Source organism: Saccopteryx leptura, chromosome 5 (assembly GCF_036850995.1).
Source record: "Saccopteryx leptura isolate mSacLep1 chromosome 5, mSacLep1_pri_phased_curated, whole genome shotgun sequence".
NCBI classification, from domain to species: domain Eukaryota; kingdom Metazoa; phylum Chordata; class Mammalia; order Chiroptera; family Emballonuridae; genus Saccopteryx; species Saccopteryx leptura.
In genome coordinates this window covers 130176968-130247856 of record NC_089507.1, presented here as the reverse complement: position 1 = coordinate 130247856, position 70889 = coordinate 130176968, and the positions used below count along the sequence as shown (strand labels likewise).

The 70889-nt window shown below is 43.3% G+C and overlaps 3 protein-coding genes and 1 pseudogene across 8 annotated transcripts; 3 read left to right on the top strand and 1 right to left on the bottom strand.

Annotated features, from left to right (window-relative positions):
* Positions 1–12238: 12238 nt before the first annotated feature.
* On the bottom strand, positions 12239–13524 carry LOC136406566 (GTPase IMAP family member 6 pseudogene; annotated as a pseudogene).
* An 8337-nt stretch (positions 13525–21861) lies between these two features.
* LOC136405487 (GTPase IMAP family member 5-like) lies at positions 21862–41735 on the top strand. Of its 5 annotated transcripts, none has more exons than XM_066384941.1 (3): positions 21862–21970; positions 39071–39119; positions 40690–41735. In XM_066384941.1, exons 1-3 carry the CDS (start codon positions 21935–21937, stop codon positions 41565–41567), a joined length of 963 nt encoding a protein of 320 aa, XP_066241038.1. In that variant the 5' UTR covers positions 21862–21934; the 3' UTR covers positions 41568–41735. The 5 variants fall into 5 exon arrangements, with proteins under 5 accessions (XP_066241038.1, XP_066241040.1, XP_066241042.1 ...); XM_066384943.1 differs by having other exon boundaries at positions 21901–21970; positions 39074–39119; XM_066384945.1 differs by lacking the exon at positions 21862–21970 and adding an exon at positions 26768–26897 and having other exon boundaries at positions 39074–39119.
* On the top strand, positions 23270–27032 carry LOC136405620 (GTPase IMAP family member 2-like). Its single transcript, XM_066385116.1, is given in 3 exon segments — positions 23270–23336; positions 23535–24233; positions 26836–27032. Coding segments are annotated over 3 exon segments (963 nt in total).
* Positions 41736–45852: 4117 nt separating the features above from the next.
* Positions 45853–58470, top strand: LOC136405607 (GTPase IMAP family member 7-like). Of its 2 annotated transcripts, none has more exons than XM_066385107.1 (2): positions 45853–45933; positions 57039–58470. In XM_066385107.1, the coding sequence occupies exon 2, from the start codon at positions 57080–57082 to the stop codon at positions 57929–57931; it is 852 nt and encodes a 283-aa protein (XP_066241204.1). In that variant the 5' UTR covers positions 45853–45933; positions 57039–57079; the 3' UTR covers positions 57932–58470. The 2 variants fall into 2 exon arrangements, with proteins under 2 accessions (XP_066241204.1, XP_066241205.1); XM_066385108.1 differs by having other exon boundaries at positions 45860–45948.
* Positions 58471–70889: the final 12419 nt, after the last annotated feature.

Genomic DNA, 70889 nt, shown 5'->3' with positions numbered 1-70889 from the left:
TTCTTTTTCAAGATTGCTGAGGTTATCTGTGTTCTCTTTTGGTTCCATATAAATTTTTAGAATCTGTGTTTTATATCTTTGAAGTATGTCATTGGTATTTTAATTGGTATTGCATTGAATTTATAAATTGCTTTGGGTAATATAGACATTTTAATGATGTTTATTCTTCCTAACCATGAGCACGGTATATGCCTCCACTTGTTTGTGTCTTCCTTGATTTGTTTTATCAATGTTTTATAATTTTCTGAGTACAAGTCTTTAACCTCCTTGGTTAAATTTACTCCTAGGTACTTTATTTTTTTCTTGTTGCAATAGTGAAGGGGATTGTTTCCTTAATTTCTCTTTCTGACAGTTTATTGTTTGTGTATAAAAATACCTCTAATTTCTGTGTATTAATTTTATATCCTGCCAGCTTGCTGAATTTGTTTATTAGGTCCAGTATTTTTTTGTCTGAGATTTTAGGGTTTTCTATATACAGTATCATATTATCTGCAAATAATGATAGTTTTACTTCTTCTTTTCCAATTTGAATGCCTTTTATTTCTTCTTCTTGTCTGATTGCTGTAGCTAGGACTTCCAGTACTATATTGAGTAAGAGTGGTGAAAGGGGGCACTTCTGCCTTGTTCTTGATTTTAGGGGAATTTCTTTTAATTTTTGTCCATTAATTATAATGTTGGCTGTGGGTTTGTCATAGATGGCCTTTATCATGTTGAGGTATGTTTCCTGTATTCCCACTTTGCTTAGAGTTTTGATCATAAATGGGTGCTGGATTTTTTCAAATGCTTTTTCTGCATCTGTTGAAATTATCATGTGGTTTTTCTCCTTCCTTTCATTTCTGTGGTGAATCACATTAATTGATTTATGAATGTTGTACCATCCTTGCCTCCCCAGAATAAATCCCACTTGATGATGATGTATGATTTTTTTCATGTATTGCTGGATCCGGTTTGCTAATATTTTGTTGAGGATTTTAGCATTTAAATTCATCAGGGATATTGGCCTATAATTTTCTTTCTTGTGTTGTCTTTGCCTGGTTTTGGAATCAGAATTATGCTCACCTCATAAAAGGAACTTGGAAGTGTTCCTTCCTCTTAAATTTTTTGAAATAGTTTGAGAATGATAGGAGTTAGTTCTTCTTTGAATGTTTGGTAGAATTCACTAGTGAAGCCATCAGGCCCAGGAGTTTTGTTATTTGGGAGCTTTTTACTGTTTCGATCTCTTTTGTTGTAATCGGTCTGTTTAGGTTTTCTTTTTTTTTTTTTTTTTTCATTTTTCCAAAGCTGGAAATGGGGAGGCAGTCAGACAGACTCCCGCATGTGCCCGACTGGGATCCACCCGTCATGCCCACCAGGGGGCGATGTTCTGCCCCTCTGGGGCATTGCTTTGTTGCATCCAGAGCCATTCTAGCACCCAAGGCAGAGGCCACAGAGCCATCCCCAGCGCCTGGGCCATCTTTGCTCCAATGAAGCCTCGGCTGCGGGAGGGGAAGAGAGAGACAGAGAGGAAGGAGAGGGGGAGGGGTGGAGAAGCAGATGGGTGCCTCTCCTCTGTGCTCTGTCCAGGAATCAAACCCGGGACTCCTGCACACCAGGCCGACGCTCTACTGCTGAGCCAACTGGCCAGGGCCTGTTTAGGTTTTCTGATCCTTCCAGATTGATTTTTGGAAGATTATCTGTTTCAAGGAATTTGCCATTTCACCTAGGTTGTTTAATTTTTTGGCATACAGTTTTTCATAGTATTTTCTTACAATATTTTGTATTTCTTTTGTGTCAGTTGTCATTTCTCCACTGTCATTTCTAATTTTATTTATTTGAATCATCTCTCTTCTTTTCTTGGTGAGTCTTGTTAAAGGTTCTTCGATCTTCTTTACCCTTTCAAAGAAACAGCTCTTGGTTTCATTGATCCTCCGTATTGTTTCTTTAGCTTCTATATCATTTATTTCTGCTCTGATCTTTATTATTTCCTTTCTTCTACAACCTCTGGGCCTTACTTGCTGTTCTTTTTCTAGTTCTTTTAGATGCAGGGTTAGGTTGTTTATTTGAGCTTTTTCAAGCTTCTTATGGAATGCCTGTAGTGCTATGAACTTCCCTCTCAGGACTGCTTTTGCTGTGTTTCATAAATTTTGAGTTGTTGTTTGCTCATTATCATTTGTTTCTAGAAGTTTTTTATTTCTTTTTTGATTTCATTGTTATCCTGTTTGTTATTTAAGAACATGCTATTTAGTTTCCATGTGTTTGAGTATTTTTCAGTTTTTCTGTTGTGGTTGATTTCTATTTTCATGCCATTGTGATCAGAGAAAATGTTTGATATGATTTCAATCTTCTTAAATTACTTGAGACTGCTTTTGTGTCCTAACATGTGGTCTAACTTAGAGAATGTACCATGAGCACTTGAAAATAATGTTTATTCTGCTGCCTTAGGGTGAAAGGTTCTAAAGATATCTATTAAATCAAGTTGATCTTGTGAGTCCTTTAAGTCTGCTGTTTCTTTGTTAATTTTCTTTCTTGAGGATCTATCTAGTGATGTTAGTGGGGTATTGAAATCCCCTACTATTATAGTATTGCTGTTGATCTCGCTCTTTATATCCATCAAAGTCTGCTTTATATATTTAGGTTCTCGTATATTAGGTGCGTAGATATTTATGATGGTTATATCTTCCTGTTGGATTGCTCCCTTTATCATTATGTAGTGACCTTCTTTATCTCTTAGTATATTCTTTGTTTTAAAGTCCATTTTGTCTGATATAAGTATTGTTTCTTTTCTTTTTTTTTTTCTTTCTTTTTTTTTTTCATTTTTCTGAAGCTGGAAACAGGGAGAGACAGTCAGACAGCCTCCCGCATGCGCCCGACCGGGATCCACCCGGCACACCCACCAGGGGCGGTGCTCTGCCCCCCAGGGGGCGATGCTCTGCCCATCCTGGGCGTCGCCATATTGCGACCAGAGCCACTCTAGCGCCTGAGGCAGAGGCCACAGAGCCATGCCCAGCACCCGGGCCATCTTTGCTCCAATGGAGCCTTGGCTGCGGGAGGGGAAGAGAGAGAGAGGAAAGCGCGGCGGAAGGGTGGAGAAGCAAATGGGCGCTTCTCCTATGTGCCCTGGCCGGGAATCGAACCCGGGTCCTCCGCACGCTAGGCCGACGCTCTACTGCTGAGCCAACCGGCCAGGGCGATATAAGTATTGTTACCCCAACTTTTTTTTCATTTCCATTTGCATGAAATGTTTTTCCATCCTTTTACCTTCAGTCTATGTGCATCTTTTGTTTTAAGGTGTGTCTCTTGTAGACAGCATACTTACGGGTCCTGTTTTCTTATCCAAACAGCTACCTTATGTTTTTTGATTGGATCATTTAATCCATTTATATTTAAGGTTATTATTGATATGTAGTTGTTTATTGCCATTTTAGTCTTTAAAGCTGTATTCCCTTTTCGTGTAATCTTTTCCTACTTTGATCTGTTTACAACAGGCCCCTTAACATTTTGTGTAGCAGTGGTTTGGTTGTAATAAATTCCTTGAGTTTTTTTTTTGTCTGGGGAGCTTTTTATTTCTCCTTCAATTTTAAATGATAGCCTTGCTGGATAAAGTAGTCTTGGTTGTATGGTCTTGTTCTGCATTACTTTGAATATTTATTGCCATTCCCTTCTGGTCTCAAGTGTTTCTGTTGAGAAGTGGGATGTCATCCTTATGGGGGCTCCTTTGTATGTGATAGCCTTCTTTTCTCTAGCAGCTTTTAATATTTTCTCTTTATCGCTTAGCTTTGGTATTTTAATTATGATGTGTCTTGGTGTAGGTCTTTTTGGGTTTCTCTTTAATGAAGTTCTCTGTGCTTCTTGAACTTGTGAGACCCTTCCCTTGCATCAATTTAGGGAAGTTTTCAGCTATGATTTGATTGAATAAAGTTTCTATCCCTTGTTCTTTCTCTTCTTCTTCAGGAACTCCTAATATGCAGATGTTATTTCTCTTCATGTTGTCACAGAGCTCTCTTAGAGTTTCCTCAGACTTTTTGAGTCTCTTTTCTTTTTTCTACTCTGCTTTTGTGCCTTTGTTAATCTTGTCCTTCAACTCACTGTTTCCTTCCTCAGCTTCATCCATCCTGCTTTTAATTTCTTCCATTGTGGTCTTCATTTCTGATACTGTATTTGTCACCTCCAACTGATTCTTTTTTAAATTTCAATGTCCTTTTTTATACTTGCTATCACTGTATTTAGGTGTTTGTAATGACCATCCATTTTTCTAAGATCCCTAAGCATCCTAACAATAATTTTTCTAAACTCTGCATCCAGCAGTTTGGTTAATTCCATATCACTCAGTTCTTTTTCTGAAGATTTCTCTTGTGGTTTCATTTGGATCGCACTTCTCTGTCTTCTTATTATGTCTCTGTGTTTGGGTGTGTTGTTTGTAAGGCTGGTTGAGTCTAGGTTTGGTGTTGTCTACCTCCAATTTTCAGTTGTGTTATTTCTAAGTCTTCTTGGGTTGGTATTAGCTGTTATTTGTAATCCACTTTCAGATTTGGGCTGCTTTGAAATGTTGATTTGTTTGTTTTCTTCTCACTTGTAGTCTTGTTTACTGATCTCAGCAGGGGGCTTATTTGAAACTGTATCCAGGAATGCTGTGGGTGTAACCTGAGACTCTGAATTCCTGATCTTCCAGTTATTCTCTCTGGGGACGGGGTGCTTTCTCCACTTCAGTAGGGGAAGGTGTATCTCAGATTTCCATGGAGAACTGAGTTACTGCCCCTCCTCCCCACTTTTTGTTTTCAGCTGTGTTTTGTTGCGCTGATTGGAGCTGGAGAGATGTTGCTCCTTAGCGCTCTCTTTCAGGCTCAGTGTGGCTTCTTCTTTGCTCCTTAGTTTTTGAGAGCTGGTCTTGTAGTCCAGAGTTGGTTTTTTATGCTGATTGTTCCTAATTTAATTTGTAATCCAGTTTGGTGGTGTGGGATTTTTCTTGATTTTGAGAGGTTCTCTTGTTCCTTTTTCTTTCCTCTCCCTCTTCTTGGTCAGTGGCTCTGTACCCCAGGCTCTGCCCCTGTGGCATGCTTAGGTAGAGATTTACAGTTGATGAGTCTCTATGGCAATGTCATATACTAGGCTTTGGTCTCATTGGTAGTTGGGGCTTGTTAGCATTTGCAGGCTCCAACAATGGGGGAGTCTGTTTTCCCAGAGCCTCTTTCCTAGTCTCTCCTTCCTGAATTAGCAGCCTGATGATCCAGCTATGAGATTGCTGCTGCCTGTGTCTGGAGAGTAAGAGGCTCATAGAGCTGGCAGATCCCCACTTTATCTCCACTCAGTGCAGGGTTCTGGGTAAGGCTCTGTCAGTCAGAGCCACCAGCATAATCAATCAGGCAGGGCTGGGAGCCAATTGCTCTCAAGGTGTCTTTCTATGAGCCTTCAGGAGTGTCCAGTATGCCTCAGCACTCTCCCCAGGCTTTTTACACTTTGTAACCTGTATTGGCTGGGAAGAAGATGCCCTAGTTGCTTCCTGCAGAACAGGAGGTCTAAAAGCTGCCAAGTCCCTCTTTTTAGTGCACAGACCTGAGTATGAAAGCTCTGCCAATCCAAGGCATCAGCTTCAGTAGGTAGAGGGAAGTGTTGACTTCTGTTCAGTTCCCCAAGTATATCTAGTTAAATTTTCCTTAGAGTTCTGTGGAATTGCTTTATGTAGGCTTCTTCCTTGTTAAAATGCCTACAGCCTAGCCTGTCTAACTTCTGCAGTGTTCTCTGAGGTTTGTTCCATAGGAAGGTGTTTTTCACCCTGTATCAGCTGACAGAAAGTTGCCCCCGGCCCTATCTGCAGAGCAAGAGGCACTAAAAAATATCACATCTCATCTTAGTTTGCTGATCTGAGAGAGACCTTGTCAATTAGAGCTGCGTAAGTCAGTTGTGCAGTGAGCAGACTGTGGTTTAAGCTAATTACAGCAATTAGATCTGCAGATCTTCTCCAAGAGACAGACTATAAGCTGCCTACATGCCCCTCCCCTTAGTGCTTCCATAATTTTTCTTCCCTGGGATGTTAGCCGGAATGGCTGAGTAAGGCACCCCGCCTGCCCAAAGAAGTCCGGGCATAGGGAAGTTTGCTTTCACGTGCTCCCCATGCACTTTTGCTGGGGGAGCAGGGACCACACCGAGACTCTGGTCGCACCCCATGCAGAAGCCTCTGACCCTGCCCCTCTGTCCGGGAACACTGTAGCCCATGTCTGGGGTGCTAGGAGGAATCTCTTGCACATTGTCTGTGCTCGCTGACCAAGATATTGGGGGTAATGGCAGCCGCTGCTCGCCCGCCTTTGCTGGGGTCCGGCATTGGCGTTGGCTCGCATGGGCTGATTCGCCGCAGGCACATTCTTTCCTCAGCTTGAACGTCTGTGCCCCAGCCCAGCTCCCTCCACATCTCCAGCCCCCACTCTCTCTCAGTTCCAAGTGAAAGCAGCCCTTGTTCAGGTCAGTGAGGAAGGCGGAGTGTTCCGTTCTCCATCTTATTTCCTACAGGGTTGATTACATATTTAGTCAATTTTTCGCTCAATCATAGCTTCTTGTTCAGTGTGTGGGACTTCCAGACTCTCCAGGAATAGGTTTTTCTGTCTCTGGTTGTAGAACTTGTTGAAATTTTGGGGAGAGGTATCGGGAGTGCTCCTCATGGTGCCATTTCTCTGACGTCACTCGGTCATTCAATGACCAACTTTTTTACAATGAAAAAGAGTACAAAAATAAATTGAAGAAAACAATATCCTAAATAAAAGAAACATTTTATTCATTACAACAGTAATACACTATAATATGATAAATGTATAATAAAACATTTATAATATTTTATATTGTAATTATGCTTACATGCCTATTAATTTTTAATAATAATTGTAAGAAAAAAGTACTCATTTAGTAAAACTAAATATCAAACAAAACCACTAATTTGGCATGATATTTGGGTGTATTTATAATTTTCTAATTAAAAAACATCTGTTTCATGCAACAATTTATTCAAAATGCGTTATTAATAGATATGGTTTGAGGTTAGATTTCCACTTGAAAACTCGAATTTCAGGAAAATACTTGTAAATAAGATTATACATATTTGGAAATTATTAAATAGATAATGAATTAATAAAACATGAATTGTCTTACTTGTCTATGACTGAATATTCACTGAGAAAAAAATAATCGTGAGTCTAAAATGTCATATGTGCCATGTTGTGTTTCAGTAAGAAGTACACAAAGCCACTTGCACACTCAGTATATTGCACACTCTCTCAAGGTCTCCTGTGCAGAGCGCGTGCATCTCATAATCGTGTCTCACCACACTGTACTGATCATTGATGAATCATGTCAAATACAAATATGTCACATCACACGCAATGGACAGACTCTGCATCAATTGAATATGGACATTTACAGATTAGTGTTCCAATATCAAAAAGGAGGACATGTAGGAGATCACTTTTTGAGGGAGGACAGAACTTACAAAAGAAGGACTGTCCATGCAGAGGTCCCGGGTTCGATTCCTGGCCAGGGCACACAGGAGAAGTGCCCATCTGCTTCTCCACCCCTCCCCCTCTCCTTCCTCTCTGTCTCTCTCTTCCCCTCCCGCAGCCGAGGCTCCATTGGAGCAAAGATGGCCCGGGCACTGAGGATGGCTCCTTGGCCTCTGCCCCAGGCGCTAGAGTGGCTCTGGTCACAACAGAGCGACGCCCCGGAGGGGCAGAGCATCGCCCCCTGGTGGGCAGAGCGTCACCCCTGGTGGGCGTGCCAGATGGATCCTGGTCGGGTGCATGCGGGAGTCTGTCTGACTGTCTCTCCCCATTTCCAGCTTCAGAAAAATACAAAAAAAAAAAAAGGTCTGTCCTCCATAAAGGAGGATGATTAGTCACCTTATTATCTCTTGTGGTCTTGTGGCTAAACCAGCTGCAAGAAACACTGTGCAATTTAGTATTTCACCTGGGAAAATTGCCTTTATAAATAAGCTAGATTGTCAGGCAGAAGGGGGGAAGGGCTAGAAAGCAGAGGTGTGCCATGTGCAGCGGGGGGAGGGGTGTTTGCTCCACCTCTCCATCGAGGGGTGAGCTACCTCACGTGCACCCCCGTGGTGAAGTCCTTTGACAATCTCCCAATGAAACTTTCCTATAATTCTCAACTCTTGTTCATGCTACACTCGAGCCAAAGAAAGGACGAGAGAATTAAACCTTAGATATTGAGTCTAGTTGCAAAACTAACATCGGCTTTCAACAGACTAAACATTTTGCAGATAAAATTTGGATTAACAGAATCTGACTGGAGGCAGTGCAGTGGAGGAAGTGTAGACCCTGAACACCAACAGTGCCCGCTTGAGCCTGAACTCGCCAGTTTGATCCCCGGTCAAAGCACGTATGAAAAACAATCAATGCACAACTAGGTGGAGCGATCAGTTAATGTCTCTCTCTCTCCCTTCTCTCCCCCAACTGCCATAAATAAGTAAATTTAAAATTTTTTAGATAAATGGTTAAGGGTCAAATACTGGAAAGCAATGAAGAACAACCAAAACCAGATGGAAAATGAAGGTGTTCCCATCCTGAAACAAAACTGCATAAGGTGACATCTTCCCCTGGAAGGTGCTCCCCGGACCACAGCCCAAGAAGTGACTAGAACTCCATTATCTAATATAGTTTCTTCCTTAACCTGGAGAGATGAAATTTTGGACACACATCTGATTGCTCTACTGTTTCCTTTTCACTCTAAGAGGAGGGTAGTTCCCAGCTCTCGTGATCTTGACTTTTACTGTACAAATGTTATTGCCTAGTAGATGAAACCCAGACTGTGTTCTTCAAATGAAGAAGTGATAGACTATAGAGAATCCATTCTAAAAAAAATACCCAAGTCTACCAAGATGTCATTTTGGACAAAATCCTATGAATAGTTTTTTCATATTAGAAGCTGAATCTTCAGATCTTTCTCCGTATTTTGTCATCCCTAGCATGCACTACCCCCCCCCCCCCAGGCTTGTTGAAACCCTGTGCTTCTGATTCAGCAGTTGAGGGGTGGAGCCCAAGACTTGGGTTTCTAACAAGTTCAGGTGTTGCTGTTGCCGCTCTGCTCCGGGCCCCCACTCTGAGGGTAAAGGCACTGGAGCAAGTTTCCCGTGTTTGAAGAGGGAAAAGGAACATTATTTTACTAGCGTTCAAGGCATTTTCAAACATTAGTAGCTATACCCAGGCACCAAAGACCGTTTTCCCCTCCAGGGTTCTGAAGGGAAAGTAGACACAGCAGAGAATAGGATTGCCTCCTAAAGATTGATAACAAACCCAAGTTCTGCTGCCAGCTGCCAGGGCCTGCTAAAGTTTTTAAAATGCCAGATTCCCCCTTCACATGGAGTTGGGGCAGTTCCCCCTGCTACTCCTGCTGCTCCTGCTGCCTGCATAGGGTGGGGGTGCATTAATCCCCCATTGCTCCCGGGGCCTCAGCACCTCCGTGGCCTCCTTTTTTCTGAAATGAGAAGCAGGAGGCAGAGAGACAGATGCCCACATGTGCCTGACCAGGATCCACCCAGCATGCCCACCAGGGGGCGATGTTCTGCCCATCTGGGGCATTGCTCCATTGCAACTGGAGCCATTCTAGCACTAGAGGCAGAAGCCATCCTCAGTGCCCAAGCCAACTTTGCTCCAATGGAGCCTTGGCTATGGGAGAGGAAGAGAGAGAGACAGAGAGAGAGAAAGAGAGAGAGAGAGAGAGAAGAGGGGGAAGGGTGGAGAAGCAGATGGGTGCTTCTCCTGTGTGCCCTGACTGGGAATCCAACACGGGACTTACATACACCGGTCCAATGCTGTCATTGGTTGATTATTACATGTGCCCTGACCAGGGATTAAACACACCCGCTTGGCATATCAGGATGATGCTCTGACCAATGGAGCGACAGAGCTGGGGCCAGCCACTTGAGTTTTTAGAATGCCAGATTCCCCCTTCACGTGGAGTTGGGGCAGTTCATCTGCTACTCCTGCTGCTCCTGCTGCCTGCATAGGGTGGGGTGCAATAATCCCCCATTGCTCCCGGGGCCTCAGCACCTCCATGGCCTCCAGAAGGAGGACTTAGAGTGTTTAAAAGACTCATTCCCTCATTTCCCTTTCTGAGTTGTACTGTCTGGGCAGGGAGTGACATCTGTCCCCCTGTTTGAACCATCAATTTAGATCCTGTCTGAGTAGAATCTTTGACTGTAACAATGTGAAAGCTTGTCCATAAGAGATCTTGTCCCATTCACCAGGCCTTTGGAAAGCAATTCTGATTAGTCGTTGGCTTATAGCTGTAAGTTAATACTCAGCTAAAATACAAACTAATAGACTTTCTGATGAAACCGAGACTGAGCCACCCTTGTCAAACAGAAACAAAATCCAAAGCAAATATCAAGTTCAAACAATCAGTTATTCTCAAACCAAATCCTCGGATCTTAGAATCTTATCTCACACCTACTGATACCATGAAAGATCTTTTCAAGCTTTAAATGGCAGAAAGTCCAAGTGGCAGAGACTGAGGACTCTTGGTGCTGTACATACCTGTCCAACTTACCCAGTTGTGGAGCCTGTCAACTCCCTCAATAACCGTTTCTTTCCTCCAGTAGATCATCTGTAAGTGGCTGATGCCATTGAGAGGGAGAGCAGGGAGAGTCTCTGAGATAAGAAACTGTTGGCGGCTGCTGGGAAGTCGTTGGAGTACCTGCCCTGGGGTGAGCCTGACCAAGCAGCTGAGACTCCGGACCAGTTGTTACTCCTCCCTGATAATGTGAGAACAGGAGGGTTAGCCCTGGTGGGTATGCGCCTGTGGCTGGTCACTCATTCTGGGACCACACAAAGGTTTCCACTTGACAGACAATAATGAAGAGACAGGGACTGGTGGAAGGAAAGTAGGTTTATTCAAGAACCAGCAGCTTGAGAAGAGTGGGGACTCTCAACACAAAGGCCCTCTTAACAACGGGACATGTGCAGGGGGGGTTGTCAGCAGAGAGGAGGCAGAAAATAACACAAAAGAAAGAAATCTAAAGGAAGGGGTTGAGAGTTCTCTGTGGAGGGGATTACGTGCAAGTCAGTTAAGTGGTTGAAGGTCAGAAACATCCTCGATCCAGAATGTCTGAAGGTCAGAGTCTCCTTTTGAAGTTAGTTCCTAGAATTCTAGAGCAAACATGATGTTGATCTGCAGTCACATTAGTTAGGAGGCCCTCTGAAAGGCAAAGTCCATGAGAGATGAGCCAAAAACACGAGGCTAGTGTGTTCCAAAAGGAACATTTATTTGAAAAGCACCTGTATCCTGGGTACAAGTAGGCTGAGACCAGCAAAAGGGTGTCAGTGCTGCACTGTGGGAGAGAGCATTCGATATAGGGGTTACTTGCAGGCACGGGGTTGCCTGCACTTGGACATACTTAGATTAGCATGTCTGGATCTGTGGCCTTGGTCATTGACTTGATGATGAGCAGAAACACAAGGTCTTTTTGATGTACACAGGCTTGGTGTTCTTGGTAAATTTTGGAGAGAGCCAAGAGGTCAGAAGTCTCCCAGGAACAGCTGGGTCCTGGTGCCTCTGGGCCGGTGGCTAGGCTTTCACAATGATTGTGATTTAAACTCTCTTAATGGTCAGGTCCCTCCCCAATGCAAGCTTTCCCAGACATTCCTGCAAAGGTCAACTTTTGCTACATTTCAAAGTGAAGGCCAGGAAGCCATTAATGAAGGGAAGGGGTTGCAGGTCAGGCTGAGACACGGTTAAAAATCACATTTGTTTTCTACTGTCAGAAGGCAGATACAATGAGAGGGGACCCTAATGACATCCGTAATCTAAGTCGTTCTTAGGGAAGTGCTTCTCCTCTGCCAACACCCCCTTGGTATCTCCTGGGCCCTGTGTCCAGTACCAGGTCTAGGGGCTGCCTTTTCACCAGACCTGGCTCAGAGATACTCCTCACCCTCTGCTCTCATTCCCACCTCGAAGTTTTCACGAGGCTCATTCCTTGAGATTCAACAGCCCCTTTCAGGGGAGAATAAAAGGGCTGCTCGTCCTGCCTCCTCCCTCTTCCTACTTGCTTTCTCCTCCCCAGCCCCGCAGCTGCCCTCCCCACAGGTCTCAGAGTCATTACTGTGTCCTGACCCACCACGCAGAGCTGGTGCCTCAAAAGTCACTATGCCTTGTCCCCTTTACGGGCGAGGACATAGCCCAGGGGCTGTAAAGTCACCTTGTCAACATCCAACACTGATTTGTTATTATCCTTTAAGGACTGACCCCAGTGATTAGGACACTGTGGGGGTTACATGGCACAGTGAGGCGTGACCTGTCCTCCGGAACCTTCGCTTCTATTAGTACAGAGAAGAATGTGAGGAAGTGCGATGTCAGTGCCAGGTGAGTTGCCTCTTGGGACAGCGTGCTGCAGGGCGTGAAGCAGGTAACTGTGCTTGGGAGATGCAAGGAAGGACTTGGAAGGGAGCTGGGAACTCTGGGACCCACAGCCTCTGACCACACCAGACAGTGACCTGGAGACGGGCCTGGGAAGTGACCCAGGGAGGGAGAGGGCTGGCTGGAGGGGACACGGTTGAGGGAGGCTAGCTGGAAGCAGCTGTCCCTGGCTGGAGTCCGCTAGGTGCTGAGATGAGTGCCCCCCTGGAGGCGTCTGTGTGTCCTCAGATGCCTTCTGGATGCATCTCAGGCCCTCCTAGCAGGACTCCTTGCCGGGCACGTCCTCTGTGCTGCACCCTGGGGCTGGATGCCGGCCCTGCCCCTCTGTGAGCAGCGTTTGCTGACAGCGTCGGTACGCCTCGTTGCTGTAGTGGTGGCTCTCGTGTTCCCACAGGACCACCTGGACCTGCCGCAGGAGCTGCTGCAGCTGGGCCTCCTGCTCTGCGCCCTCCGCCTTGTTGTTGAAGCCGCAGTGGTGGCGCCCATAGACGGCGTCCAGCCGGGCCAGCTCCTGGTTGTCAGTATCCCGCAGGTACTTGTCCAGAGAGCCACTGTCCAGGGCCTCCTTCCGTGTGAACACCAGGATGGTGTGGGCCAGGACGCCCATTCCAAAGACTTCCTGCAGGCACCGTACCACCTGCTGGTCTTCCGCGGTCAACAGGCCCCGCTCAGTCACCGGGAGCACTGCATGTGGCCCTGGGGAGGAGGAGGAGATGGCCGCACAGCAGCCTGAGGGGCCACTGCTGGTGGGAGCTGTGGTGACCAGACATCGAGGATGTCGATCACCTCCAGTTTCCTCCCGGCCCAGTCTCGGGTCCCACTGCAGATGGCTGTGGTCACTGGTTTAGTGCTGAGCTTGGACGTGAACGCCTCTCTGCCCAGGATGCTGTTCCCTGTCACATTTTTCCCACTGTCGGCTTTTGCCACCAGGAGGAGCCTCAGCCTCTGTGGGGTCTGCTCCTCCTCTCTCAGACCTGGAGCATCAGGAGAAAGTGGAGGCAGTGGGGTTAGAGCCCTGGCACTCTGTTCAGCCTCATCAGCGGCCTCACCCCTGGATATGCTCCCTGACCTCAGGGTCAGGTTGTCCTGGAAGAAGGGACAAAGCTGAATATCTGTACCTGAGACCTGCCCTGGGCTCATATTCTTTTCTTTAAACAATTTTTTTTTATATTGTGGTAAAATACATAACAAAAATCAGTGTTTTAACTGTTTTTTTAGTGTATAATTCAGTTCCTTCACATTGCTGTGTGGTTATCACTCTTAAGCATCTCAACAACTTTTTATCACCCCAAACTGAAACTCTGTCTCCACAAAACAATAACTCATTTTTCCTTCTGCCGAACCCCTCGAAACACCAGTCTACCTTCTGTCTCTGTGAATTCTACTATTCTGAGGACCTCAGATAGCAAATTCCTGCACATATGACTTTTTTGTCCCTGGTTTATTTCACTTGGTGTAGTGTTTTCAAATTCATCGATACCGTAGCATGTGTCAGAATTCCACTCTTTTTCATGGCAGCATAATATTCTATTGTATGGATGGACCACATTTTGTTTATTTATATAGGGACATTTGAGTTCTTTCCACTTTTGCTGTTGTGAGTAATGCTGCAGTAAACATGAGTGTACAAATGCCTGTTTGAGTGCCTGATTTGAATTCTTCGGGGCATACACCCAGAGGTGGAATTGCTGAGTGAAATGGTAGAATACCACATTTTTATGTTTAGGTTTTGAAACTTCTTACCGAAGTCACCTGCTGTCACCCAGGTGGAAATTGGCCCTTTGTGAATATGAGGCCCTGAGCTTTCCTCGGTGTCCCTGAATGATGAGCATAGAGGTGTGTGGCTTCCGTGTCTACATCTTGTCCCTCAGGTGACTGACCACATCACCTCTGTCAGCTTTTCCAACAGAGAATGTGGGGACAGTGGGACTTCACAGCCAGACCCGACGCTCCACAGCATAGAGACACACTGGGGCCATATTCTTAGCCTATGTCCTTGATGTTTGGGCTGAACAGCCCCACCTCCCCTTCAGCCAAATACAGGAACCAATGGCCGACAGAAAGCTTGGAGCTGCCAAGCTAATATTGAAAAACTTAATGGTGAGATTTTTTAAGAATGACAGGCTGAAGAAAAATAAAAGAGTTCCTTCTCCTGGCCTTTCGGATTTCTGACCCAGAGCACATAGAGACGCGTCAAAGGGCACCTCTGGTTTCCAAGTGTGTGCCACACTGGAGACATTGGTGTGTCTCAGCGACAGCCCTGACCCTCCCAAAGGCCAGTTCTGACTGAGGATGTTGGCTCCCTCCAGTGTCCCCCAGTGGGCTCTGAGAGGACTGTGAAGGTGGTGTGTTCACCCCTGCCCTCCCTGCTGATTGGAAGCTGGCCGAAGACAGGAACCCCCATCCGGGCAAGACTGGAGGCAATGCATGCCAAATATACCGCTGCAGCTCAGGAGAGGGTTTTAGAAGCGATATTTAACCTCTATTGCCACAAGAAAAGGCAAATCAGGTTACAGCACCTGTGTTGGTAATTTTCCCATGCGGTTTATTAATATGGCTCTCTCCCAATGACTCAGGCCACTGACTTGCATATAGTGAGAAAGTCATTTGTGTTCAAATACATAATGAAGCCTAAATCATTTCTTCTGGCCAGGAAATGGATGGGTTGCCGGCAGTCCTAAACTCTCTCTCCCCAGATTAGACAGAGGATGGAGTTCAGCCCATGACTGTTAAGCGCCTGACCCTGATGCAATAGCTTTAGGGAGAGAACCCCTGAGAAGGCCCAGCCCAGGTCTGAGGCTGCTCGGTCACGTGGTACTCCGCAGCCCTTGTGACCTTGAACGCTGCCACACCTGAACGCGCCAGGAGCTCCCACAGGGCCTGTTGGCTTGTAAGCCTTCACCAAGGAGCGTCGTGTTGTCACACCCCTTGCTGAGAGCATGGCTGGTGCCCTCTGTCACCTCCTTTCTCCCACTGTGCCTGGCGGGGGCCTTTCCCTCTTACTGGGTCAAGGTAGGCAAGGCCCTACCCAAGGGCTCTCTGATGGGGGCGTCCTGACTGTGCTGTGCCCCGCTGCCTCTCCAAGCACACCTCTGCACCTCACAGGGCCCTACCTACACTGCTCTCAGGTCCCTGTACCCTGGGAAGTCGTCTCACCTCCAGACACATATTGCTCAGGGCACTGGGAGGGCGCAGCTATGGGACTGTCCGGGGGAGTCAGCTCATACTCTTCTTCTACCTGGAGAAAATAACAGGTCTGGCTGATTGTTCAACTGAGCTTTAAGAGGCTCCTGAATTTGGCCCTGGACAGTAGCTCAGCTGATAGAGTATCAGCCAGGCATATAGACATCTTGGGTTCGATCCCCAGTCAGGGCACACAGGAGAAGCAACCATCTGCTTCTCTCCCTGTCCTTCTCCCCCTCCCTTTTGTCTTCATGGGTCCCAGTTCCAGCACGTCTCGTCCCTAAAAGGGGGTTGCCGGGCGGATCCTGGTCAAGGTGCATGTGGGAGTCTGTCTCTCTATCTCCTCTCCTCTCAGTGAAAAGAAAAAGGCTCCTGAATTTGCCTTTCTTTTGCCAAAAAGAAGTTTTTTGCATTGTTTTCAGGGCAGATTTTGGGGGGGCTGGTGAGTGGGCTCAGTGAGGAGAGGGAAGGAGGGTGTGAGATCCGCTCTACGTCCTGTATGGACCCCACTCACACATTCTCTCTCTATTACTCTCTGACTCTGTATGTTTCTCTCTCTGTTTTCATGTCTCTCTCTCTACTTTGTAGTCTCCATCATTAGTTTAAACCAGTGATTTTCAATAGGTGTGCCAATGAGAATTTTTAAAACATGCATTGCTTATTTAGTCAGGGGCACTGACTTCTTTTCCCTGAGATTATCAGATAAAAAAAAATGATGCCTGACCAGGTGGTGGCGCAGTGGATAGAGCGTTAGACTGGGATGCAGAGGACCCAGGTTCGAGACTCCAAGGTCACCAGTTTGAGCGCAGGTTTATCTGGTTTGAGCAAAAAAGCTCACCAGCTTGGACCCAAGGTTGCTGGCTCGAGCAAGGGATTACTCGGTCTGCTGAGGGCCTGTGGTCAGGGCACATATGAAAAAGCAATGAACAACTAAGGTGTTGCAATGAAGAATTGATGATTCTCATCTCTCTCCTTTCCTGTCTGTCTGTCCCTATCTATCCTCTCTGACTCTCTCTCTGTCTCTGTCAAAAAAAAAAGAAATATATATTTTAAAAAAATGACAACAGCCAACACAACAATAGTTGTCCGGTGTGAATGATTCAAAATTATACCAATTATTTTTTTGTCAGATCAGCACAGATAATAATATATACTTTGATGTGCTGCAGCATTTGATTCATTAGTTTACGTGTGGTGTGCGATGAATAAGGATGAAAGTTCATGCGATTTCATGGAGAAGGTGCAGTTGGCCTGCAGCCTGAGGAACGGATGGCATCTGGGTGGACCGCGGGTCCGGGGCTGCCCTGTGAGGAGGAGGAAGGGGCAGAGACGCAGAGCAGGCCTGCTGTCCTGTCCGGGGCGGCGGGGAGATGTGTGGGCTGGGGTGCGGAGGGCGTGAGCGGCAGGCTGCGGCGCGGGGCTGGCGGCAGGGGGCTGGGCGTCCCGGAGCCCGGGCTGATCCCTGAGGAAGGCCTGGCAGTGAGGATGGTGGAGGCCCGGGGTAGGTGTGTGTGTGGGGGCGCTGTGGTGAGGGGGCCAATAGCCTCGGCACAGGAACTTCACGGTTTGGGGACAGTCCTGCCCGGAACCAGGAGACCTTAGTCCCATCTCCATGACCATCAATTAGCATGGTCACCCTGCCTGGGTCTCAGTGTCTCCATAAGTGTGAATGTTGGTGCTGAGCTAGATGTCCCTGTGATCCCTATAAGGTTTTAACACATTTTATGACATTTTCTAGAGCAACTCCTAATCTTGGCAAAAAGAGCCATGTTATCCCAACAGGAGCTCTGTCATCCTTCTGGTGACAGAGAAATGTACCCTGCTGAGACCTGCACTGCCTCGTAGTTCCCTGTCCCATCCTGCTGTGTCCGCTCGAGCTCCTCGGTGGGGTTGGACAGAAAATACACGGCCCAAGAACTGTTTTCCAGGACATGCAGGACATTTGGAGAGTCACAGCCAGGGACCGTCTCCAGGTGAAGGCTCTGGGCTGTGGGGACACCTGCCTGACTCACGAGGTCTCCATAGGTCCTGCCCTGACCAGTGCCCCTCACCTTGCCACACTCCGAATTGCTGTGTTCAACATGGAACATGGAGCACATACCTCACCCTGTTATGTTTCTCAGGAAGAAGTGAAATGCACCAAAGCTTTGTCCCCAAGATTCAGCAGTGACTTTGAGGCAGGGCACAAAAGGTACAAAGTTCTCTCCACTTTTTAGCCACAGCTCTTCCTAATACTACAAATGCACACAAATATGCAACACACATGCATACTACAGACATAACACACACAAATACAAAACACATACCGCTCACACAATGCACTCACAAACACAACACACACAAGAAAAATATAATATATACAACTCACACACATATACTCACAAATATACACAACACATACTCAAAAGCATTTAAACACACAAACATAACACATACAAAAACAGAGTACACATAACTCACACATATATACTCACAAACAACACATGCACAACATACATACACAAACATAACACGCCAATATGCACACAACATATGCATACTCACAAACCCATAAACAACACACACAAAAACAACACTCAAATACCATATACACATACACACACAAGCATAAATACATACGTTTATGCCCACAAACATGCAAACACACCAACATAACACATATAAAAATGCACCACACACAAACACAACACATACACAAACATACACACAGACACAGGCACACTCACCCATACCCTGGGACTTACTGCCCGGCTGGCTGTTAAACAGGAGAAATGACCATGTCCCCTGACTCCCAGAACCGTGGGCTTTTGTGAGTTCTCAGTTTCTGCTTTCAGGGCTGACACATAGTAGGCTTCTGGGGGTCTTGACGGGAGGAAGTAGGATAAGGTATCTCAGACTTTTAGATACAAAGAAGCCATTGCTTATATTCTTCAGCAAACCATGGTGGAGAGCCCCGCTCCTGCAGAGCTGGAGACAGAGGGCTGCCTGCTGTGCGGAGAGATGGCAGTGGGTGCAAACACCTGGGCCAGGCTGTTTGCAGAAACCCTGCTGTTTGCACCTGACCTGTGGTGGTGCAGTGGATAAAGCGTCGACCTGGAAATGCTGAGGTCGCCGGTTTGAAACCCTGGGCTTGCCTGGTCAAGGCACATATGGGAGTTGATGCTTCCTGCTCCTCCCCCTTCTCTCTCTCTGTCTCTCTCTTCTCTCCCTCTCTCTCTCCTTTCTAAAATGAATTAAAAAAAGAAAAGAAAAGAAACCCTGCTGTTTGCATGTGGCCTGTAGCCTCAGTAACAGAAGCAGGAAAAACAAGAGCACAAGACTGTTGTTATTTTGACATCAAGCTAGCATAACTAGAACTCAGAGGCTGAAGGAAAGGGTGCAGACCCTTGAGAAAATTTTTCGCGAGGGCAATGGTTGTTAACTGCTTCCCCACTTTGGAGAATGGCCCGTCCTGTAGCTGTCCTACACCTTCACTGTTGTGACAGAAACTCAGTCTCTTTTCTTCCCCCAACTCCTCCATCCTTTAAATATTTTCTCTCAGGACAAGGCCTTGGACTTGAACTGAAACATCAGCTCTTCTTGAGTCGTGAGCCAAATGTTTTCAGAAGGGAATGACACTATTGGGTCTCCTGGGTCTCTGGTTTGCTGACTACTGATTTTTGGACTGTTAACTCCATAATCACATGAGTTTATTCCTTATAATAAATCATGTGTGCAATCCTTCATAATAAATAAATATTCTTTGTAATAATCAATCTCTTTATATAAGTGTACACACACACACACATACACATTCAATGTCTGACAACTCCAAAATCTGTGTCCTGAGTGGTTCTAATATTTGTTTTGTGCCTTCAGGCTGTGTTTTTTCTTTTACCTGTTAACATGACTTGTGATGTCAAAAGCTGGATATGATGTGTCAGATACTAGGAACTGAAGCAAATAGGCCTACAGTGTTTTGTCTCACCTGATGTCTGTGAGTTTCCTGTAGGACCCACATTTTTGAGCTTTGAAAACTTTATTGATTTCTTTAATTTTTTTTTAAATTTGCAGTTGACATTCAATAGTATATTAGTTTCAGGTGTATGGCATAATAGTTAGACATTTCTTTATCTTAGGAAGTGATTCCCTGATGAGTCTGGTACCCACCTGGCACCTTAGACAGTTAAGACAATATCAGTGACTATATTCCTGATGCTGAACTTTCCATCGCCATGACTGTTTTGTAACTACCAGTCTGTCCTTCTCAATCCCTTCACCTTTTCACCCAGTCCTCACTCCCCCAGCTCTGTCAACTGTCAGTCTGTTCTCTGATTCTGAGTCTGTTTCTATTTTGTTTGTTTTGTTCTTTAGATTCCACATATAAGCAAAATCATATAGTATCTGTTTTCTTCTGTTTGACTTATTTCAGTTAGCGTAGTATCCTCTAGGTTCATCCATGTTGTTGCAAATGGTAAGATTTCATTGTTTTTTATGACTGCAAAGAATTTGATTGTGTAATCAATACAGAAAATTTTATTTGTCAATTTTTCCTCAATAAAGCTAGAAGGTAAAATAGTTGAAAAATATTTAAAAATGAAAACTAAAAACAATATAGCCAAAGTAATTGGATTAATTATATAAATGATATATTAATATCATAAATTATATATAAAAATTGGGTTATAGTCACACAATGGAACAGTATATAGCAGTGAGAATGCACACTCTTACTACATATTATATATAATATGGACAAATCTCAAATGTAATGATAAGCCAAAAAAAAAGCCAAATATAAAAGAATACAAAGCACATGATTACATTTATATAAAGAACAATTACAGCTAAAATTAATCTATTCTATTAAAAGTCCAGCCCAAGAGGTCACTGCTGGAGGGTGCAATGTTCTGTTTCTTTACCTGAGTGCTGATTCCTCAGTTGTGTTCAGTTTATGACAATTCAGTGAGCTGCAAATTTACATAAGCCCTTTCTTCTGTGTACATTATAATAAAACAAAAACTTAAAATTGAAAAGAGGAGATGGAACACACAAGCAGATAGATAAGAAAAAGTATGTAATATATGTGAAAAGGAAAACTAACATAAAAATGTCAGTAAGTTCTTAGTGCACTGAAGAATTTACTCAATGTAGATTATTTTTAAAGCCCCTGTAATTTTTTCTTTTATACTAAAGAGGAAACTTGGTTCTAAAATGCAGATATAAATACACCTGTAAGTACAGCCAATTTCCAGAAGGATTAACATAATCTCATACGATACAATGAGCATTGGGTTTGACGTAGATTGCATTTTATTTGTTTTACATATCAAAATTAGGAAATAGGTCCTTGTTAGTACTTTGACACAGAATGCTGTATTTTTAGGGACTGATTACTGATATTAAGTAGGAGTTGACTATGTTGTGTTGCACTTCAAGCACGCAGAAGGGACTGCCCAGTGAAGGACTGGAAGAATTCAAGGCAAAGTGATACAGTGTGTGACAGAGTGGTGTTCACACACATCCCGGTCTCCCTGGTAGTGATGTCAGGACCTGCAATTACTCCTCACCGAAGGATAGGGACAGAGACTGAAACCTGTCACTGCTGGTCTGCAAATTTAAAGGTAATCTAAGTTCCCTAGTCTTTCTCCCCTGCAGCAGTGACGGTCAGATAAACAAGGAACAAGAACATTTGATGGATTTCCACGTTGACTCTTTGATTTGATCTTCCTGAGTGCAGACACTGCTGGCTATTACCATAGACACTACCTAGATCATCATCTCCGAGAGGTGTGTTCCCTGGAATGACAGGGCTGGACAGGAAAGGGAGACAGAGGTCCCAGGGAAGCCATGAGTGAGCCATTTCACATTGCTGTGAGGGTTAGTGACTGTCACTCTGACTGGGACAACACATCTGCTCTCATGCTCCCCTTTCCATCTCACTTTGTGCTGTCCCCCTATCAGAGGTGTCCTCTGACCCATGCCTTCCCTCTTCCCCCACGTGACTGCTACCAGAGTGATGAGGTTGACTTCCTTCTCAGGGCGCCTTGGCATTTAGGCACACTCGTGCTGGTGAGGACACAGCCCCAGTGGGAAGGAACTGAATGGACCAGCTTCCCCGGGGTCCTGCCTGGCTTCCCTGTCCAGTTGAAGTCATTTTCTCTATTGATAAGAAAAGACAGTCAGTCCACAGGACAGCAAATCACTCTTGATTACACCTCCCACATGAACTGTTTGTTTTGCTTATGTGGCATAGTGGGAGTGTCAGACTGACACATGGCAGGGCTCTTCTGCAGCGGGGAGCTCAGAGGAGGTGACGGGAAGAAGACCAACCTGGGTTTCTGTTTTCTTTTTTTCTTGGCTCTGAGCTGGGAGGTCTCCGGTTTGAATGGGGAACCGTCTGTTTCTTCTATCAGTAAATCAGGTAAGCCTACCTTCGGGGAAAGTTGTGCAGTCTAATTCCCAGGTTATGCTCAAATAAAATTCTTTTAAAGAACACAGTCACTCTATTTTAAGTGAAACATTTAGAGTGAGTGACTGCCTTCGGCATATGTGAAGCCAGTATACAGGAATTGTGAAGTTAATATAATTTAGATTACACATTACTGGCAGAGGTTCCTTAGCCAATGACTAGCCCTCACTGGAAAGAGTTTGGGCGCTATCATGTGGCCAGGGTTTTCTGTGCCTTTTCTCTTTGGAGGTGCTGCTGGATCCAAACAAGACACTCGCTGGGTGACTTTGGGGAAGTGACTTGTTTGTTCACCTTGTCAGCTATGTGTAAACAATATGAGGCATGCCTGTGAATGTACTAGAAAAATATAAGGGTCTTGAATGATTCAGAACTAAAAATCAATAGGTTGTTGGTGCTGTTTTCTAGGTCTCTGGTCTCTCTGTCCCTCAGGAGCAGCAATTAACCAAAATAACAGCAGTCATTCGGGTAAGGAAGTGACTTTATGTGTTTGCGCTTAATTTGCCTTATTCTGTACCTATTTTATAAAAAGATCACTGAAGGAATTTTAATTGTGTACTGACATTAACTCGGAGCAGGAGTTATTGGAGGGCCTGAGAAGCTGAAGGAGTCTTAAAAATAACAAGACATTGGCTTGTGTGTTGTTCCGCATGCAGAATCACAGGAATCTTGGAGGCACGCCACAAGAAACAGATGTCTTGTTTATGATTGGGAATACCTAAAGCATTTGTCCTGTCCTTCACCTAGTGTTCCGGGAGAAATGGAGAAGTGCATGATTTAAAAATTATAGTGGGCGTTTAGAAAAGAAAAATAACAGTTAGACTGGTGTGCCCCCACTGTATGTTAATAAATACACAGAGTGAACGATGTTCTAGGCTGATTCCGCCTTACAAGTTTCAGTCCTCTGCTTTCTTTCATCTGTCCCTGACCTTTTCTTTGCGTCTGTGTTAATAAGAAACAACAGATCACGCTATCCTCTCTAAGTAGAATGCAAGCTATTAGCTGTTTATTCATAAGAAAGAATCGTTTTACACTACCCTTTCCAATATATCCTTGGTCCAGCCATTGTATTGATTGTCACAACCTCTCCCCTGCCCAGCCGAGCTCCAGGGTAGTGCTCTCTGGCCTTGGAACAGAGTCGAGGTGCTTAACCCACCTGGAGGTGCAACCCGCAGTCTTGGTTCTGCACCTCTGGTCCCCGGAAACCTGGTCTTTCAGAGGGTCAGGTGTCGTGATTCAGGCAGGCCTTGCACGATGACACCTGTTTCTAAGTCCCTCTCCTGCCGCCCAACCCCAGTATGTTTTCCTAGGGTCCCACACAGTAATACGCTGCAGTCCTAGAGAAATCCAAATGTTTAAAAACCGTGATTAGTTTCTTTTATTTGATAATGAAGTTAGCTTCTATTTCCCAAATGCAAAATATTGCGAGGGTATCTTTTCCATAAGTGAGGATAACTCCTGGTCGTTAAAAATATTCCATTGGCATGATCAGTAGAGTAATCACACTTGCTCTTAACAGGACCATGTATGAAGAACCAGCCTGGCCAGGGGTGGGGGTGGTCAGAGCTGAGGATCATCCTGGTGGGCAGAACAGGAACCGGGAAAAGTGCCACTGGGAACAGTATCCCGGAGAAGCGAGTGTTTGCGTCCCAGCTGTCCGCCTGGCCCTTCGCTAGGACCTGCAGCACCAGTCAGGGTAGCTGGGGCGACAGAGAGGTGGTCCTGATTAACACGCCAGACATGTTTTGTGGGAAGGGTCACTCTGATGCCCTGCACACAGAGGTGCACAGGTGCTGCCTGCTCTCGGCCCCGGGACCCCACGTGCTACTCCTGGTGACGCAGCTGGGCGGATTCACCAGCCATGACCAGCAGGCCACGCAGTGGGTGAGGGAGATCTTTGGAGAGGATGCCCTGAGACATACAGTTGTCCTCTTCACCCACAAGGAAGACCTCACTGGAGGCTCCCTGATGGAGTACATCCACGACTCAGACAATAAAGCCCTACGCACGCTGGTGGCAGCGTGTGGGGGATGAGCATGTGCCTTCAACAACCAGGCGAACGGGAGTGAGTGCGCTGACCAAGTGGAGGAGCTAATGGGTGTGATTGAGGGTCTGATGATGGAGAAGAGGGGTGCCCACTACACCAATGGACTGTACCGCCTAGTGACAGGTCCAGCATGTGGGCCCGAGCAGTCCGAGGATGGGCTAGCCCATAAAAGTTCTTCAAGGCCACATCATTAGAAAATAAGATGACATCCTTAGGTTGTGTAAGCAATAAATAAATGAATACGTAGATAGATAAATAATGATTGTCTTATTTCTATTTCTGAATGTGACAGACACTTTAAAGAAAGTCATGATCCTTATACCACCCACACAGAAGACGAGCCTGCCCGCCTGCACGGCAGGTCCACATGGGACTAAGGGCCCAAGGAAGCTCAGGATGGGCTACCAGGTTAGAGTGGGCTGAACCCATGCAGGGGTCCACGCAGGGAGAGGTTCCCTTAACTACCTGAGGGGCCCGGTAGGGGCTGGTGTTGGGGGGACAGATGATTCTTATGTTTTATGATGAAAACAACCTTGTGAGGTATTAGGGATCATTATAATTAAATTTCTTTTATTTGAAGTGCAAAATAATCTACTGAGTATTATGTGATTTCTAAAGAACAAGAGGTGACAGAAGCAGAATGGAAACTTACTTTTCCCTACCGGCCCCTAAGGCATTTTCACCAATCCAAGCTTCCCATCTACTTACAGTTTATCTGTTTTATATTACCTGTATGTCCTCAAATATCATAACTTAAGTTTTTGAGAATGCAATTACATCACTCTGCTAAGACAAAATAAATTTATTTTGGTCAGTTCCAAAAGAAAATGTTGTCTTAAAATATTTTATATTTTTAAAATTAAGACGCTTTCTGAGGGAGCTGATGAGAGCACAGTGCCATGAGCTTGGTCATGTTGAATTAGCTGACTCCCCAGAGTGTTTGTGAATTGTACCTTCCTCAGTGTTCCTGCCCGGGCCTCACTTTGAATAACATTCTGTGTTAGGTCTAAAAAGATACATGGGCTTCATAGATCAAATTCTAGGGCAAAGAAACATCTCTGCAAAATAAGATAAAATATATCTCCAAGTAATCAAAAGCTACAAGACTAAGTTTACCAGTACTTTTGCTCTGAGGACTTCATGTCTGTTTAGTACACTTGATGTATAGAGATCACCATAATACTTGTCTAAGTTGTTGAGTTTTTCAAAGTTTTGTGGCAACATTTTGGTATTTAACCTACTTGTAGAAAGTTTTCAGACAGCTGCTGTCACAGGATAACGATTACACAAAGAATGGCATGAAATTCCCAGTTATTTATCAGCTGGCTGGAGAAGAGTCAAGTTTGGTTGCTGAGTGATTATTATTGAGAAAATATTAATAGTGATGATCACAGAGGTTTACCTAAAATGCAGAGAGAGGGACTAAATGTCATATGACATCCCAAACCAGACTCTCAAAATGTGTTATCAATGATTTGAATTATATCACAGAGGGTTAACAGTTTTTCCTCATGGTCAATAGCATTATTTTAGTGACTTTTTTCCCCAGAAACTTTGATTCTGACCTTCTCAACCTTTGTCCCATTATACAATACAGTGCCTGGCATGAGAATGGGGTCAATAAATGCTTAGAAAATGTACTATGACACTGACTTCCCATACCTCGTCTATGTACTAGGGTCCTAGTCATCAGACTTCTGACTACTTTCGGAATGTTCTAACACCTGCATCTTATAACACAGCCGCAACCCATCATTGCATTTAGTAAAGTGTTCTTTTAGGCTGTGGCTTAAAGGACCTTTTCCCCACTGAGTTCAAGGTTAGTCCCTATGACCTCACTTATATAAACTGGGTGGTTTATGTTATAAATCAATTTCATGTTTAACAATCAGTACAAAACAGCACCACCACCTTCCATGATTTGCAAATATACCAAATAAAACTAATAGACTTGCCAAACAGAATGTGGGAGTCTAAGCCTATAGCCTATATTGAGTTCTTTGTCTCGCTTTGCAACCTAATTGTTTTATGTTCACTGCTCCACCCTTAAGTGTGCAATCGGTTGACAAATAAAGGTGCTATAGCCTGGATCCCCAACTGCCACCAGAATAAACCAGCACATAACGCTCCCTTCCCCCTCAGTCCCAAAGGGCTAGTCTGACCTATATCAGAGAAGGGGCAGCCAGCCTTCGCAGTTGGAGAGCCCATCAAAGTCAATTCCTAGGTTTGGTCTTCCCTGTCCTCTGTGGACCAGCAGAGCCTGTCTGTCTCTAGTATGCAGGAACATTCTAGAGACAGAAGCTTAAGTGCTACGGGGAATGGGGCTGAGCAGGTTGGTGCTCCTGCAACCGGTGCTGAGCAGGCAGCTGGTGCCCGGAAGGAACTTTCTTGTGTGGCAGGGTTTCTGAACCTGGGGGTAGCAAGGTGGGTGGAGGAGGGGATCCGTCAATGCCTTCATTGCCTCTTCTTCCAAATATTGCTTCTTTTGACATGGCATAAAAAGGAAATAGGGACAGGGGGACCTGGCAGCCCGCAGGCGCTGGCAGAAAGCGCCCCATTAAGGGGACAGACAGCATGCCACGCCTTCACCGGTGACCAGGTCGCGTCTACAGCAGTTTCGCACCAACCTGGGGACGTCCCCTATTTGCTGGTGGCAGGGGGTGGGGCACGGGACGCCCTGGGCACTCCCTTCCTTCTTCCTCCCCAGCAGCCTTGTCCCGGAGCATTCGGCTTCCAGGTGGCTCCCCTTTAACTGCATCTGCCTGGCTTCCAGGGAGCGCCCGTCCGGCGCGCACACCTTCCGGGGGCGCCAGGTACCGCACCCTCAGCTCCACGGTCAGTAAGCGGACACCCGCGGCCTGGTCACAGCCTGACTATGGTGTGATCTCACATAGGTTACCTCATTTTGGGCTCACTCATCGGTGGAACGGGACGATGATGGTGTCGAAAAGGGCAACAGAGGGTTCCTAGTGGGGGAAACGGGTGTGGGAACCACTCGCCCTGCGCGCACAGCCAGGCGCATTCCACAGCGCTCTGAGTTTTCCAGTAAATTGCTGTCTGCTGGTCTTCATGAGACTCGCAAAATTTCATGAACCTGGACGAATATTCTCATCCTTCTTGACAGATGACCAAGGGGAACCTCTCCAGGTGCCCGGCTACAGGGGATCGTGCTTCTCAATTTACCCTCTTTTTTTTTTAGACAATTAATTTTAATGGGGTGACATTAATCAATCAGGGTACCTAGGTTCAGAGAAAGCATCTCCAGGTTATTTTGACATTTGATTATGTTGCATACCCATCACCCAAAGTTAAATTGTCTTCTGTCACCTTCTATCTGGTTTTCTTTGTGCCCCTCCCCTACCCCACCCCCTCCCTCTACTCCCTCCCCACCCCAGGTAACCACCACACTCTTGACCATATCCATGAGTCTTATTTTTGTGTCCCACCTATGTATGGAATCATACAGTTCTTAGTTTGTTCTGATTTACTTATTTCACTCAGTATAATGTTATCAAGATCCATCCATGTTGTTGTAAATGATCCGATGTCATCATTTCTTATGGCTGAGTAGTATTCCATAGTGTATATGTACATATCTTCTTTAGCCAATCATCTATTGAAGGGCTTTATGTTGTTTCCATGTCTTGGCCACTGTGAACAATGCTGCAATGAACATGGGGCTGCATGTGTCTTTATGTACCAGTGTTTTTTTTGTTTTTGTTTTTTTTTCCCTGAAGCTGGAAACGGGGAGAGACAGTCAGACAGACTCCCGCATGCGCCCGACTGGGATCCACCCGGCACGCCCACCAGGGAGCGATGCTCTTCCCACCAGGGGGCGATGCTCTGCCCCTCCGGGGCGTCGCTCTGTTGCGACCAGAGCCACTCTAGCGCCTGAGGCAGAGGCCAAGGAGCCATCCCCAGCGCCTGGGCCATCCTTGCTCCAATGGAGCCTCGGCTGCAGGAGGGGAAGAGAGAGACAGAAAGGAAGGAGAGGGGGAGGGGTGGAGAAGCAGATGGGCGCTTCTCCTGTGTGCCCTGGCCGGGAATCAAACCCGGGACCTCTGCACGCCAGGCCGATGCTCCACCACCGAGCCAACCGGCCAGGGCCTTGTACCAGTGTTTTTGAGTTTTGGGGGTATATACCCAGTAGAGGGATTGCTGGGTCACATGGTAGTTCTATTTTCAGTTTTTTGAGGAACCACCATACTTTCTTTCATATTGGTTGTACTACTTTACATTCCTACCAACAATGGATGAGGGTTCCTTTTTCTCCACAGCTTCTCCAGCATTTGCTATTACCTGTCTTGTTGATAATAGCTAATCCAACAGGTCTGAGGTGGTATCTCATTGTACTTTTGATTTGCATTTCTCTAATAGCTAATGAAGATGAGCATCTTTTCATATATCTGTTGGCCATTCGTATTTCTTCCTGGGAGAAGTGTCTGTCCATGTCCTCTTCCCATTTTTTATTGGATTGTTTGCTTGTTTGTTGAGTTTTATGAGTTCTTTGTATATTTTGGATATTAGGCCCTTATCTGTGCTGTTGTTTGAAAATATCATCTCCCATTTAGTTGGCTGTCTGTTTTGTTGTCAGTTTCTCTTGCTGTGTAAAAGCTTCTTAGTCTGATGTAGTCCCATTCATTTATCTTTGCTTTCCTTGCCTTTGGAGTCAAATTCATAAAGTGCTCTTTATAGCCAAGGTTCATGAATTTAGTACCTATGTTTTCTTCTATGTAATTTATTGTTTCAGGTCTCATATTTAAGTCTTTGATTCATTTTGAATTAATTTTAGTAAAAGGAGACAAACTGTAGTCAAGTTTTATTCTTTTGCATGTGGTTTTCCAGTTCTCTAAGCCCCATTTATTGAAGAGGCTCTCTTTTCTCTGTTGTGTGTTGTTGGCCACTTTATCAAAGATTATTTGACCATATATATGTGGTTTTATTTCTGGGTTCTCTATTCTATTACATTGGTCTCAGTGTCTACCAATACCATGCTGTTTTGATTATCATGGCTCTATAATATAATTTGAAGTCAGGTATTATAATGCCCCCAGATTCTTTCTTTTTCCTTAGGATTACTTTGGTTATTTGGTTTTTTTTATGGTTCCATATAAACCTGATGATTTTTTGTTCCATTTCTTTAAAAAATGACATTGGAATTTTGATTGGAATTGCATTAAATTTGTATATCGCTTTGGGTAATATGGTTATTTTGACTATATTTATTCTTCTTATCCAAGAACAAGGAATATTTTTTCATTTCATTGTATCTTTTTCTATTTCCCTTAACAATGCTTTGTAGTTTTCAGTATATAGGTCCTTTACATTCTTTGTTATGTTTATTCCTAGGCATTTTATTTTTTTTGTTGCAACCATGAAGGGGATTATTTTTTTTTAGTTTGTTCTCTGATGTTTCATTGTTGGCATATAAGAAGGCAATAGTCTTCTGTATATTAAGTTTGTATCCTGTGACCTTACTGTATTGGTTTATTGTTTCTAATAGACTTTTTTTGGAGTCTTTGGGGTTTTCGATGTATAGGATCATATCATCTGCAAAAAGTGAAAGCTTTACTTCTTCTTTCCAAATATGAATGCCTTTTATTTCTTTCTCTTGTCTGATTGCTCTGGCTAGAACTTTCAGCACTATGTGGAATAAGAGTGGAGAGAGTGGACAATCTTGTTTTGTTACTGATTTTAGAGGAAAAATCCTCAGTTTTATGCCATTTTATATGATGTTAGCTGATGGTTTATCATAAATCGCCTTTATTATGTTCAGATATTTTTCTTCCATACCCATTTTGTTGAGAGTTTTAAACAAAAAATGGTGTTGTATTTTATTGAATGCCTTTTCTGCAGGTATTGATAGGATCATATGGTTTTTATTTGTTTTCTTGATGTGTTTTACATTAACCGTTTTATGTATGTTGAACCATCCTTGAGATTCTGGGATGAATTCCACTTGATCATGGTAATTAATTTTTTAAATGTATTGTTGTATTCTATTTGCTAGCATTTTGTTTAGTATTTTAGCATCTATATTGGTCTGTAGTTTTCTTTTTTGTGTTGTCCTTGACAGGTTTTGGTATGAGGGTTATGTTGGCCTCATAAAATGTGTTTGGCATAATTGCTTCTTCTTCAATTTTTTGAAAGACTTTGAGTAGAATAGGAACCAAGTCTTTGAATGTTTGATAGAATTCACTAGTATAGCCATCTGGCCCTGGACTTTTTTTGGGGGGGAAGTTTTTGATAGTTGTTTCTATTTCCTCTCTGCTTATGGGTCTGTTTAGGCTTTCTGCTTCTTCATGACTCAGTTTAGAATGATTGTACAGTGGTACCTTGAGATACAAACAGACCAACATACAAATTTTTTAAGACGTGAGCTGCACCTTGTCCTTTTTTTTTTTTTTTCGACATCCGAGCGAAATTTCGAGATACAAGTTGTGATTTGGTAAGCTGCCGCTAGTTAGCGCGTTGGTGCAGGGGTTCAGTATCGGCAGTTTGATATACTAATTGATTGACTTACAAGCTTGGTTACAGAATGAATTAAATTTGTATCTCAAGGTACCACTGTATTGTTCTAGGAATTTATCCATTTCTTCTAGATTGTTAAATATAGTTTTTCATAGTATTCTACAATAATTCTTTGTATATTTATGATATCTGTGGTGATTTCTCCTCTTTTATTTTGGATTTTGTTTATATGAGTCCTTTCTCTTTTTTCCTTAGTGAGTCTTGCAATGGGTTTGTCAATTTTGTTGATCTTTTCAAAGAACTAGCTCCTTGTTTTATTGATTTTTTTTATAGTTTTTCTGTTGTCTATTTCATTTATTTCTGCTCTGATTTTTATTTTTTTTCTTCTGCTGGTTTTGGGTTGCCTTTGTTCTTGTTTTTCTAGTTCCTTAAGATGTGAAGTTAAGTTGCTTACTTGGGCTCTCTCTTGTTTGTTCATATAGGCCTGTAGTGATATGAACTTCCCTCTTATTACTGCTTTTGCTGCATCCCAGAGATTCTGATATGTTGTGTTGTCATTTTCATTTGTGTGTATGTATCTTTTGATCTCTGCTTTTGTTTCTTCTTTAGCCCACTCATTTTTTAGCAGTATGTTGTTTAATTTCCACATTTTTGTGGGTTTTTTTTTACTCATTTTTGTAGTTGAATTCTAATTTCAAAGCTTTAAGGTAAAAAAATATGCTTGGTATAATTTCAATTTTTCTGAATTTGTTGATGTTATTTTTGTGGCCCAACATATGGTCAGTTCTTGCGAATGTTCCATGTACACTGGAAAAAAATGTATACTCTGACGTTTTGGGATGAAATGTCCTGTAGATGTCTATTAAATCCAATTGTTCTAGTGTTTTGTTTAAGGCCAATATTTCTTTATTGATTTTCTGTTTGGATGAATGATCTAGAGCCATCAGTGCTGTATTGAAGTCTCCAAGTATGATTGTATTTTTGTTGGTTTTTATTTTTAGGTCAGTTAGTAGATGTCTTGTTTATTTTGGTGCTTCTTGGTTTGGTGCATATATATTAGGAAGTGTTTTATGTTCTTGATTCAATGTCCCCTTTATCATTATGAAATGACCATCTTTGTCTCTGATTACCTTTGCTGTCTTGTAGTCAGCATTGTTAGATATGAGTATGGCCACACCTGCTTTTCTTTGGATGTTATTTGCTTGGAGAATTGTTTTCCAACCTTTCACTTTGAATTTGTTTTTATCCTTGTAGCTTATATGTGTTTCTTGAAGGCAGCATTCAGTTGGGTTTTCTTTTTTAATCCATTCTGCTACTCTGTGTCTTTTTATTGGTGAGTTCAATCTATTTACATTTCGTGTGATTATTGACATTTGAAGGTTTCCTATTGCCATTTTATATATTGCTTTCTGATAGCGTTGTATCTTCTTTGTTTCTTCTCTTTTGTTTTTCTATTATTTGTTTTTATTTGGTTGTAATCCATACTTCTTTTCTCTGTTACTTCTTTTTTCAAGTCATGTGCTTTTGTGGTGGTTTTTTCATAGGTGGTTATTATTGAGTAATAGAAAGGATATATATCATATTCATTGTAGTACATTATCTCATGAGTGGTTCCGCACTTCATCCTCCTTTGCTACTGTTAATCTTTGTCCTCTCCCCTTTTTTGTTTTTGTTGTCACTGATTAATCTTGTTTTTATTGTGATCTTGATGGAGCTTTTACTTGTAGTTTTGTTTTGTTTTGTTCTTTGAATCTGGTTGGATAACCCCTTACTATTTCCTAAAGTGGGAGTTTTCTGGTGATAAATTTTCTTATCTTTCTATATCTGTGAATTTTTTAATTTCTCCTTCATATTTGAAGGATATAGTGTTCTTGGCTGGAAGTTCCTCTCTTTCAGAACTTTAAATATTGGGGTCCATCTTCTTCTGGCTTGTAGAGTTTCTGCTGAGAAATCTGATGATAACCTAATGGGCTTTCCTTTATATGTTGTATTCTTTTTTTCCCTGGCTGCCTTGAGGATTTTTTCTTTGTCATTGGTTTGTGATCATTTTATTACGATGTGTCTTGGAGTAGGACTGTTTGGGTTAAGGTAATGTGGTGTTCTGTTTGCTTCTTGGATTCGAGGCTCTAATTCTTTCCACAGGCTTGGGAAGTTCTCATTTATTATTTTTTTGAATATATTCTCCATTTTATTTTCTCTCTCTTCTTCTTCTGATATACCCATTATTCTTATGCTGCTTTTTCTGATGGAGTTTGACATTTCCTGTAGGACTTGCTCATTTTTTTAAAATTCATGAGTCTCTCTCTCCTCTTCTCTCTGTAGTGTCTCTAGTTGCTTGTCTTTTATGTCACTAATTCTGTGCTCTATATGATCTGTTCTATTAGCTAAGCTTATTACCTTGTTTTTCAGTTTATGAATTTAGTTTTTATTTCTGTTTGATTCATTTTTATAGTTTCAATTTCCTTGGTAAATTGTATTCTTTTTGTTCATTGAATTGTTTTTTGAGCTCTCTAAATTGCCTTTCCATGCTTTCTTGTATTTCTCTGAGTATTTTTAGGGCTTCAATTTTTAAATCTCTATCATTTAACTCCAAGGTTTCTGAGCAATTGAAACATTTTTCTGTAGATTTTTTCTCATCTCTCTGAGCTATATCTTTGTCTTTTTTAAAAAAATATTTCTTTTTACTTATTCATTTTTTAGAGAGAGGAAACAGAGGGAGAGAGGGAGAGAGAGAGAGAGAGAGAGAGAGAAGGGGCAGGGGAGGAGCAGAAAGCATCCACTCCCATATGTGCCTTGACCTGGCAAGCCTGGGGTTTGGAACTGGTGATCTCAGCATTCCAGGTCGATGCTTTTACCTCCTGAGCCACCACAGGTCAGGCTATCTTTGTCTTTTTATCCATGATATTTGATATCTTTTTTTAATGGCATTTGAGAGTGGTATTGTTAATAACACTAATAAGAGATGATATTTTTTAAAAAGAAAAAACTGAAAAAATATAGTGGAAAAATGAAAATTTTATTGTGCTAAGTGGAAGAAGAGATACATAGAATGGAGATCCAGACTTGGGGGAAAATGACAGAGATAAAAAATGAAGTAAAAAACACACAAAATGCCACAAAATATATTTGTATCCAGAATAAAGTAATTTGTTTGTAAATGAAGATTGAATGAGAGAAAAAGTGAAAGAGAAAAGAAGAAAATAGAAAAAAAAGTTAAGTTTTTTGAAATGTAACCCTTATAAAGAAAAAAACCGAAATGGAAACTGTAACACCTATGGGTAATGAAGTTCAAAATGAAAAGGAAAGAATAAGATGGAATGAGGAAAAATGACCAAAGTGGGAAAAAAAAGATGAAAAATACAAGAATAAATGGAAAACAGTTATAAAACATGTAATTTTTTCCTGGTTTTGAGAGGTTATCTTTTTCTTTTTCTTTTTGGCAGGTGGTGCTGTACCACAGGTTTTGCCCCTGTGGCACTCTTGAGTATAGATTTGCAATTGATGTGTCACTATGGTGATGACATAAACTAAGACTCAGTCCCGTTGGTAGGCGGGGCTTGTTAGGATTTGCAGGCTCAGACAATGGGAGAGTCACTTTTTCTGGTGCTTCTCCTCATGTCTCTTCTTCCTGAGCCAGCAGCCTGAGGACCCAGCTGTGAAGTTGCTCCAGGCACTGCTTGCAGAGCAAGAGGCTCTAAGACCGTGATGTCAAACCTTTTTATAAAAACCGCCCGCTTTTGCAGTGCTGGCCAACCTGGTCCCTCCCACCCACTAGTGGGCATTCCAGCTTTTATGGTGGACCAATCATAGTGCCATTTGGTTGCTCCGCTAACACCCACCATGAAAGCTGGAATGCCCACTAGTGGGTGGGAGGGAGCAGGTTGACCAGCAGTGCAAAAGTGGGTGGTTTCTATAAAAAGGTTTGCCATCACGGCTCTAAGAGCTGCCAAGAACACCCTCCAGCCCCGCTCAAAGCAGTTCTGGGTAAGGGTTTGCCAACCAGAGCTGCCAGCATAATTAAGCAGGGCAGGGAGCTGAATGCTTTTTTGGTGCCTTTCTAAGGACCTCTGGGCATGTCTAGTATGCCTCAGTGCTTTGTGGGTCTAATATCTACAGGCTTTTCTTCCTTGTGCCCTGTTTGGAAGCCCACAGCCCTGCCCACAGAACTTCCACTGTGCTCTCTGAGGTCTGCTCTGTGGGAACGCACTTTGTAAGCTGTATTGGCTGCCAGGAAGTTGCTCCAGCCACTGCTTGTAGAACAAGAGGCCCTAAGAGCTGCCAAGTCCCTCCTCCAGGTCTACTCAAAGCACAATTCTTGGTAAGGCTTTGCCAACCATAGCCGCCAGTGTAAGCAGGCAGGGCAGGGAGCTGATTTCTTTTCAGATGCCTTTCTATGAGCCACCAGAGGTTTTATAAAATAAGTCTCATCATGATAAAGTCAAGCTCATGTAATTTTAATATCAGAAAGTAAAGTATGTTTATTTCCTTCAGCCCCCTGCCTCAATAGATTCTCCTATTGTCTCGTCAATGGTGTTAAAACCTCTGTTTGTACACTGCATGCAGCTTTCTTGTGCTAACTGGCCCTAGTTTAGAGATTAGTAGAATTTTTACTTTCAGAGAAGGACCCTGCCTCCATTCCCATTTTCCCACTTCGGCTTTCGCAGAGATCATACGTATCACATTTCCCCAGGGCTGCGATACTCCCCAAGCCTTTTCCTAGGCTTCATTCATGTGTGAATGTTTTGTCTGTGACTCATCTTAGCATCTCCATCAATGTCCTTTCTGACTGGTCCGGGGATACTTGTTTATTTGTTAACATCTGCCTAAAATCCCATTCCTCTGTGGGACACATATCTCCCCCTGCAGCCTGACACATTCAGAAGACAGTATTACCATGATGAAGTTCACCATCAACATCATCACCACTGTCATCATCTTTACCACATCAAGAAATTAATTTCAACATATTTTCTGAGGTTGGGAAACCTCAGAAAATGTTATCTACATAGGACAGGTGTCAGAGGATTTGAACAGATTTGTAAACTTCAGCCAGAGTCCAAGATAACCATATGGGAAAAGGTGGTGAGGAAGACCTTTTCTCTGGCCTTAAGGGAAGGAAGGGAGGGAGGGTGGGAGGGGAAGAAAGGAAAAGTGAAAGGAGGGAAGGCAGGAAATTGTCTTAGTATATTCTGATAATGTGAAAATGGATGATTTTCCTGAAAAGGGCCAAAAAAATCCACTAAATGAATAGAAAAAGGTGCAAACATTATTTGTATATAACAGACTAGAAAGCCCGGCGGTCATACGAAATGACCGCTGTTCTAGATATTATAAATTGTAATTAAAATGATTTGTGCAAAGGTGTCTGCTAATGCAGTAGCAAATGGGTTAATGTCTTGAAATAATTCCCCCATTTCATTAAGTAAGGTCTCAGGAACTCTTTTATTCCATTCTAAACATGCCAAACTGGCTTCTGAGGGATCAAGTATATATAATTGAGCAAACTTTCTTTTCCCGTCAGAAGGATGCAAAGTTCCAGTTTGATGGTAAACTTGACCATGAAGTTGAAAGCAATAAAATCCTGGTCCAGGCAAGTCAATTGGTTTGTTTCCCATGGATGCAAAAGCAAACGAACTATTAATGGATTGAATGCTATCCATGTACTGTTTGCTATTTGGATGCTGATTAGTCAATAATTTATTCAAGAGTGGTGGATAATTCTCAATTAGTGGAACTACAATGTTTCCATACTTGCAACATTGAGAAAATCCTTTCTTGCCACGGTCAAATTGATTAGTTTCTAACTTGAAGTTTAAGGACTGACAGTGTTCACATTTAATATTCATGTCACCAGAGAAATGCTCAAAAATTAAAGTTTCTCCTTTTGAAACTGTTTTAATCCTTTTTGCGTTTCGGTCAGCATTATTCTGTCGTTTTTTTGCATTTCTCTCCTGCCTTTGTTCAAGGGACTCATTTTGTCGAGACAGGCTTTTTTGTCTTGCATCTGAGGCAAGCCTTGTTTCTCTATGCTCATCAGTCTCATTTTGCCGAGAAAGATGCATTTGCTCTGCGACTGAAGCAAGCCTTGTCTTTCTCTACTCAGTGGTTTCTTTTTGCCGAGAAAGCTGTTTTTGTGCAGCTTTAGCTCCTTTTCTCTCCTCTTCAGTGCTATATTTTCTAGGAGGCATTCTTAAAAGAAATTACATTAAGATGTAGTTTTTATGTAAAACAGATGATTGCCAATGCAAACAAATGTTCACCTTCCCCCTGACCCGCTCAATTTGCGTTCAGCCGTGGCAACTTCACCCCATTGGCTAGTACAGTTACGCATGCAACCAATAAGCTATCGGCGACAAACAGACACTTAAGCCACATATAATAAAGATAAAGCAACCTGAAACGCAAACAAAGTGTGAAAACAATGTTTTAATTCAGTGATAATCAGTAAAATGCAAGCATAAACCAGTTAAGGCATCCTTACTTAGGCCATAAGGGTGATAAAAAAATTAAAAGTTGAGATAAAAATTTGGGGAAAACTCACACATGGCTGGTGTTAGCAAGAATTAGCACAGTGCTTTCAGGGTTATATATGCTTGCCATATCTTGTCAGATGGGAGCCATCTGTCCCAAACAAATTGTTGCACATGTACACAGAGATATACAGTATATGCAGATTCTTTTGTAGCAAGCACATATTTTGGAACAGCTTAAATGTTTATTAATAAATAATTGGACAAAGTGTTATATAAGTAATGTCTTTTATGTAAAAGTTCAAAGTTCAGAAACAATACTTTAAAAGTTTAGAGTGCAGAGCCCTGGCCGGTTGGCTCAGTGGTAAAGAGTTGGCCCAGTGTGTGGATGTCCCGGGTTCCAACCCACAGGAGAAGCACCAGTTTGCTTCTCCCCTCTCATTTCTCTCTCTCTTTCTCTCCTTCTACTCCCCTCCTGCAGCAATGGCTCAAGTAGAGTGAGTTGGCTCTGGGCACTGAGAATGGCTCCATGGCCTCTGACTCAGGTGCTAAAAATGACTCCAGTTGCAATGGAGCAAGGGCCCCAGATGAGCAGAGCATCACCTCCTAGTGGGCTTGCTGTGTGGATCCCAGTCGGAGCGCATGTGGGAGTCTGTCTCTGTCTCCCCTCCTCTCATTAAAAAAAAAAAAAAATTAAAGTGACAAAATTGATGCATGAGTCTGAAGGAGTATAAATACACAAATGAGAATGATACTTAAAAGCATCAGAGTCATTGGCCGATTAGTTCAGTGGAATAGAGCGTTGTCCCAGAATACCAAGGTTGTGGGTTCAATCCCTGTAAATGGCACATAGGGGAAGCAGCCGGTGAATACAGAGCTAAGTGGAACAATAAATAAATGTTTCTCTTTCCCTCTCTCTGTCTCTCTAAAATCCATCAATTAAAAGAACACATCCAAAAATCCCCACCTTCAGAATATTGGTCATCTCGGAATGGCAGAGGGAGGGGCAACAAGGCTGAGGAGTCAAAACATATCAATGGAATTCTATGTGTAATGTTCTAACTTTCTGGTCAAACAGAATAGCTGCAGGGAAATGCGAAAATACTCATTGAAAATGGTAGGTTTTTGTTCCATAACTCTGTACTTTTACACTTAAACACTTTGTTTCATAACTGCGTAATATTTAAAACTGAATAAATAAATGCAGTCACATCTGAGTTATAGCTGTATGTCATATCCTTGCATTTTCTAACACCAAGATGAGTGACACAATATTAGGCCTCATTTGAATGAAACATTTTTGCCAACTGATGCCAATGGTTGTGCCGATATCTGTTTAAACCTACTGGGATACAGAAGGGTGATTATTGGGGGACAAGGACTTCAGAGGTAGCCTGGGAAAACATTGGCTTGAGCACTGAGCAGGAACTGATTATCTCTTGAATTTGTCCTGCATATTGGTTCTTGCTCAGTGGTCCTGGCACCCCCTTCTCTCCACCAAATGCTCAGGGGGCTGACAGCGAACCTGCTAGAACAGAGAAAGAATTGCCTTGTTGTAAATGACTGGCTTGTTTGAAGTCCTAGGAATTTCCAGGCCCGAGAAGAAAGTTCATTGTACCTTCCCATGGGATGGCGGGGTGTGGAACTGGACTTCTTCATGGTCTGACAAGGGAGGAAGTACTTTTTCTAGCAAGTTTGTCTACTTTGATGACAAAAAATAAAATAAAATAAAATAATGTTCTACTCCTCATTCCATAAAAAATGCTTTCTTCATTTCATGCCTTTTCCAGTTGGAGGGACATAAGCAACTGACTTAACATTTCCCGCTTTCTTATCTGTTAAGGTAAATGGGTAAAAATGCATTGTGTTAGCAGGGCATTGTGTTAACATCTCCTTTGCTTAAAGTTCTATATGGACATTTGCAAGTATAATGTGAATTAGGAACTTAGCAATGGAAATGGTTCCCTGATGGAGAATTAGTCTTATTCTGAACTGGAGGTGCCCCTCAGGCCTTCCTGCCTCCTGTGTGGACACTTGCTTTTTATTCTTTACTTGTTTTTATTCCAGAAGAGAATGGACGTGCATCTGAAGAGCAGATACGGAACTATGGCTGAAGGTAACACAGCCTCCAAGGTCTCAAGGGGCGCCAGTCCCTCACCTCCACAGTGACAGAAACCCAATTATTTTAAACTGAAGAAGGAAAAGACAACACTCATTTGTTCTTTCCCTTCCCCATCATCACACCTCCACTCGACCCCCACAATACCGTGCTCTTGTGCACAGGATGTGTGGGAAATGTGGAAATGAAACTCCTACGTCAGAAGTTGGAGGTTTTTGAACGGAATTGAGAATAAATTTTCTCTTGCTTTGTCCGCTCTGAGCTGTAATATAGCAAAGTTCCCCAGAGAGATGTTAGTAATCATGTTTGCCATAAAACACCCCACACACTGCAGGAAAGGAGAGAGCAACACAGAGTAGAAGGAATTGAACGATGAGTTTTAGGAGCCTACAGTGAATTTGGAACCACTTGGGCTCATAAGAACTCCAGAAGTCCTTGGGTTCTCACCCTCCTCCGTCTTTTGAAGGTCTTAGCTCTTGGCTCAGTGGCGTCCTCTCCAACATGACTTTTGTTAACTTCCTGTAGTTCAATCAGCCAAGTAGATGGTCTTTCCAACACACATGCTTCTAATGGCCTTCTGTTCCACTCTTCCTCAGCCACCCGTCCAGGGTCACCTCCCGGACTTGGCCCTTGACATTAACTGTGACCTTTCTGCTGTGTCCGTTTCAAGCACCCAGCTTCCCACCCAAAGAGCAGAGACCCAGGGACCCTCCACTGGTCCTCGGTGGGAGGGCTCATCTGAGACTTCTTTCCTCCCTTCTGCACCGATGTGCCTGGGAATGTGTGGCTGAAAAAGAGAGAGTAACCTTTTCCCACTTGTGACTTCTCAGCCTCTGCCTCCCAATGTCACATTTATTTAGCATGAAACTGGCCTAAGCACCATCCAGAAAAAACACAGGGACCTCCTTTCTTTCAGGAAAACTGTACTTCCCTGATCTTGGTGAAGGGCTTGGAGCACCTCCTCAGTGTGGCAGTTCTTCCTCTTGGCTGTGGGTGCAAAGTTGGCTTCTTTTCTTTTTTCTTTCTTTCTTTCTTTTTTTTTTTTTTTTTTTACAGTAACAGAGAGAGAGAGTCAGAGAGAGAGATAGACAGGGACAGACAGACAGGAACGGAGAGATGAGAAGCATCAATCATTTTTCGTTGCACATTGCGACACCTTAGTTGTTCATTGATTGCTTTCTCATATGTGCCTTGACCGCAGGCCTTCAGCAGACTGAGTAACCCCTTGCTGGAGCCAGTGACCTTGGGTCCAAGCTGGTGAGCCTTTTTGCTCAAACCAGATGAGCCTGCGCTCAAGCTGGAGACCTTGGGGTCTCAAACCTGGGTCCTCCACATCCCAGTCCGACTCTCTATCCACTGCACCACTGCCTGGTCAGGCCAAAGTTGGCTTTTTATGTGGACTTCCTATGACCCAAGCACCTCCTAAAGTTATCAGCAAACTCTTGTATGCCTTTAGATGTGACTGTTCCCCTGGGGAGGGGGAGGTCCATGGCTTTCATGAGATACCATGAGAGTCCGTGACCTAAACATCTTAAGAATCACTTACTTGCATTGTTTTTTTTTACAGACAGAGTAGAAGATAACCAGTCATCATCCTCCTCCCCCCCCTCACTGAGGCTCGTCCTAGTGGGCAGATCCGGTTGTGGGAAAAGTGCCACCGGGAACAGCATCCTTTGCCAATGTGTGTTTGAGTCCAGGCTGAGGGCGCAGGCTGTGACCAGGATATGTCAGGTGGCCATGGGCACGTGGAACGGGAGGAGCATCCTGGTGGTTGACACGCCCTCCATCTTTGAGGCAAAGGCCCCGAACCAAGACATGTACAAGGACATCGGGGACTGCTACCAACTCTTGGCCCCAGGACCCCACGTGCTGCTGCTGGTGACGCAGCTGGGCCGCTTCACGGCGCAGGACATGGTAGCCGTGAGGAGGGTGAAGGAAGTCTTTGGGGCAGGAGCCATGAGACACGTGGTGCTCCTCTTCACCCACAAGGAGGACTTAAATGGGGAGTCCTTGCATGAGTATGTAGCCACCACGGACAACCCCAGCCTGCGGAGCCTGGTCCAGGAGTGTGACAGGAGGTACTGTGGCTTCAACAACCAGGCCACCGGGGAAGAGCAGGGGAGGCAGCTGGCGGAGCTTATGGCTGTGGTCGAGAGCCTGGAGCGACAGCACCAGGGAGCCTTCTACACAAACGACCTCTTCTTCGAAGCACAGATGCTCCGGGAAGGCAGTGGAGAAAACCACACGCACTACCTGGCCAAGGTGCAAGGGTGCATTGAAAAGCAAAAGCGAGAGCTCAAGGAGCCGAGTCACGGGCCGTCCGGGGTGCTCCTCAGAGTCAAAGAGTGGATGCTCTCTCACGTTCAGATAACTGCTTTTCTTGTGATATGCGTTTTGATTCTTCTTGCCATTTTGATTTCCTTGGGTATTACTGGTGGATACTGAGCATTTTCAGCTGACTTCTCCCATCAGCTTTCTTTTTTCAGACTCATCATCTCTGTCTATGTTTGTAAGCGACTTAATTTGCTTTGTACTTAGTCTCAGTTTCAATTTCTTTTCCTTACATCAGACATGTCATTCATGCTCTCCAACTGCTTCCAGATAAATAAAACCTAAAGGAAAAAATATTTCTTTTTTTGTTTGTTTTATTAAAAATTATCCAAGTAAATAATAAATGAACTGGATACCACCTTGAAATCTTTAGGGGGAGTGGGTTTTGCAGGAAGGAGGGTGAGCAGACTGTGATGTTTATTCCCTATTGAGGGAGAAGACATGGTATATTAACATCTAGTAGAATCCCTCACTTTATTCAGAAACTTACTCTGGTGTCGTCGTAGGCTATAAGGGGTGATGCACATGGCCGTCCTCATCCAAGAGAGGTTGATGATGTTCCAGGGGCAATTTTGAAGGTTTGAAGGGCCTGGGAGGGAGGATGGCAGGGACCCGGACTTGCGGGGAGGAGAGAAAAGGGATCAGAGAGGCAGGGTGGGTGGCACCTTGGGGAAAGCAGAGGCAGCAGCAGGGAAATAAAGGGACCGCGCTGCATGGAGCAGGGACGGAGAAGGAGCAGACCGCACAGTCTCGGACTTTGTGCCATTTAAAGCTTGAGGAGACCTTTCACGGTATCAGTAGGTGTGAGATAAGAGTCTAAGACCAGAGGATTTGGTTTGAGAATACCTGATTGTTTGAACTTGATATTTGCTTTGGACTTTGTTTCTGTTTGACAAGGGTGGCTCAGTCTTGGTTTCATCAGAAAGTCTATTAGTTTGTATTTTAGCTGAGTATTAACTTACAGCTATAAGCCAACGACTAATCAGAGTTGCTTTCCAAAGCCCTGGTGAATGGGACAAGATCTCTTATGGACAAGCTTTCACATTGTTACAGAGCAAAGATTCTACTCAGACAGGATCTAAATTGATGGTTCAAACAGGGGGAGAGATGTCACTCCCTGCCAGACAGTACAATTCAGAAGTGGAAATGAGGGAATGAGTCTTTTAAACACTCTAAGTCCTCCTTCTGGAGGCCATGGAGGTGCTGAGGCCCCGGGAGCAATGGGGGATTATTGCACCCCACCCTATGCAGGCAGCAGGAGCAGCAGGAGTAGCAGGTGAACTGCCCCAACTCCACGTGAAGGGGGAATCTGGCATTCTAAAAACTCAAGTGGCTGGCCCTGGCTCTATCCACTGAGCCACTGTCCAGGGCCTATGGTATCCAATTTGTTGTTTACAACTCTTTAAATGACTCAATTCAAAATCTTCTAGCTGCAGGAAAGGGCCGTCTTTTTAATTTTCTCCATCTGGGTTTCCTAGCTGTGTGCTGGCTGCTGCTTGTTCTCTCAGTTGTTTGATTATTTCAGGTTCCCTCTCTGTCTCAGCATGTTGGCCGAGAAAAGATGTTTTGTGGGGTTCTTCTTGTTCTGCAGTGTTTGGCCTCATCCTTCCTGTCATCTCAGGGGCCGAGTTTGAGATTTGCTTACAATTTTTAAAAATTTTTTTATTAAGTGAGAGGTGGGAAGGCAAGCAGACAGATTCCCACCTGTGTCCCAAATGGGATCCACCTGGCAAGCCCTCTCAGGGGGATACTCTGCCCATCCGGGGCCAATGCTCCTTTGCTCAGCAACCGAGCTATTTCAGCGCCTGGTGATATCCTCAGCACCTGGGGCCAAATTGCTCAAACTGTTCTTGCCATGGCTGCTTGAGAGAATGAGAGAGAGAGAGAGAGAGAGAGAGAGAGAGAGAGAGGGAAAAGGGGAAGAGGAAGGAAAGGTGAAGGGGGAGAGGGAGGAGAGAGAGGCAGATGGTCATTTCTCCAGTGTGCCCTGACTGGGGATTGAACCTGGGACTTCCACACGCCCGACCAATGCTCTACTGCTGAGCCAACCGGCCAGGGCCATGTTCTGTGTATTTTAATGCATGAAAGCTTGTATTGTATTATTTTTAAGGGATGGTGCCCTCCTATAATTTTTACATAATACTATTTATTCTCTTTTTAAATTAAATTTATCGGGGTGACATTGATTAATAGCATTGTATAGGTTTCGATTACACAGTTGCATGATATATATATTATCTGTACATTGCATTGTGTGCCCACCACCCATAGTCAGGTCATCTGCAGTCACCATATATTTGACCCCTTTTACCCTTATGGCCTCCTCCCCTCTGTCCCGCTGGTAACCAGCACACTGCGGGCTGTGTCTGTGAGCATTTGTAGAATTGGTCCCTCTTTGTGTGCATTTGGTCTTCTGTGGGAGTGTGAGCTCTCTCTTGCCCGGGGGCCTGGGCACACTCTCAGGCAGGGCGGGTCTCAGGGCCCACTGAGCTCACACCAGCCTGGTGGTCTGCCCGTTTCCCTGAAGAGTTCAGGAACCCTTTGTTTCCTCTGTCTCTATCAAAAAAACCACAATTTAAAAATCTTGTTGTGGGGTGTGTAAATTGTTGACGACCACTAAATTCTTCTGTAAAGGGTCTGAGGTCAAAAAGGGTCAAGACAGAGCAGATGCAGTGGGGGGCTGGAGGTCTTGGGAGCCCTGGGCTGCGAGAGGTTGCTGAGAAATGGGGCCAGGAAGGGATCAGAATGTCTCTCTGAGAAACTCACCCCCTTGCTCATCACTGAGGGTTCAGTGGTCCCCCGGGGGCAGGTGTGAGGTGGGGGTGGGAAGGCCATTTTCTGGTAAATGTGCAGGAATGCAGAAGGGGCAACCTCTGGGTGATTGTGAGGATGAAACATGAGGGAGCAGGAGAAAAGGTGGAGAAGAGGACAGAGGGGTTGTGTGAGATTCCTGGTCATGGTGAGCTTCACAGGTGTATGACTCAGGGCTGCTCAGGGCCCTGTGCTTGGCAGGGCCCCAGCTTGGTTCAATGCTCTATAATATCATCTTAAACTCCTCCATTATTTTTGATCAAAAATGTCTGATATTTTCCTTTTGAGCCCAACTCTTGCAAATTACATACTTGGTCCTTTATTGGAAGTTAAAAAACTATTACCTAGGGTCATTCAGGGTGAGATAAGTTCTTCACACCAATAACTGGTCCAATGATAAGGTCATTAACACCATTATTTCCAGAGCTAGCTGCTTCCGTCCATGAATACTTACCCTATGGTCCACTGCTTCCGGCTGCATCTGGTCCTCTTCGTAGACACCCTCAAGCTTAAGCACTGACTGATCAGATTTCTCAATCTAGTGGACCAAAATGTATAATACATTCAATATTTTTATGATGATGCAACAGAAAACTAGAACATCATGTCAACTGTGACCACTGTGACAGCCTGCCTCTCACCTGAAAAGTCTCGAGAGCCTGTTGATCCAGCCGCTGGGTAAATCTCGGATAAGCTGCCTGTCTGGCCTGAGGTGGGAGACAGTAGGAGGGCGGGAGGGAAGGGTGTGTGCTGCCTTGTTGGTCATGCTGACTTTCAAGCTTGCAAGAGCCCTGTGGGAATAACCAGAGAAGCTGTGTGATCACTGGAAGACTTTTCTCCAGCCTCCTCTTCCTCTTTTACCCTGGGTATTAATAGTTTAGATGCCTTTGGATTCATACTTGAGTTTTGTTAATGTCTAAATCAGTAACTTGAGACCCTCCTGAAAGACCACAACCAAATCCCATATAATATAATCACTAGCAAGCACCCCAAGGTTACACAAAGTCACAGGCCCAACTCTCTTCTCCCAGAATCCCCTGTGGTCTCCCACTGTACCAGGAACACAACCAGACACTGTGACTGGCTTTCTGGGCAAGACTAAGGTAATTTTCCAGGTGCAAAACCCTGAGGTTGCTGGCTTGAGCCCAAATTTGCTGGCTTGAGCAAGGGGTCAGTGGTTTGGCTGTAGCTCCCCTAGTCAGAGCGCATATGAGAAAGCAGTGAATGAGCAACTAATTTGCTGCAAGTATGAGTTGATGCTTTTTGCTTTTCATCTTTCTCCCTTCCTGTCTGTCTGTCAGTGCCTGTCCCTCTCTCTCTCACTAAAAAAAAAAAAAAAAAAAGAGAGGTCATTAATAAGGGTTTCTTGAAACCACCATATAACTCAAACACCAACTGTAGCTTTAGAAATCTCAGTGCCAGAGCAGGCACACGGAGAAAAAGGTTTCAACTTGGTAAAACTGAAGCAGCCAGCAGGTTATGGGACAATAATATTTCTGTCTCTTTAAAGGCAAACTGTCACCCACAGGCCCCACCCACTCTGAGCTCCCCAGCTCAGTGGTTTGGGCGGTGAAAATACTTTCCTCTCCCTCACAGTTAAAGCATAAGCACCAGCTCAGAGGGCTACTTTGGAGAAAACCTGAGAGCTCGTCAACCTGTTCAATAGATGGTGAGCCTCGCTGAGGTAGCCTTGAGGACAGAGCTGTGAGGGCAAGAGGTCCGGGGAGTGAGCAGGGGTGGGTCTAGTCCGGGAAGGGACCAGGGACTGGCTCGCAGTGCAGCAGGGAGATGCTGTCAGGGTGGCCATGGCAAAAGGCCGGGACGGGAGTAAGGAGTGTTAATAGCACAGTGTCATAAGTCTCATGTGTATATATTTATTATTACATTTTTATTGATTTTAGAAAGAAGGGGAGAGAGAGAGAGAGTGAAAGAGATATACACAGACAAAGGGGGGAAATCATTGATTTGTTGTTCCACTTATTTATGCATTCATTTGTTGATTCTTGTATGTCCCTGACCAGGATCAAACGTGGAACCTTAGCATATATGGGCAATGCTCCAACCAACAGCACTCCCAGCCAGGGCACATCTCATACTTAACAGGACAAATGCATGCTGACTGGTGCATCACATGCATTTGCTGTTGTGACAGGGCTGCCTGATTAGCCTTCCTGTTTCCTTGATAGGATATTAGTGTCCCCAAAGCAGATTTATACAGCTCAAAGACAATTTAGAGATAACCGAGTCTAAACCCCTCTTCTGACTGAAGAAGAAGCCAGATCCCAGCGTGAGCAGGGACTCTCCAGGGGGTACCCTTAGCTCTGATGGCAGAGGACATCTAGAATGCGGTTTGCTGAATCCTTTCCATGATTTAGCAGAGAGACTGTGACCGCAGTAGTATGACATATAAGGTGGAGAGGGGGTGCCCTGGGGGAGGACTGGCCATTCTGGAGAAACAGTGCATGAGAAACCCTCCTGTGAACTCCCTACGTATAGGCTTCCTACCGGTCCTTCACTCAGCAAGAGTGTGGACCCTCTTCCCTGCCCTCTCTTGATCTATCTCTGCTTCGATGGGATTTTAGACTCATGGGCCTGAGAAGACCAGGAAGAGGCGCTGTGTGCAGTGGTTAGGAGGGATGTGCTGGTCAGACAGACTTGTAATTGGGTTTCTGCTCTGCCCAGTACCTGTTAACGCTGTGACCTTGGGAAAGTGTCTCAGCATTTCGAGAACACATCAATGTCCTCATTTAAAAAGTGAGAAAATTCTTTTTCAATCTTAAAAACTAGGGTCTTTTTAAAAATTTTTATTTAAAAAATTAAATATAACAAGATATTGATCAATAGGAATATATAGCTTTCAGGTGAACAGCTCTATAGTGTTTGAACAGTTGATTGTGTTGTGTGCCCAGCACCCAAAGTCAAGTCATTTTCTGTCACTGTATATTTGTCTTATGTGTGATTTTTTTAAAAATAATTTAATTTTTTAATGGGGCGACATCAATAAATCAGGATATATATATTCAAAGATAACAAGTCCAGCTTATCTTGTCGTTCAATTATGTTGGATACCCATCACCCAAAGTCAGATTGTCCTCTGTCACCTTCTATCTTGTTTTCTTTGTGCCCCTCCCCCTCCCCCCTTCCCTCTCCCTCCCCCCCCAACCACCACACTCCTATCAATGTCTCTTAGTTTCACTTTTATGTCCCACCTACGTATGGAATAATGCAGTTCCTAGTTTTTTCTGATTTACTTATTTCGCTTCGTATCATGTTATCAAGATCCCACCATTTTGCTGTAAATGATCCGATGTCATCATTTCTTATGGCTGAGTAGTATTCCATAGTGTTTATGTGCCACATCTTCTTTATCCAGTCATCTATTGATGGGCTTTTTGGTTGTTTCCATGTCCTGGCCACTGTGAACAATGCTGCAATGAACATGGGGCTGCATGTGTCTTTACGTATCAATGTTTCTGAGTTTTTGGGGTATATACCCAGTAGAGGGATTGCTGGGTCATAAGGTAGTTCTATTTTCAGTTTTTTGAGGAACCACCATACTTTCTTCCATAATGGTTGTACTACTTTAACATTCCCACCAACAGTGTATGAGGGTTCCTTTTTCTCCACAGCCTCTCCAACATTTGCTATTACCTGTCTTGTTAATAATAGCTAATCGAACAGGTGTGAGGTGGTATCTCATTGCAGTTTTGATTTGCATTTCTCTAATAACTAAAGAAGATGAGCATCTTTTCATATATCTGTTGGCCATTTATACTTCTTCCTGGGAGAAGTGTCTGTTCATGTCCTCTTCCCATTTTTTTATTGGATTGTTTGTTTGTTGTTGAGTTTTAGGAGTTCTTTGTATATTTTGGATATTAGGCCCTTATCTGAGCTGTTGTTTGAAAATATCATTTCCCATTTAGTTGGCTTTCTGTTTATTTTGTTATCAGTTTCTCTTGCTGAGCAAAAACTTCTTAGTCTGATGTAGTCCCATTCATTGATTTATGCCTTCACTTCTCTTGCTTGTGGAGTCAAATTCATAAAATGCTCTTTAAAGCCCAGGTCCATGAGTTGAGAACCTATGTCTTCTTCTATGTACTTAATTGTTTCAGGTCTTATGTTTAGATCTTTGATCCATTTTGAGTTAATTTTAGTACAGGGGGACAAACTGTAGTCCAGTTTCATTCTTTTGCATGTGGCTTTCCAGTTTTCCCAACACCATTTGTTGAAGAGGTTTTCTTTTCTCCATTGTGTGTTGTTGGCCCCTTTATCAAAAATTATTTGACTATATATAGGTGGTTTTATTTCTGGACTTTCTATTCTGTTCCATTGGTCTGAGTGTCTATTTTTCTGCCAATATCATGCTGTTTTGATTGTCGTGGCCCTATAATATAGTTTGAAGTCAGGTATTGTAATGCCCCCAGCTTCATTCTTTTTCCTTAGGATTGCTTTGGCTATTTGGTTTTTTTTTATAGTTCCATATAAATCTGATGATTTTTTGCTTTATTTCTTTAAAAAATGTCATTGGAATTTTTATGGGAATTGCATTAAATTTGTATATTGCTTTGGGTAATATGGCCATCTTGATTATATTTATTCTTCCTAACCAAGAACAAGGTATATTCTTCCATCTCATTATATCTTTTTTGATTTCCCTTAACAATGGTTTATTGTTTTCATTATATAAGTCCTTTACATACTTTGTTATGTTTATTCCAAAGTATTTTATTTTTTTTGTTGCAATCGTGAAGGGGATTATTCTTTTGAGTTCGTTCTCAATTGTTTCACTGTTGGCATATAGAAAGGCTATTGACTTCTGTATGTTAATTTTGTATCCTGTGACCTTACTGTATTGGCTTATTGTTTCTAGTAGTCTTTTTGTGGATTCTTTGGGGTTTTCGATGTATAGGATCATATCATCTGCAAAAAGTGATACCTTTACTTCTTCTTTTCCGATATGGATGCCTTTTATTTCTTTGTCTTGTCTGATTGCTCTGGCTAGAACCTCTAGTACCACTTTAAATAAGAGTGGAGAGAGTGGACAACCCTGTTTTGTTCCTGATTTAAGGGGGAAAGCCTTCAGTTTAGTGCCATTTAATATGATGTTAGCTGATGGTTTATCATATATGGCCTTTATTATGTTGAGATATATTCCTTCTATACCCATTTTGTTGAGAGTCTTAAACATAAAATTGTGTTGTATTTTATCAAAAGCCTTTTCTGCATCTGCTGATAAGACCATGTGGTTTTTGTTCTTTGTTTTGTTGATATGGTGTATTACGTTAACCGTTTTATGTATGTTGAACCATCCTTGAGATTCTGGGATGAATTCCACTTGATCATGCTGTATTATTTTTTTAATATGTTGTTGTATTTGATTTGCTAGTATTTTGTTTAGTATTTTAGCATCTGTATTCATTACAGATATTGGTCTGTAGTTTTCTTTTTTTGTGCCATCCTTGCCTGGTTTTGGTATGAGGGTTATGTTGGCCTCATAAAATGTGTTTGGAAGTATTGCTTCTTCTTCAATTTTTTTGGAAGACTTTCAGTAGAATAGGAACCAAGTCTTCTTTGAATGTTTGATAAAATTCGCTGATATAGCCATCAGGGCCTGGACTTTTATTTTTGGGGAGGTTTTTAATGGTTTTTTCTATTTCTTCTCTACTAATATGTCTGTTTAGGCTTTCTGCTTCTTCTTGACTCAGTCTAGGAAGGTTGTATGGTTCTAGGAATTTATCCATTTCTTCTAGGTTGTTGAATTTAGTGGCATAAAGTTTTTCATAGTATTACACAATAATTCTTTGTATATTTACGGTGTCCGTGGTGATTTCTCCTCTTTCATTTTGGATTTTGTTTATATGAGTTCTTTCTCTTTTTTCCTTGGTATGTCTTGCCAATGGTTTGTCAATTTTGTTGATCTTTTCAAAGAACCAACTCCTTGTTCTATTAATTTTTTCTATAGTTTTTCTGTTCTCTATTTCATTTATTTCTGCTCTGATTTTTATTATCTCCTTTCTTCGGCTGGTTTTGGGTTGTCTCTGTTCTTCTTTTTCTAGTTCCTTAAGGTGTGAAGTTAAGTGGTTCACTTGGGCTCTCTCTTGTTTGTTCATATATGCCTGAAGTGATATGAACTTCACTCTTATCACTGCTTTTACTGCATCCCATAGATCCTGGTATGTCGTATTGTCATTTTCATTAGTCTGTATATATCTTTTGATCTCTGCACTTATTTCTTCTTTGACCCATTCATTTTTTAAAAGTATGTTGTTTAGTTTTCACATTTTTGTGGGATTTTTTTCCTCTTTTTTGCAGTTGAATTCTAGTTTCAAGGCTTTATGATCAGAAAATATGCTTGGTACAACTTTGATTTTTCTGAATTTGCTGATGTTGTTTTTGTGGCCCAACATATGGTCAATTCTTGAGAATGATCCATGTACACTGGAGAAAAATGTATACTCAGTCACTTTGAGATGAAATATCCTGTAGATGTCTATCATATCCAGGTGCTCTAGTGTTTTGTTTAAGGCCACTATGTCTTTGTTGATTCTCTGTTTGGATGACCGATCTAGAGCTGTCAGCGGTGTATTGAGGTCTCCAAGTATGATTGTATTTTTGTCAGTTTTTGTTTTAAGGTCAATAAGTAGCTGTCTTATATATTTTGATGCTCTTTGGTTTGGTGCATATATATTAAGAATTGTTATGTCTTCTTGATTCAGTGTCCTCTTAGCCATTATGAAATGCCCCTTTTTGTCTCTGAGTACTTTTGCTGTCTTGTAGTCAGCATTATCAGATATGAGTATTGCTACGCCTGCTTTTTTGTGGATGTTATTTGCTTGGAGTATTGTTTTCCAGCCTTTCACTTTGAATTTGTTTTTATCCTTGTTACTTAGATGAGTTTCTTGTAGGCAGCATACAGTTGGATTTTCTTTTTTGATCCATTCTGCTACTCTGTGCCTTTTTATTGGTGAGTTTAATCTGTTTACATTTAGTGTAATTATTGACACTTGTGAGTTCCCTATTGCCATTTTATATATTGCTTTCTGTTAGTTTTGTTTCTTGTTTGATCCTTCTCTTTTGTTTTTCTATCTTTTGTTTTTATTTGGTTGTATTCCATACATCTTTCCTCTGTTGCTATCTTTTTTATCTCATGTGCTTATGTGGTGGTTTTTTCAATGGTGGTTACCTTTAAGTAATGAAAAGGGTTCCTACTCTGTTCATTGTAGCGAACTATTTTGTGAGTACTTTTATACTCCATCATCCTTTGCTACTGTTTATCTCCATCTTCTCCCCCCCTTTCTTTTTGTTGTTGTCACAGTTTAAATTTGGTTTTATTGTGTTCTTCTTGGAGCTTTTACTTGTGGCTTTGTTTTTTTTTGTTCTTTGTATCTGATTGGAGAACCCACTTTAGTAATTCCTGGAGTGGGGGTTTTTTGATGATAAATTCCCTCATCTTTTCTGTATCTGTGAATGTTTTTATTTCTCCTTCATATTTGAAGGATAGCTTTGATGGGTATAGTATTTGTGGCTGAAAGTTCCTCTCTTTCAGGACTTTAAATATTGGGGTCCACTCTCTTCTAGCTTGTAGAGTTTCTGCTGAGGAATCTGATAATAATCTAATGGGCCTTCCTTTATATATTGTATTCTTCTTTTCCCTGGCTGCCTTGAGAATTTTTTCTTTGCCATTGGTTTGTGCCAGTTTCATTATGATATGCCTTGGAGTAGGTTTGTTGGGGTTAAGAAAACTCGGAGTTCTGTTTGCTTCTTGAATTTGAGGCTTTAGTTCTTTCCACAGGCTTGGGAAGTTCTCATCTATTATTTATTTGAGTATGTTCTCCATTCCATTTTCTCCCTTTTCTCCCTCTGATATACCTATTATTCTTATGTTATTCTTTTTGATGGAGTCAGATAATTCTTGTAGGGCTATCTCATTTTTATTTTTATTTTTGAGTCTCTTTCTTCTTCTCTCTGTTTTACCTCAAGTTGCTTGTCTTCTATTTCACTAATTCTCTCTTCTATCTGACCTGTTCTATTAGCTAAGCTTGTTACCTTGTTTTTCAGCTCGTGAATTGAGTTTTTCATCTCTGTTTGACTTGTTTTTAGTTTCAATTTCCTTGGAAATATATTCTTTGTGTTCATTGAGTTGTTTTCTGAGCTCCTTAAATTGCCTTTCTGTGTTTTCTTGTATATCTTGGAGGATATTTAGGATTTGTATCTTGAATTCTCTGTCATTTAGCTCCAAGGTTTCCAATATATTAAATTTTTTCTCCATAGATTTTACCTCATCTAGCTGTGTTACCTCTCTTTCTTTTGTATCCATGATATTCAATTTTCTCTTCCTTAATGGCATCTGAGGGTGGTTTTGTTGATAGTATTAATGAGATTTAATAAAGAATAAAAAGTTTAAAAAAATAAAAAATCTAAAAGAGTTGGTTTTTTTAAAAAAAAATTAATAATGAAATAAAGAAAAATAAAATAAAATAAAAATTAAAAAAAAATGAAGTTATTCCCCCCTCCTTTTTTCCTCTCCTCTCTTTCTTTCTTGAGAAAATCTTGTGGTGAACTGTGAATAATAACAAACAATGCCTGTAATGGAGGGCCTGAATTGGGGAAAAGTCATAAAGGGGCAAAAAAAAAAAAAAAAAAAAAAAAAAAGAAAGAAAGAAAAAAGAAGGGGGTATGGACCCACAAAAAGCAAATAAGGAAAAAATTTGGGTCAAGAATAAAATGATTTGCTTTTAGGTGTTGGTTGACTAAGAGTTATGATGAGAGGAATAAGAGGGAAACAGAAAAATGGGGGAACAAATTAAAAAATTACTATTGTATTTAGTGGAACAAGAACTAGATAAAATGGAGAGCCAGGGATGGGAGCACTGCTAGTGAGTTAAAAAGGTGAAGTAAAAACCCCCCAAAATGCCACAAACATAAGTTTGAGTCCCAGATAAGATAATTTGTTTGTTATTGAGGTTTGAATGAGAGGAGATGTAAAGGAGAAAGGAAGAAACTAATATAGAAGGAGAAAAGAAAGAGAGAGAGAGAAAAAAAGAGGGAACCACTAAAAGAAGAAAAAAGAAAAAAGAGGAGAGAGAGAGAGAGAGAGTTAAGGGTTTTGGAGTGCAACCCTCATAGAGAGAAAGGAAGAGGAAAGAAAAGATAACGGGAGATGTAACACTTATGCGTAGTGTAGTTCAAGGAGAGGAGAGAATAAGACCGGCAGAGAGTTAATCGGCCACATTGGAGGAGGAAAAAAAAATATCAAGAATGAAGATAAGAGAAACAAATGAACAAATATAGTAAAATGTGATAGGTTATAAAGTCTGCAGATTATTCTTGATTTTGAGAGGTTATCTTCTTGCTTTTTCTTTTCTCTCCCTCTTCCTGGTCGGTGACTCTGTATCCCAGGTTCTGCCCCTTTGGCACCTTCAGGTAGAGGTTTGCAGTTGATAATTCTCTATGGCGATGTCATGTATTGTGCTTTAGTCTTTTTTTTTTTTTTTTTAATCTTTTTTTTTTTTTTTTTTTTTTTTTTTTTCATTTTTCTGAAGCTGGAAACGGGGAGAGACAGTCAGACAGACTCCCGCATGCGCCCGACCGGGATCCACCCGGCACGCCCACCAGGGGCGACGCTCTGCCCACCAGGGGGCGATGCTCTGCCCATCCTGGGCGTCGCCATGTTGCGACCAGAGCCACTCCAGCGCCTGAGGCAGAGGCCACAGAGCCATCCCCAGCGCCCGGGCCATCTTTGCTCCAATGGAGCCTTGGCTGCGGGAGGGGAAGAGAGAGACAGAGAGGAAAGCGCGGCGGAGGGGTGGAGAAGCAAATGGGCGCTTCTCCTGTGTGCCCTGGCCGGGAATCGAACCCGGGTCCTCCGCACGCTAGGCCGACGCTCTACCGCTGAGCCAACCGGCCAGGGCCAGTGCTTTAGTCTTGTTGGCAGTCAAGGCTCATTAGCATTTATGGGCTCCACCAGTGAGAGAGTCCGTGTTCCTGGAGCCTTTCTCCTAGTCTTTCCTTCCTCAATTAGTAGCCTGATAATCCAGCTATGGGGTTGCACTGCCTCTGCCTGGATAGTAAGAGGCTCAAAGAGCTGGCAACTCCCCACTCTATTTCCACTCAGCACAGGGCTCTGGGTAAGGCTCAGTCAGTCAGAGCTGCTAGCATAATCAGGCGGGGCTTCCACCCACTCAAAGACCTCTGGCTCTGCCACTCTGTCCGGTAACACAGGCGGGCGCCCACTCCTGGGGCGCTTGGAGGAAACTCTCGCTCACTATCTGCTCATGCAGACCAGGATATCAGACCAGCAGTCTCACACTTTGAGTGAAACCCCCAACCGCATGTAAAAGTTCCAGCGTTGGAATTGGCTTTCGCTCCGTCCCCATGCGCGGCTTTTGTAAGGCGCTGGGGTGGCCCGAGATTCCGCTTTGGCCCACACAAAGGCCCCTGACTCTGCCCCTCTGTGCAATAACACGGGCGTGCACTGCCGAGGCACTTGGAGGAATCTCTCGCTCACTATTTGCGTGCACAGACCAGGATATCAGGCCGGCCGCGTTTCCCTCTGAGTGAAACCCCCACCAGCACGGAAAAGTTCCACCATTGGAATTAGTTCTCACTCCCTCCCATGCACGGCTTTCCCAGAGCATTGGGGCTGTTCAGAGATTCCACTTTTAGCCCGCACAAAGGCCTCTGACTCTGCCTCTCTGTGGGACAACACGGGCGCCCACTCCCGGGGCTTTGGAAGGAATTTCTCGCCCACTATCTGCGCGCGCCGACCAGGGGATTGGGGAAAATGGCTGCCCCGCTTGTCTTTCTTTGTCTGGGTTTGGCGCGAGTATTAGCTTGTATTGCCCGGGTTGCCACAGGAACAGTTTTTCCTCGGCTTGGATCTCTGTGCCACAGCCTGGTTCGGTCGTTTGTGCCGCGGCCTGGATCTATTCACCCCCTTTGCCCGCCTCAGTTTCTATATTCACAGTTCCCAGTGAAAGCCGCCCTGTTTAGGTTAGTGAGGAAGGCGGAGCATTTCTTACTCCCTATTTCCTTCGGGGTTTGGTTATATATTTAGCCAATTTTTTTGCTCGAACATACCTTCGGGTGTATTGCGAAACATCTGGAGGCTCCAAGGATAGGTTTTTCTGTTTCTGGTTGAAGATCTTGTTGAGTTTTTGGGGAGATTTATCGGTATCGCTTCCTACCCCGCCATTACTCTGACATCATCCATGTGTGATTTTTTAATGTAATCACACTTACCAGTCTTTTCCTCCTTCTATTTCAAATCTTAGAAATATCTTTCCTAACCCCAGCTTACAAGGAGATTAACCATGGTTTTTAAATTTTTTATTATTTATATGGATTAGTTTTTACATGTAAACATCTAATCTACATGGCAGTTGAATGGTGTGAGGCATGGGTGCCATCTCTCTCTCTTTCTTTTCTCCTTCTATATTAGTTTCTTCCTTTCTCCTTTACATCTCCTCTCATTCAAACCTCAATAACAAACAAATTATCTTATCTGGGACTCAAACTTATGTTTGTGGCATTTTGGGGGGATTTTTACTTCACCTTTTTAACTCACTAGCAGTGCTCCCATCCCTAGCTCTCCATTTTATCTAGTTCTTGTTCCACTAAATACAATAGTAATTTTTTAATTTGTCCCCCCATTTTTCTGTTTCCCTCTTATTCCTCTCATCATAACTCTTAGTCAACCAACACCTAAAAGCAAATCTTTATGTGGTTCCACAGTTACCCCACAGTCACTCTACTAACCGTCTTTCTCCTTATGGATGTGAGATGCTGCTTTACAAAGTCTGTAACATAATGCAATTGAAGTGAATATAAGTACATATAATATGATTAATGTGGTATATTTTAGAATTTTCTGTTTTCATTTTACTGATCTCTCCATTCATGCGCCGTCATACTGATGTAATTACAGAAACTACAATGTGTGACTCCTGGTAGAGCTAGTCCAACCTTCTTCTTTTTCTCGATGGTGCTGGATTATTTTCTTTTTTCTTCATTCAAACGAACTTTATAACCTGTTGTTTTAACTTTATGATCCACTATTTAACTTTCTAACTTACTATTTATCACCAGCATAAAAAAAAGATTGGTGGCAAGAAAACTTTAATTTAGGTTATATAAAATTGTGTTAGAAAAGTATCCATTGATTTCAGTCTTATGAAACGCTTTCAACACGAGTCAGTGCTGAATTTGTGCAATTGTCTTTTCAGCATCTAGGTAATTTTCTTCTTCATCTATTAATGTGAGATGTGTTGTAATAACCAATTTTCTCATTTTGAACCATCCTAGTATTTCTAAAATAAGTCAGGCTTAATCATGGTGCAGTACATTTTTTGATGTCCAATAAATTATTTAAGATTTTGGTATTAATATTTCCAAATGAGACCTGTCTGTAGCTTTATTTATTGCTGAAATCTTTGTTAGCTTTTGGGATCAATATTATACTTCATTCATTGAGATAATTGTAAGTTTCTATTCTTTTTTATATGAGCAGGATCAGCTTAGCAATGATATGATCAAATGTTTAAGGGTTAGTTGAGTTCCCCTGTGAAAGTACCCAAACCTTGTGCTCCTTTGTGGGAAAACTCTACTTTATTATTTCTTCCACAGTGACTGAGCTGTGTCATCCCTCTGCTCTCACTGGGTTCAATGTCATAGACTATTGCACATTTTCAGGGAGGAAATAATGAAGAAAAGAGGTTTAGGAATGGTGCCCTCTTACCTAAGTTAACCCTTCCCCCTCTCCTTCCCTGCATTAAGGTCTTGTGGGCACCTACATCCCAGAGCCTCTTGACACGAACATGGCTGGTCATCAGGACAACACTCTGAGGATTGTCCTGGTGGGAAAAACAGGAAATGGGAAAAGTGCGACAGCAAACACCATTCTTGGGAGAAAAGAATTTGCTTCTAAAATTTCTGCCCAAGCTGTTACCAAGACGTGTCAGACAGGAACACACAACTGGAAGGGGAAAAACCTTCTTGTCGTGGACACCCCAGGCCTCTTTGACACTAAGGAGACACTGATGACCACCTGTGAGGAGATCAGCCTGTGTGTCCTCTTCTCCCGCCCTGGGCCTCATGCCATCATCCTGGTTCTGCAGCTGGGCCGCTTCACAGAGGAAGACTATAAAACAATTGCATTGATCAAGCACATCTTTGGGAAGGCAGCCATGAAGTACATGATCATCTTGTTCACACGCAAAGATATGTTGGAGGGTCAGCAGCTGAGTGAGTTTATAGAAGAGGCAGATGTGGATCTAAGAAACATCATTCAGGAGTGTGGGAACCGCTGCTGTGCCTTTAATAACAGCCCAAGTGCAGACGAGGCTGAGAAGGAAGGTCAAGTGCAGGAGCTGGTGGAGCTGATAGAAGAGATGGTGCAGGAGAATGGGGGGACTCACTTCTCCAATGCCAACTATAAGGGCATAGAGGAAAAGCTGAGATGTCAGGTAGAGGACTTGAAGGTAATCTATGCTGAGCAATTAAAGAAGGAAATTAAACTAGTAGAAGAACAATATATATCACAGCAGGAAAAGGAGGAAAAAATAAAATTTCTAAAGATAAAATATGATGAACGCATTAAAAATATAAGTAAAGAAGCTAGAAGAAATATATTTAAAGAAATGTTAAGAGGTTTTTGCACTATTCTTTAAAAAGTATGGCATGCATTTTTTGGAAATAAATAGATTTTATTTTTTCTTCTTCTAAATTTACTATGATTTCTTAACATGGTAGGTTGTATTTTCTGAAGACGGCCATAACACTATCCTATCCTACCTATTCTTCTTGTAATCTGAGCTTTTTACTCTTTCTGTGGAGTCTATATCCTTTCCTTTAAATTCAGTGTGCTTTGGGATTGCTTTTATTAATAGTAGGCGGTTGTGACTTCTAAGGTTGTGTTAGGGAAAATGCCTCCTTGCTCTCTTGGGGTGCTTGCCCTTGGAACTTGGCCACCATGTTGTGAGGAAGCCCTCTTGGCCCATGGAGGGACCCCATGAAGAGACCTTGTTGTCTCTGGCGCACTCCCCCCACTGCTCTTACATCAGCCAGCAGAGCCTACGTGGCCGCTGTGCACAGGAGGCAACATGGACGTGGGTTCTCCGGCTGCCAACTGAGCGCTGCAGATGGAGCTGCAGAGAGCAAAGAGGAGCTGCCCCACTCTGTCCTGCCCTGATCCCAGATTCGTGTGAAAATAAATACTTGTTTTCAGTTGTTTGTTACTTAGTGATCGCTAATCTGGAGCATCTTCCCAACTCGTTCCCCACCCATCCCCGCGATGCCAGCAAACTTAAGAAGTTACACAATGGGCATATTCCGGCAATAATATTTCATTGAATTCTTAGACTCGATTTAGGAAGATTTAAATAAGAACTCCTGCACATGTCAAGTGTTAGTGCCACTGGTGATGCACATGATTTCAGTTCGCATCTCTGAGTGCTTTGTTAGGGAAGCAGCTGGCTTCTCCAGCAAGATGGTGTGCAGTCCATGCAGGTCTGGAAGTCGCTAAATTCTCTGTTTTTCTCTTTTCTTTTTGAAGGCACCATCCTAAGTTAAAATGGCCCTGAGAATAATTTAAAACTCTTCTATGCCAAATATTTTTATCTTCTTCTGCAGATCTATACTTTTTCTCCTTCACCTTAGCTCTTTGTCCCAGGATTGATCTATGTGGATCTCATTGTTAACAAACTCAGTGGGTTCACACTTGGGTTGTTCTATTCAAGAAGGAGACGTGGTTGTCACAAGGGAGTTTTATTTACTTGTAGCAAGTTAAGGAGACAGGATTCATATCCAAGCTCTGTGTCTTCCACAGGAGGCTTAGCCCTTGCTTATACACACTATTTGGTCAATTCTGTTGTGGTGCAACCACAACAAACTGGAACTGGAGCCCCAAACTAATGCAATCAATTTGGGTTTCATACACTGGTCAGTGGTCTGCCTGCTGCACCTCTCACAACGGACAACGATGAGCTCAGGGGGAGAGGGGTATTTATAGGTGACCCACAAGGTTACAATTTTTTCAGCAGGTTTGTACAATATCTTTGCAAAAGCACACAAGCATACACTGTACTAAGATAATTAACTGTCTTCCTGCAATATCTGCAGGCTGACACACAAGAAACACATCCTGCCTTTGCTAGCAAGGTTAGATTTGCTAAGGCCATGAGAATTTTCTACTTTAGCTGTAGCTATAAGCTAAATTGGGTCAGGGGTCCTCCCCAGCATGTGCTGGCATGCCAGTACATTCCCCACTGGTTTTACTGGGGAATCAAATTATTGTTTCCTTATCAATATGAACGGGTTGATAGTATGCCCTTAGTACTATAAGGTTTATGGCTTGAATTTTCTTTTGTACATACTGCGTGAGGCAGTTGGTAATACATGGACCAATGGTGACCCCTACTATAAGCAAATGAGGGGTCTGGTAAGAGCAGTAAGTAATGTAGTGGGCCAAGGTGATGATGAAGAGAATAAATTCTTATATTAATTTCTTTCTGCCTTGCGTTTTTCTTTTTATACTAACCTTCTATAACCTGCACAAACCTTTGCAATTTATATAAACTTTTAATTTTTATGAATTTTTTTATTTACTCAGAAATAACTGGCTTTATAATAATGTACTTTCTCCCTTTTTTTTTTTTTTGTTTGTATTTTTCTGAAGCTGGAAACAGGGAGAGACAGTCAGACAGACTCCTGCATGCGCCCGACTGGGATCCACCTGGCACGCCCACCAGGGGCGACGCTCTGCCCACCAGGGGGCGATGCTCTGCCCCTCCGGGGCGTCGCTCTGCCGCGACCAGAGCCACTCTAGCGCCTGGGGCAGAGGCCAAGGAGCCATCGCCAGCGCCCGGGCCATCTTTGCTCCAATGGAGCCTTGGCTGCAGGAGGGGAAGAGAGAGACAGAGAGGAAGGAGGGAAGGGGGTGGAGAAGCAAATGGGCGCTTCTCCTATGTGCCCTGGCTGGGAATCGAACCCGGGTTCCCCGCACGCCAGGTCGACGCTCTACCGCTGAGCCAACAGGCCAGGGCCTCTCCCTTTTTTGTTTAAAAGTATTTTTATACCTTATATATTTTATTATTGAAATTATGCAATTTTCTTTCAGTCAGAACTTTTAATTTTAAAAATTTTAACCTTTATTATTAGTGACAACTAAGCTGGCAATAAGTAATTTTTTTTAAAGTATATTTCCTCTTGGAGGGGTCCTCCCTCTAAGTAGCTAGTATTTATAGGTTAAGTATAAGTACGTATACATATATATTTTTTATTATTTTGTAGCTTCCCTTCTAGCTAAGGGACTTATAGTAGTATATGCATTAATTTTTAAGACAACTTGTTCTGGCTTTCCTTTGACCTTAGTTTCCCTCCCTTCCTAAAGTCTAATTAAAAGGAGGTCCTTAGTGAGTTTTTCAGGCATTAGACATGCGTGGACCAGCCAGCTTCTGGTTTGTGGCTGGAGCAGGGCATGCTGTCCTTCTCAAGGTCAGCTTAAAAGGGTTGGTGGGGTCAGTCTCCACTGTCCACGAGGGTGTCTCTGCTGGAACTGCAGGCTTCAACCGGTTGTGGTGGACCCAAGTGGGTATGCCTTCTACCTTGGCAGCAGTGGGAGTGGTCAGGATCACGGTGACAGTGTTTGGACCTGTCCACGTGGGAGTCAGTCCTTGGGTGGCTTACTTCTTTATCTAGACAGTCCCCAAGCTGGAAGGGATGTACCAGGTCTCCTAGCAGTGCTGGAATCACCTCTCAGACAGTCTTTTGGACAGCCTACTGAGTAATCTGTAGACCCTGTAAGCACTTAAGGAAGGAGTGGTTACTTAACTTAGTTGTTTTATTTCCTCTCTGAGTTTAAATAGGAAGGAGAGGGTCTCCTAAACATTATCTCAAAAGGAGTGAATTCTTTCCTGTATGGGGTGCACCTCGCCCTAAGGAGGGCTAAGGGGAGTAAGCTGGGCTACTTTCCACCGGTTTAAAACAAATTTAGTTAAAATTTCCTTTAAGAGCTGATTCATGTTTTTTACCTGTTAATTATTTGAGTAAAACCTATTTTTAAATGTTCACCTGGGAAAATTCTTTTTTCTTTGTTTCTCTATTAGATTTTAAGTCTGACTTTTCTAATTGGTTGCAAAAAACCTTTGGCAACCAGGGTTCTAGTAAAGTTACTAAAATTTCCTAAAAACCTACTGGTTTTAGGGCTACCTTATTGGTAGCATTATCTGCTGCTTGCTTGGTTTTTCTTGAGTTTCCATGGAGTCCTCCTCTCTAGGTGGCCTGGACAGTTGATGATGACCACAACTTCAGGAGAGCAGTCTCCTGCATTCTCCGGGGTGAGGGGTTGAGCCTCACCTTTGTTAGTTCTTAAGTCCTCTCCTGATGGCCTCTCTTGGACTGTGCCTGTCTTAGGTTGTTCCTGCCATCAGGAATCTTACCGGTTATTGACTAACCAGCTATTTTAGGGGCCAAACAAATTCATTTATAACCACGAGAGTGAGGGAGGAGCAACGTCCTTTCCGAAATGCTTAGTTTTGGCAGCTGATGTTTTTACCTATTGAAAAATTTATAATACATTTCTAATTCCTAGAGCTGAATGCTATATAAAGGCTGTTGATTGCCTTAGTATCTTCTGGCTCCTCTAGGTCTAAGGGTGCATAAACTCTGTAAGCTTTCTATTGTCTAAAAAAGCCGCAGGGGTCTTCTAAGGATTTTGAATAACTTCTGACACCCTAGACAAACTTATGGTTCTTTTCCTTTTCTTTGATCCTGGCTAACAGAAACTGGTGGAAAATGTCTAAAAATTTTCTCATTTGCTTGGGTGGCAGGGTCCCGCTTAGGCTAGGCAATTAGAAACATTTTTTTGAGGTGGTCTTGGTTGTCCTAAGTGGGGCAGCGTATGTACAGTACAGATTTCTAACAGTCTTTTTAAGGCTTGAGGCTTCCCCCAGAAAAGGGGGTTCTGAGCTTTCTAATTCTGTAGACCACTTGGAAAAAAGGATTTAACCAATTTTTTATTTTCTTCTTCCTTGACTATTAGCTGTAATTGAACTATTGTTCTTATGTTACCTTTATCGGTATCCCACCCTTTAACTCGGGTGGAACCATGAAGGCTCTAATTTATGATGTTTTTATAGGAAATATTAAGTAAAGCCCGAGCAGTTTGATAGGGTTGTAAAGCAGGTGGAGGTTCAGGATTATGTCTCTAGAGTTTTTTTATTTTATTTTATCTATTATGTGAGAATTCTTCTGTTAAGTCAATCAATAGTAATATTTGTCACTCTGGGTTTTATGACCTAACATTGAACAATTAACAATTACTGAATTATTACATTAATAATTATTACATATCCCCTAATATTTAAACTAAGATTTCAATTTAACAGGCTATGAAATAGTAAATAAAAAGGAGAATTAACAAAAGTCTCTTGAAATAATATATATATTTCTAACATAGAAAATGTTTTTACAACAACAGATCCTTGGTACAAAAAGGAAGTCTTTGTATTTGACAGACTATACAATTTTATATGCCTTATTATTAGTAGAAATTTAGTACAATTCACAATGAGAGGATTATAAACTGCTGTTCCCAATGAACTACTGATTTTCAGAGAAAAATAAGGAATGGTCAAAATGTAGTTACTATTTTGTGGCTACCTAGCTGGTAGAGAGATGTTAACCCCCCCCCCCTTTTTTTTTTTTTACTTATAGAGCTTTACAACATTAAGTCAATATAAAGGTCAGGGTAGTAAACTCAAAGAACACAAACTTTACAAGCTCTTGTTCCTAACAATGGGGTATTTTAGTTTATATGAGGTCCTTAATTTCCTCAGGGACATAGTAACCCTATAACACTTTTTTATAATTCTTGACTATTATTGCTAAGCAGTGGGTTTAGAAGGAGCTGTATTCCCTAAATTTTTTCCTCTGGTCTGGCTCTAGGTAGGAGGCGGGGATTCCCCGGAGCCAAAGCAGAGGGGCGGAGGCTGTAGCAAGGAGATGATAGCCTCTAGCTTACTGCGCTGTTATCTTTTGCCTGACCAAGCAGTGGCACAGCCCTTGAGCTAAGAAAGAGATTTCTTTGTTATACATTATAAGGGAATCAGTCAGGGTGCCTGGGATTCCCAGTGCCCAAGAGGGAGGGGTAGGTGCCCTAAACTGTGAGGGGAGCCTGCTGCTCCTATTTTTTTTTCTTTTCTCTGCTGCTTCTCGTGCAGCCAGCTGCAGCCTGGCTGCCTTTTCTTTCCTTACCTCAGCTGCCATACTCGGCCGCATCCTGAGTATGCGGGTGGGTGCTGGTGATAGTACGCTAGATTGTCTGTGTTTTCTCTGGGTCTAGCAATTCTTGATTTGGCCAGTATACTCTTAAGTTGGCCATTTTAATTTACAGAGAGTTCTCAATGTATTTTTAAAATATTAATTCTTACCCTGTATTTTCTAAATGGGTAAATTTCTTTGGGTCAGTAGGTAGATATCTGATTATCTGAAACTAGTTTCTACTTTATACTTTCTCCTGCACTCTCTTATGTCTTTAGTTAGTTCCTATAATTTGTGGGCTTGTTTACAAATTTCCCTTTAATTTTGCCTTCTGGCTTTAAGCCAGAAATTTCTAATTGAAATCAACTCTTCAAGGCTTAGTATTTCACACAAGAGGAGAGATAAGGGCTAACAGAAAAAGCAATTTCTTTAAGGGAGAAGTCAGACAGAGAGCCTTGAAACTAGAGGTCTTGGATTCAAGAAAAGAGATCTAATAGGTCCAGGGAAGGTGGCTTCAAACCAGAAAATGTCACTAGAGATTTCTCTGACAGACAAAGAGAAACTTCAGAACAGACAGTTCAGAGGTGTCCTAAAAAAACCCAAGGCAGAACCGAATTCTCTACTAACATCTTGGTCCTGGGGAATCTCAAATTGACTAGTCACAAACAGAAAAGCTAGAATTCAGTAAAGCAAAGGATTGCCTTACTTACCTCCGGAGGTCAGAATTTACACTCCTTAATTTTGCCGAATCTGGGGACCAGGGGTGTCTGCTGGGAAGTTGTCTGAGACCCACAGGAAAATTGGAGCCCTGGCACATCTCAGGTGGTGCCCCTCCTAGAGATCCAGTGGGGTCAGGCAACCCCTCAGAGAGGCCGCCCTGTCCGAGTGTCCAGGACACCTGAAGATGAATGACTGAACCTGATAAGCAAGAGAGATATTAGTAGATCCCTCAGAAGGCTACTTCCCTGGGGGAGGGGGCTGGCCACTCTAACAGAGTGCATAGTCTCCTGGAGCTAACAGTTGCTCTGTAGGCAGCAGCTTGTTCCTTGAAGTCCTGGAAATTATTTAAAAACATTAAAGCAGCATACACTTAGCACACAGAGCAGAATGACCCATATTGACAGACTTGACGAGATCTAGACTGAGAAAGACAACTAGGTAACACTCCCCTGAGAACATATAGGCAGACAAAAAAACAAACCTGGGATCACTGGGCACCGTCGTGCGCCAGGATCTGGTTGCGGAGGTTATGCTGTGTCCAGCCCTGCCGCCGACCCCTGGGGCGCCTCAACCTGTCCGGACCCTGTTGCTTACCAGTAAGACCCTGCGCGGCTCAACATCCAATTGAGTGCTGCCTCCTGCTTGAGGCTGAGGAACACCCCTCAGAGATCCCCCCAGGCAGATGCTCCCTTGGTTCCTCTGCTCCTGCCTGGGCTGAGGAATGTCTCTCAGAGATCTCCCCAAACAGGTGCTCTTAAGGCTCCAATCACAACAGAAAAGTCTGGTGGATCCTGGACGCGCCCCCAAATGTTGTGGTGCAACCACAACAAACCGGAACCGGAGCCCCAAACTGATGCAATCAATTTGGGTTTCATACACTGGTCAGTGGTCTGCCTGCCACGGCTCTCACAACGGACAGCGATGAGCTCAGGGGGAGAGGGGTATTTATAGGTGAAACCCACAAGGTTACAATTCTTTCAGCACGTTTGTACAACATCTTTGCAAAAGCACACAAGCACACACTGTTCTAAGATAATAAACTGCCTTCCTGCAATATCTGCAGGGCTGATGTACAAGGAATGCATCCTGCCTTTGCTGCAAGGTTAGATTTGCTGAGGCCGTGAGAATTTTCTGCTTTAGCTGTAGCTATAAGCTAAATTGTACAATCGGACAACATCAGTGGGATCTCTGGCTGTCTAACTTCTGCTTGGCTTCTGCCAATAGAAAGTCCAAGCTGGAGATTCCTTCCTGGTAGAAAAGCAAGGTCGGGTGTTTGTTCTGCCCCTTTTTCCGTCAAGTCATCTCTGACAAGCTACAACCCTAAGCCATACATCACACCTTGTCTACCCACCTCTCCATCTGAATCTCAGTTCTCATCCACTCCCTTGGAGTTAGGGCACAATTTCCTCATTGTTACCGGCAGTGTCCCTTGTCATTTCCATGTCCTATGTTCACAGCTTGTAGGAGACCCATGCACTTGACCTTCCCCCAAGTCCCTAAGTGGCCATTAAGTGGCCATCTCTGTTGCTATAATCCTCATTAATAAATTTTAATAATGCCCATTTTCTTTGATACTAATTTTGTGCCCAGTGTTTCTCTGGGTCTGCCCATGACCGTCACCATATGTGAGTGTGATGTGTGTTGTTAGTGGGCATAATTCGTTTCATTGTTGAAAGAACAGAATTAAAAATGTGATCTCAGAAACTTTACAGCTTTCTTATTATTGTTATTTTATATTATTCAGTAGAAATGCTATCTTTTTAAAATTCAGTGGAAATCATAGCATTTTAAAGAAGAAAATAAGTTTCCAAGAACAAAATTGCTTTAGATATTTGCAAATGGGAGAAAATTTATGTATACAGCTTTCAAACATTTTTTGTATTATATTTCAAAACAAACAGTAACTTTTAAAATAATTTATTTATTACTAAATGGAGTGCTGTTAAGGTTTAAACACCTCACAGCATGCGAAGCATTTACTGATGTCAGGCGCCACAGCGCAGAGAGGAGGTCCAGTGAGTCACCCTCTATATCACAGTGATAATTACTGGTCCATCACTGTCCTCTACGACTCTTGCATTCTGGACCAAAGTTTTGTCCAGGATTTACTGTTAATTTTCTGAGCACAGTTAACGGTAAGCTACAGAGCAAACTGCACAAGCAACAGAGTAAGCAGTAAGAAAAACTACATATTCTGAGCAATACACAAAATAACAGAATTAAAAATTTGACAAAGAACTGAATATAAAATAGAACCCACACTAATATTTTGTCTAGGACTCTCTTTAGGCAATTGCCTTTGGCCAGGGCTGTGCGGTGCGACGTCTCTGAGTTTCCATGTGCTGTATAAGAGCTCCTTTGAAATCGTTTACTCTTTCCTCAGACTGCTCGGGCCCACATGCTGGCCCTGTCACTAGGTGGTACAGCCCATTGGTGTAGTGGGCACCCCTCTTCTCCATCATCAGACCCTCAATTACACCCATTAGCTCCTCCACTTGGTCAGCGCACTCACTCCCGTTCGCCTGGTTGTTGAAGGCACATGCTCATCCCCCACACGCTGCCACCAGCGTGCGTAGGACTTTATTGTCTGAGTCATGGATGTACTCCATCAGGGAGCCTCCAGTGAGGTCTTCCTTGTGGGTGAAGAGGACAACTGTATGTCTCAGGGCATCCTCTCCAAAGATCTCCCTCACCCACTGCGTGGCCTGCTGGTCCTGGCTGGTGAATCCACCCAGCTGCATCACCAGGAGTAGTACGTGGGATCCCACGGCCGAGAGCAGGTAGTTCCTGTGCACCTCTGTGTGCAGGGCATCAGAGTGACCCTTCCCACAAAATATGTCTGGTGTGTCAATCATGACCTAAATAAGGCCATGTATTGAGTCACTCTACCTTTTGTAACCAATGGCAGGGATGAAGTAGCGCCCTCTAGTGCACACTTGGAGAACTGATTTCTAATGAATTTATAACAGGGCAGTTCTCCCATGCCCTGCGGCCTGCCTGCCACCTTTATATTAGAGTGTACTAAAGGACCATGCAGATGGCCAGTAAATATTTGCGGAAGGTATACATAGAACCATTTTCAAAACACCTAATGGAAGTGAGTCAGAAAAAGCAGATTTGTACAAGGGGTGGAAAACTTTGTACAAAGTTTCCACCCTTAGGGGTAGAAAAAGTTTGATGGCAATTATAGGGAAAAAGAAGAAAATCGGAGGCAAAGAAGTTCGACATAGGTTTTTTTTTTTTCTCCTGGGTTTCAAAAGGAAATAAGGAGAAACATAGAGTAACTCTCCAAAGAGAAGTAATAAGTGTTTGCTTATTAAAAAACCTAAAACATTTTACGAGGAGGGAGGCCTGAGCCAGGAAGCCAGGGGTGCTGGCCGAGGCGCGGGCAAGACGAGAGGGGGTGTGGAGCTACCGCTGGGAAAGCCAGGGGCACTGTCTGTAAGCAGATCTTCAAAATGCAGATGCGATGGGGGAGTTTGGACACTTAGTGGATGTTTGCTAAAGCAATTATTAATTCTTTTTTTACTTGGGTTATGGTGCTTATTCTAAGGAAAGAACCTTTACCTTTTCAGATCTCTGGGATTTGCTCGAGAGTGGTCTGCGGTACTGGACTCAAGTGTGGGGCTAGACAGAACCACACCGACTAGGCATGGACAACTTGAACTTGGGTGGCAGGAGATTGGAGTCCGTTATAGCCTCTTCTCTCTATGCTTGTCATGTGTTGGAAGATTTCTATGATAAAAAATATATTTGTCTAAAAATAATTATAGTATACCTGTATTTGTATCTAATCCAGACACATTACTGTCATCTGCCCAAATTGTGATAAACACATATTTTTTTGTCTTTGAAGTAGAACAACACATAACAACATTTTTTTAAGTAATAGGAGGGGAGATTGTGAGACAGTTCCCCAGATGCGCCCCAACTGGGATACTGCCACAGGCTCCCCAACTGGGATCCAAACGGCAAACCCGCATTTGGGGCCAATGCTGGAATCAAATGAGCTATTATTTTTAGTACCTGGGTCTGATGCTCAGACCATTGAGCTATCCTCAGCACTCGGGGCCCACGCTGGAACCAATCAAGCCACTGGCTATGTAAGGGGAAGAAAAAGAATGAGGAGAAAAGGGAGGTGGGAAGAAGCAGATGGTTGCTTCTCCTGTGTGCCCAGACCTAGGATCGAACCAGGTACGACCACACACCACGCCAAGGCTCTATCTACTGAGCAAGCCCGCCAAGGCCTAGTCTTTTTTCTCATCGTATGACCAAACTCCTTGAGTGGGGGAGTTTTCTTGTAAGTCTTTGAGCCTGAGTCAATACACTGCCGGTGCCTGGTAGCCTCCCCCTTGCTGCCTTATTCAATTGCTAAAAATCTAGTCTCTCTCCCTTTGGAACCAGCCTGGGAGTCTGGGAGGGGGCGAGAAGGAGTGGTGTTTCACCTGCTGAGTGAGTGCTGTCCACTCCCTGCCCTTGTCATTACCCACAAAGCCACTAGGGGGCAGGGAACTCCCATCCTTCTTTAGATCAGGGCCCAGTCAGAATCAGAGGCAGCATTCCCGTGGAAAAGCACTTCTCCCAAAGCCAGTGGGCTGGAAGAGCGTTTACAAAATGGTCAGCTCAGCAGAGAGTCAACTTCACTACATCACTGAGGAGTTATTTGAAGCTTTAGTTTTATTTTGACTGCTCCCCAAATGCTTAATATTTTATTTTCAGAGTGAACTTTTGCTTAACTTAGTTGACTGCCTTTTCTATTTTGGGGACATGATATCCCGCTTGGCCATGACTGCCCCTGAGTGAACTGTACTTCTGGGAGTGACAAAGCCGGTGTTGTCACTATGACCGGCTGGAGGCTTTGGTCTGAACTTTTCATGAATTGAGTTGATGTGAGTGGACCTAATGCTGGAGGGTGGGAGTCTTCCTGGGCCGGTTCCCCTTACTAAGGGAAGTAAATGGGAAATGGGGTGGGGGGTGAGAGAGATTTGCTAGTGTCCCACCAAGAGGCTCCTGCAGTGACAGCATTTCTTCTTTCTAACAAGACCAGCCCAGAGAGAAGGTGGCACCTGGGGACAGGTCAACCCCTGAAAGCCTGCTCCTCCTTCCTCAGGGTCTCAGAAGGCTCAGTGCTATTGCTGACATTTCAAAGACCAAAGACCAAGCCTGGTGTGAAACTATGAGCTCAAAGTCATGGAGTGGCTGGCCTTTGCACCCCAGTTACAGGTCTCCTTCATGGATGAACCCCAAGGACATGATACTAAGCAAGTGCCCAAAAGGACAAACACTGTCTGATTCCCCCAGTATGAAGTATGTAAAGTTATCAGAATCTTAGAAACAGAAGGAGGAAGGAGGTTCCTAGGGCCTGAGGGAGCAGAGGAGGATCCACATTTAATGGGTGTGAAGTTATTAAGTTGCAAGGTGGACAAGTTCTGGAGCTCTTTGCACAACCACATGAGTGTACTTCACGTTAAACAAGGCTAAGATGGTCCATTTAATGTGTGTGTGTGTTTTACCATAATGAAATAAAATTTGAAAAATTCTTGCTCCTTGTTCATTCCTTCTGTGACTTAGGAAGCTGTGGGACACTATTACCTCTCACTAAAGGGTTTTGAGCTATTTGAAAGCATCGAAGTTCTAGTGTTTCTAGTGTTTCAGGGAAAGAACTCTGCCTGGGAAGCAGCATTAGTCTGGGGGCCCGAGTTACTCAGGCTGGGGATTTTAGGGAGGTCTTCCTGGAAGAGGAAGTGAGGAATTTTACAGGATTCTGGGAAGGCTGCTTTGGGGTACGCAGATGGTGGGAGAAAGCAACAATGTCCTCATCGAAGCCCCCACACAGCCTGCTACCCCTGAACAGGATGACCCCTCTCTAGAGACCCCTCTGCAGCCCAGCCTGGGCACGAGCCCTGGGCCCCCTCATGTGCCCACCACCGGGCCTACCACCCTGCCATTTGGCAGCTGCACAAGGAGTTTTGTTTTGTTTTGTGTTTTTACAGAGAAAGAGAGTCAGAGAGAGGGACAGATAGGGACAGTCAGACAGGAACAGAGAGATGAGAAGCATCAATTATCAGTTTTTGGCACTTTAAGTAGTTCATTGATTCCTTTCTCATATGTGCCTTGACCGTGGGGCTACAGCAGACCGAGTAACTCCTTGCTCAGCCAGCGACCTTGGGTCCAAGTTGGTGAGCTTTTGCTCAGACCAGATGAGCCCACGCTCAAGCTGGCGACCTCGAGGTCTCGAGCCTGGATTCTCTGCATCCCAGTCCCACGGTCTACCACAGCACCACCGCCTGGTCAGGCGGAGCCTCACTGTTTAGTGAACGCCAGAGGTGGTGTGACCCCCCCCCTCTACCCCCACTCCCGCTGGCCCTCGACGTTGCACCCTGAGACCCACACTCATTCTGAACTTGTGCTGTGTCCGCATTTGTGCGCGGGTTGTTGAGAAATCTCCTCCTCCTCCTCCGAAACCGGCCTGTGGCCCCTCCCACCACCCCGTTAGAGATTCTCCGCCCGAGAGGTACTAGCAGCTGCTTCCACCTGCTGAGCGATGGAGCAGGCCCAATGTGGAGGTCCGGAGACTGTGACAGGCCCGGGGACAGGACCGACGTATGTGAGTGTCGAGGTGTGCCTACCCACGCCGCGGGGGCAACC

What these genes read in the sequence shown, in the direction of transcription:
- LOC136405487 (XM_066384941.1), top strand. Translation starts at nt 21,935, where the DNA reads ATGGGGAACCGTCTGTTTCTTCTATCAGTAAATCAG. An exon ending in TTCTTCTATCAGTAAATCAG is followed by an intron (nt 21,971 to 39,070) that starts GTAAGCCTACCT and finishes TTTTTATTCCAG; the next exon opens with AAGAGAATGGACGTGCATCT. An exon ending in ATACGGAACTATGGCTGAAG is followed by an intron (nt 39,120 to 40,689) that starts GTAACACAGCCT and finishes TTTTTTTTACAG; the next exon opens with ACAGAGTAGAAGATAACCAG.
- LOC136405607 (XM_066385107.1), top strand. Translation starts at nt 57,080, where the DNA reads ATGGCTGGTCATCAGGACAACACTCTGAGGATTGTCCTGGTGGGAAAA.